The sequence below is a fragment of the Phocoena phocoena genome, chromosome 16 (assembly GCF_963924675.1).
Source record: "Phocoena phocoena chromosome 16, mPhoPho1.1, whole genome shotgun sequence".
Taxonomy (NCBI): Eukaryota; Metazoa; Chordata; class Mammalia; order Artiodactyla; family Phocoenidae; genus Phocoena; species Phocoena phocoena.
The window spans coordinates 38,600,058-38,672,146 of NC_089234.1; the positions used below are offsets into that span (position 1 = coordinate 38,600,058).

Consider the following 72,089-nt stretch of genomic DNA (forward strand, 5'->3'; position numbering starts at 1 on the left):
TTGCGGCGAGTGGGGGCCACTCTTCATCGCAGTGCGCGGGCCTCTCTAGTTGTGGAGCACAGGCTCCAGACGCGCAGGCTCAGTAGCTGTGGCTCACGGGCCCAGTTGCTCCGCAGCATGTGGGATCTTCCCAGACCAGGGCTCGAACCCGTGTCCCCTGCATTGGCAGGCAGATTCTCAACCACTGCGCCACCAGGGAAGCCCTGGTTACTAAATATTTACATTCCTTCAGAGGAGACCCAAACGGAGGCCTGGTGTATAGGAAATGGAACGAGCTAGGCTTGCTGGTGGTAGGACTTTCCAAGAAATAGATGAAACGGTTTTGTATTTCACACTGTCAGAGAACCACTGGAATCATGATTTATAGCATACAGTTGACATGGCTGGTTTCTTGTCATTGTGTTATATATACTACCTTTGTCAGCCAAAAATCATCTTTCCCTCTGGAACACTGAGGGCTACTACATTGGAATGGGTCATTAGGGAGGGAGATACAAAAAGGGAGGCTATCAGTTGGGTTAGTTATAGGGCAACTGCAGAGAAAGAATACACTTCAGATATTGCAGAATCAAAATATTAAACATCATTAAATAAACAAGGCAGAGAGAAGACCCAAAGATGTCCGTATGAGGCTCTTCTAACAGTTTAAGTGGACCATGAGGCAAGTATGTTTACTTCAGCAAGCTCTTCTTTCTGGTATCTCAGCCAAATAGGCCAGCATCTACTTAGTTCAAGGAGCCATTTCAAAAGGGATGGTTTGCTAACCAGGGTTGACTATGGAACTGTGAACATTGCACATAATAGCAATTTAAAATAAATTACGATTTAAAGGTTAAAGCGTCAAAAGTCATCTAAAATCTCCTCAAAAGTAGATTGAAACTGTGTGGTTGTTATTCTAGCCATTTTTTCTTCTTCAGATAAATACAATTTTATGAATTCTGCCTATTTAAATTAATTCTTTACTTGTTAAATAACAACCAAAAAATCTTACAGCTAATTAGATTGGTTTGGAGAAAAGCATTCAGGAGCTATCCAAATTGAGTCAGAGAAGACTTAACACCTACCTCATGAGTATTTCAGTGGGCTGCATAGCCCTAAAAGGTCCATTAGGTTACTGTTGACTTTTATGGAAAGTTCTAGTAGGTGTAAAGACCTTTATGTGGGCTTGAAGCGTTTACAGAAAGGCAGTTCGTCTGTTTCACAATAAAATAGTATGAATTCTTTTTTTTTCCCTATTTCTTTATTTTTGGGGGGGGCTGCGTTGGGTCTTTGTTGCTGCACGCGGGCTTTCTCTAGTTGTGGCGAATGGGGGCTACTCTTCATTATGGTGCGCGGCTTCTCATTGTGGTGGCTTCTCTTGTTGTGGAGCACGGGCTCTAGGCTTGTGGGCTTCAATAGTTGCAGCACGCGGGCTCAGCAGTTGTGGCTTGCGTGCTCTAGGGCACAGGCTCAGTAGTTGTGGCACACAGGCTTAGTTGCTCCGTGGCATGTGGGATCTTCCTGGACCAGGACACAAACCCGTGTCTCCTGCACTGGCAGGCGGATTCTTAACCACTGCGCCACCAGGGAAGCCCCATAATATCAATTCTTGATTTTATTTCTCTTTAACAGAGTACCCACAGGTACTTTCATGTTGTAAAGTCTGAGCTAAATATCACATGCTCACCAAATTTTGATTTTGAATGAAGTTGATTATATAAGCTAGTAGAGTAAAATCATGTGTGTGCCCCACGTTGCTTTTGTTCTTAGAGATTTGATACATGGAGCGTGGAGCGGGAAGTTTACTTTGGCAATTATGCTATGTACTGCTTCCTACGTTCATTTGGCATTATCAGCATTTAGAAACATCTGGAACTTCTCTATAGTTTCTTCACTGTTATGCCAGCTATGTTTGTTCAATCTTGGGTCCATCGTGCCTTAAAAAAATCATGAAAATGCAATTCTTAATTTCATGGCCTTTGTTTTAGAAGTTCATTGAATCTTCAAAGGAGAATAAATTATATTCAGTATAATCATTTCTTACATTTTAGTGTATTGCTTTATGTTATCCAAACCACTGTCAGGTACATGTGAATTCCCTTAATTAATGGAACAAGCAAATGGAATGAACTATTCCACCATAGGAAACTGAGGCCCTGATAGTGGAGTACAAGTTAACGCCAGAATAAGCATTAAAACTCAGATTTCCTGAGCATTTTCTGTGTGGATAGTTGTACTGTGTATTTTGCGGTATTTTAATTTTTGAAAAATTGTGTTCAGTGTGTAATTCATATGGTTGCTTTTTGTTAATGCAACAATGTCTTGTTCCTAGACAACGTCAGATAACAAGATAATATAATAGATTCTTTTTGAATAAGGATAAATATTCATAAATGAGTTATTTAGTGATTTTGCTGCTTAATGTTTTTTTTCAGTACCAGGATAATTGCTTTAACTTATTTTTTCTTTTTTTAGACATCTGGCTTTGATGATTATTTATAGAGGTTATAGTGTGTGGTGGAATATTATCTAATGCCTTTTTTAATATTAAAGCCTAAAATACCCATTTTAAGAATTGGAGCTGAATTGTATTCACAGATTTATTTTTTATTTAGTTAAAACCTTGGTGAGTTTAGAATATATAATGAAGTGTTCTTCCTGCCCTTTATCTTCTAGGACTCCATAAGTTTTAAAAAGACTTTTCAGATTATCTTTCATACATTCTCAAATCTGTGAGACCATTGACTATTTATAGTGGGAAAGCCCTGAAAAGCATCTTGAGTCTCTGCCTCGACCCAGAACTAACTCTTTGCTGTGTATGAGATTTCAGACAAATCACCATCTCCCTGGACTGTAGTTTACTTATGTCCAAAAGTTACAAATGCATGAGAGTTCCAGCACCTCTTCCATCTCTCAAATTCTGTAGAGTTTTGGAATAAAGAGTTGATGTACAGCTTTTTTTCTTCTATTACATCTTCCCAGTTCTGAGAACAAAGTCTAATGATTTGAGCGCTACGTTATTTCTTAACTTTCTCCCAGTAATGGATTCAGGGTGGCTCTTCTGGATGATGGTGGTAATCGTTGTTTTCTGAGTCCAGCCTAACGTACAGTCTTCTGGGTCTAGATATGAAAGCAGTTTGCCTTTCCCTTCTCAGAAACACCACAATATGTTCTAAGTTGAGTGTATGGGTCCAGGGGACAGTCACTGTCTCACCTCTCCTCCTACAACCAGACTCTGGGGTCAGTGAGTAAGTCCTCATGTTTTAGCTGTGGCCTTTGAAGTATTGAGTAGCTGCCCAATAGTTACTTCCACAGAAATGAATATTTTCCCTATCACGTGATTTCAGCATCAGCTGCGGGAAAACTGCGTGTATACCTTCATTTTCAAGCTTCAGATCTTGCTTGAAATATAAATTTTATTTTCTCATGCAATTCGGAAAGACGTGTTTCCTCATGTGTGTCCGAATGATTTGGGCTTTTAAAAATGCCATTTGGAAGTGGCAGCTTCATTAAATAGTTATGAAATGTCACTATGGGCCCTGTTGGGCAAATAGAAAGGAAGCAGGATATTACAAAAAGAGCAAGACGTATTTCTTGGAGTAATTAGTAGCTTTCATTCCTTTTACATGCTCTTCACAGCAGTAGCAGCCCATGTGAAGGTAGGTAAGGTAGTTGTTAATCCCATTTTCCAGAGGAATCTGAGCTTGAAGAGGTTAAAGGATTTTGTCAAGAAGAGACATAGCTGAGTTGGGTCTCAACTGCAGGCTCCCGGCCTAACACAGCCGGTGCTCTTTCTACCACATCGTGCACACAAGACAGCGAATTGATATTTTGTGGCACAGATAACAGTGACGTAGGAATTCAGAGAGGGGGGGAAAGATTGTGAAGGAGTGGCCAGGAAAGGCTTTGCAGAGAAGGACCTTAAAGGCTAAGGGAAGAATCTGGAACTTGTTGAAGAGGATTCGAAGGAGCATTCCAAACTGGGGGGAATCACAGGAACTGTCTTAAGGAGTGAACAGTTTTTTGTCCTAGTCTATTAATGGAAGCTATTGGTTTATCTTGCTGTCTCTTAAGAGTTCTACTGGCTATCTCAGACTGCCTGACGGGCTTGCTTTTGCAAGATCAGTGTTCCTTCATTTGGATAGAAGCTTGCAATGCCAGAGCAAGAGCGAGAGAGAGAGAGACAGAGAGAGAGAGAGAGAGAGAGAGAGAGAGAGTGTGTGTGTGTGTGTGTGTGTGCGTGCATGCACACGTGTGTGTCTCATGGCCCTATATGGTCTCCTACCATCTGATATTTTTCTATTTTGAAGATGATTGTGTCTGAAGAGGAGATTATCTGACTTTCCTCATCAAAGAGAAGTGAAATAGTACCTTGGCCTTGGTCTGTTCTTTGTGGTTCTGAGGGGCTTTCCCCTCCTGGTGGACTTCCTGCATCAGGCAAGGGGAGAAATGAAGAACCTGTATGAAAAGCCCATGTTCATTTCCTTGGGCCTGAACATTCAATCGAGGATTTTTCTTTAGAGTTCTCATAACCACTTCAAGCTGTTGAGCGTTCCCTCGGCTCTTATCCTAATTCTGCTGAGGAATATTTGGAGAGAGGTTTGGGGTCTGATGCCAAGAGATTTCCTTTCGTACAGGACCTTCTGCCAGGACTCCCATTTGGTGAGTTTCTTCTTGTCACTCTAGGTAGTAGTAGTGATGATTGAAGCCCCTCTGTAGTGGTTTTTAAGTGGCCAGAGACTCACTTTGGTTTCATTTTTTTTTCTGGAGGATGCCCATCTTATTCTCCTTGACCATTCAAGTTGTTTGAAAGCAATTTTCAGTATCAGTGGCATTTTCAGTAGTTTTACTTTCCATTAAACCATCTACATGTTGCTAGTTATAAGGGACATTCCCTTAGATATTGAGTAGATATTGATTGAGTACCTTCTGGGCCCTGGGAAGGTAAGATACATGGATGCTTAAAGATTGTAGCCCTTCCATGGTCACTCATAGCCCCCTGGGACAGTCTAGACAGACACTTGACCACAAGGGAATATGTCGGGAAGGTGCACAGCACTGTAGATGCTCAGAAGAGACAATGCCCAGCTGTTTTGCAAGGTCTGGAATAGCTTTTAAGCTTTACTGCCATTTGGTTGATTGTTATTTGGTCTGGGAAGTTGGAAGTTGGACATACTGTCCATTTTCATTCCAGAGTCAGATTTGGGGGTTCAGTAGGGACAAGTTTGGACTTTGAAATCAGAAGACCTGAGTTCAGGTCCTGTTTGTGCCAGTACCTCCCAGTGTGTCCATAGGGAGTTCATAGTTACTAGGGAGGAAAAGGGATGGAGAGCAGGACAGCCTTGATGAAGTCAGTTTAAGAAATCCTGGTAGAGTTTCTTTACTGGAGGATTTCCAGGAACTTCTAACATACTAATGTGTACTGCTGGCCCTAGGAAGGATTATGGTATGCAGTTCCTAGGCTCATTTGATTTTTTTTTTTTTTTAAAGCATGGAGCCCTTTATCAGATTATTATTCCGCAAAGCATACTTAGGAAACACTGTCGTCACTGATTTCTATCTCTTAAACCTACGAACTTGTGCAGGTTTTTTTGCAGTTAGCACAACATTATTTTATTTTATTTTGTTTTTTACTTTTGGGGCACGCCCTGAGGCCTGTGGGATCTTAGTGCCCCGACCAGGGATCAAACCCGCGCCCCCTGCATTAGAAGTGCAGAGTCTTAACCACTAGACTGCCAGGGAAGTCCCAACACAACATTCTTTTGAGATTAAAAAAAAAGTTAGCTCACTATTGGAGAGTGTGTTTTCATCATGAGCTATAGCGGACAGTTAACTATTGGATATGACAGAAAATTTGAGAAAGAAAAAAAGACCCTACCTTTTTTTACTGAGGCGTAATTGACAAATAACCTTAGTTTTATATTCTACAATAATTTGATATGTGTGTACCCTACAAAGTGGTCACCACAATAAGTCTAGTTTCCATCGGGCACCATATAATTGACTCCTCTTTCACCGATTTCACTCACCTCCAACCCTCCTCTCCTCTGGTAACCACCAATGTCTTCTCTGTATCTGTAAGTTTTGTTTTGTTTTGTTTTGTTGTGGTTTTTTTTTGGATTCCACATATAAGTGGTATCATATGACTTATTTCACTTAGCGTAATACCCTCTAGATCCATCCATGTTGTCAAAAATGGCAAGTGTACACTTGGTGGGAATGTAAATTGATGCAGCCACTATGGAAAATAGTATAAGGGTTCTCAAAAAAATTGAAAGAGAACTACCATGTGATCCAGCTATTCCACTTCTGGGTATTTATCTGAAGAACAGGAAAACACTAATTCAAAGAGGATATATACCCCTTTGTTCATTGCAGCGTTATTTACAGTACCCAAGATATGGAAATAACCTGTGTGCATCCATGGATGAATGGCTAAATAAGATGTAGTGTATATATTTACAATGGAATGCTACTCAGCCATAGAAAACAAAAACAGAAACAAAAAAGCAGACCCTTTTTAGTGCTAGGTTGTGTATCATCAACTTTCGCACGTGGTGTTTAAAGTACTGACAACACCCCTGTGAAGGAGATATTTGATTATGTCCATTTTAGAGATTAATAAGCTGAAGTTCAAGTAGTAGGTTATACACGGAGATGCTGAAAGTCAAACTATGGTCTGTCTTTTGCCAAAGGCCATGTTTCATTAACCATGATGCTTTGTTAGAGAGCTAGGTCTTTTCTTTTTTTCTTTTTTTAAAAATTTTAAATGATTATTATAAAATTAATACATGTGGGATGTAGAAAATGTCCCCAGGCCCCTCATCAAGTAGAACTTCAGTCAGTATGTGATATATTTCTTTCCCATTATTTTATGCAATGTTATGTTCATTAACCATAATTGTGGTTAAATGTATGTATATATAATATATACATTTTTATACATATATTTATACATAAATAAATTTATAAAACTTCGAATTCTGCTTTTGACTCTCCCCTCCAGATGTGCATTTTGGTTACTGCCACATCACTGGTTAAGTATTTTAATAAATAAATATAGTAAACCAGGACTTGGAAACTTGTAGCTCTTTTATGCAAGCTGCCACTTGACCACGGGCAGGTTCCTTGACCTTCTGGTACTCAGTTTCCTCGCGCATAAGTGAGGGAGTTGGTTCAGAGCACTGATTTTGAAACTATGGTATCCCACGAAACCTCCTGGAGGCTGGGAGTAAAGATATCATCAGAGCAAGGAGGAGGACCCTGGCCCTTCATTCCATCTGTTTCAACCTAAGCATCTACATTTATAACTCTTTTATAGATTTGGGGTTCAAGCACATTTGGAAAAAGGAACTCATTGATTTTTTATAGAACAGTATAAAATTGTTGGACCAGATGATCCTGAAGCTCAACATTTCTGTGATTCTCTTTTATGATATCTATTAAGTTGTGTGCGTTCTTAATGTTTTAAAACATTTCTTCACCAGATAGAGTGGTAGATTAAGCAGATTTGATACATTCTTTAAGATGATCTCAGGAACCATGTAATAAGCACAAAAAGAATCACTGATCAGGGCTTCCCTGGTGGCGCAGTGGTTGAGAGTCCACCTGCCGATGCAGGAGACACGGGTTCGTGCCCCGGTCTGGGAAGATCCCACATGCCGCGGAGCAGCTGGGCCCGTGAGCCGTGGCGACTGAGCCTGCGTGTCCGGTGCCTGTGCTCCTCAACGGGAGAGGCCACAACAGTGAGAGGCCCGCGTACCACAAAAAAAAAAAAAAAGAATCACTGATCAGTACTGAGCAATGTCTGAAGCACTGTCGAATTATTTCTTAGCAAATCTACCACTGCCTTTGAGTTGATCCATCTCAGGTCCAATTTAATGCTCTTTTAGGGAAGACTAACCAGGGAATCAGTGGTCCCTTAAACGAATACATGTTTGAAAACTATGGACTTTACCAGTACCTGATTTTCCATTTTCCTTATGCATGTTAAGGTTTTGCATTTTGAGGGGATTGATTTTCGAGTCCCAGTGTCTTGACTTTTTCTCTTGCCTCCACAGAAGGAAGAATCTTGTTCAAAAATGAGGTGAATTAATGCTCAAGCACTCAAGAACCCCGGACAGCTACATGAAGTGTTTAAAAACTGCCCTGACCATCTCGCCACACAAGTCTGTCATGAGGCCTGACAGGATGAGTGCACCACGGAGGCACAGTGTCCTGCCCTGCAGGAACGGTGACTGCTGACCTGCCGGGAGCAAGCGGGGGGCCGCGTGTTGTCTGCCAGTACAATGAAGGAAGTGGTTTATTGGTCACCCAAGAAGGTGGCAGACTGGCTGCAGGAGAATGCTATGCCAGAATACTGTGAGCCTCTGGAACATTTTACAGGCCGCGACTTGATCAACCTAACCCAAGAGGATTTCACAAAACCCCCCCTGTGCCGAGTCTCCTCCGACAATGGGCAGCGGCTTTTGCACATGATAGAGACCCTGAAGATGGAGCACCACTTGGAAGCACACAAGAATGGCCACGCCAATGGGCACCTCTGCATTGGCACAGACGTCCTCGCCCCTGATGGCAGCTTCAGCATCAAGGTCAAACCCAAGGGGATGCCAAATGGGTATAGGAAGGAGATGATAAAGATCCCCATGCCAGAGCCAGAGCGCTCCCAGTACCCCATGGAGTGGGGCAAGACTTTCCTGGCCTTTCTTTATGCACTTTCCTGCTTTGTTCTCACCACAGTGATGATCTCGGTCGTCCATGAACGAGTACCTCCTAAGGAGGTGCAGCCTCCACTACCGGACACGTTTTTTGACCATTTTAACCGGGTGCAGTGGGCCTTTTCTATTTGTGAAATTAATGGCATGATCCTTGTAGGACTCTGGTTAATTCAGTGGCTGCTCTTAAAATACAAGTAAGTAAAGCGAAAGTTTGCAGATTCAGTGATTGGGGTTTCTCACTGCAGATGTTTGATATTCATTATTGGGAAATGAAATTTATCAAGCAGTAGGAATCAAAGCACATTTCTCTTTTTTTTGTTTGTTTTTAAACCACATATTCTGTTGAACCAACTAAAGCTCTGGCAACTTTAAGAAAGTTCTGTGCTTGTTGCCTGTTTTGTACAAGATTCATACAGAATGATGAGTAGAATTGTTAGAGGGGAGGTTTTTCTGTTTTCACTTCACAGGAAAGAAAACCCTCAGACATCTTCAGAAAAACTACCCAGTCTTGGTGTTTTTAACCCATCACATCAGTTGTCGACAGTTGGCCTATGGGCCATGAGTGGCTGTGTAGCTCTTCCCACACAGAGTCAGATATCTAGAACTTAGCAATATGTATTTAAAGATGTTTCACACAAAGAATTTAGAACAGCTAGTCTAGAGTAGCTTGGACTCTTGGGAGAATGATACCCACAGGGAATGACTTTAGGTGGGATGTGGATGAACCTACATGGCTTTCCACCTTTTATAGAATGTGTGGCATTTAAAGCAGTATTCCATTCAAATTTCTCAGGGTTTTTATTTTTTTATATATTTTTTTTTTTTGCGGTATGTGGGCCTCTCACTGCTGTGGCCTCTCCTGTTGCAGAGCACAGGCTCCAGACCCGCAGGCTCAGCGGCCATGGCTCACGGGCCCAGCCGCTCCGCGGCATGTGGGATCTTCCCGGACCGGGGCATGAACCCGTGTCCCCTGCATTGGCAGGGGGACTCTCAACCACTGCTCCACCAGGGAAGCCCTCTCAGGGTTTTTAAATAGGTATCTCCTTTCAATTTCAGGTGGATCCAAAGTGGCTTTCATGTCCCAAGTTCTAAACTCAATGCAGACAAGCTGTTTGCTTGGGTTGCCTGTAGCAGACTAAACACCTACATTGTCCTCATCTTTGGTGTCTGATTTTTTCCATTAGCGGAACATCTTTATGGCTTCCCTGCATGGGAGTTGGAAACTGGTTTGCTAAGGATCTGAGTTTCTCTCTGGTGGACTGTGTTTCATGACCCACAGTATGGTTGAATATTAAGGAGATCATCTTAAATCAAGAAAACAAAATGCAGACTGAGAATTTATGTTGAACTTTAACGGAAATGATGAGTTTTTTCCTGGTACGTTTCATAAGGTCTGTGTTTTTTTACCTTATAAATTATGTATCTACAAGTGGAAATAAAAGCAATTCCTGACTCTGTGCCAGGAAAGGGCTATCTTAACCTTGTATAAAGGAAGTAATTTAAGTGGCCAGTTTTTTGGGGGGGCTGGTTTGGCAATCCTGGAGTTTAAGCTAAATTTGAAATAGGAGCAATTGTCTGGGATGCATTTGATTTGGTGGAAGACTGTTTTTGTTTGCTTTAGTTTTAAGAGGCTAAATAGATAAGAATAGGCCTTAGAAATATGAGATGCTCACAATTTATTAATTACATTCTTCCGGCTGTCAAACTTCAGTGCTGCTTTTGACTTTCAAGGTTTTTTCCCTAGAAGCTCGTTAGAAAACAATGCCCGTACGTTTTGCTGCTTCAGAGGCAAGGTCAACTCAAATTAGGTTTCCTGGGGTCTTCCTGATTTTTGTTGTTTTGTTTATATGAGTTTGTTTTCTGGTTTTTATCAAAAATCTTACATGCAAGCTAATAATTTACTGCCCCAGAATATATCATTATGTACTTGTACATAACATGTGCAAGTTTAAACCTTTCACAGAACTGTGACTTTTGAATAATTTTATTCTTGTTCTAAGAAGTGTCCTAACCATAGGGATAATTTCTTTAAAGTATATTACTATTTATATTTCTCTCAGCAGGGACTTTTCCTCAAATCTGTTTCTCTTTAAGCTTTCTAATTTCATGTTTTACCGGTATTTATTGCTAATACTGTAGTCATTTGTATATTTAAATTGTTCTACAGCCATAAATCAGTTGACTCACACCTTGGGCAAAATTAACCCGGGGCTAGGACACAGGCAGCCTGGGCTCCAGCCCCAGCCATGCCCTCACATGGTGGGTGGTGTGGATGAATCTCCAAATCTCAGGAGCCTTGTTTTTCTCACAGATAAATAAAGACCTCTCAGTCTAGATGATTTCTATGTTCTGTACAACTGTGTTTTATTTGATTCTAACATTGTTGAATGGGCCAGTTATGTTTGAGTATTATTAACTGCAGAGCATTTTTCGTCCAGAGTGCATCCAACTAAGGATTCTTTAAGGTCATCTCTCTGGTTTCCACGTCAGCAGGATAACTCAGCTGTTGTCATGATAATCCTAAGCATCCCCACCCTTGTCCTGCTCCTGGGACACATCTGTGGCTTCCCATCTCCGTCCTTGAGACCTGTCTTCAGTGTGTGTGGCACACCAGACATGGAAGAGGTAGGAAGAAAGATAGAGCTTGACACACCAAGCAGTGGGTATTAATGAGCTCCCTTTCCCTGGCCTTCATAAAGAAGATTAAACTGTTTCGTACAGTCAGAGATCCCTTGTTTCTAGTTATTTGGCTATGGCAGTGTAACAGTTTTATTATTAGGTATGTTGGGAAAATGGATCCTTCTGGTTATGGAATATTCTGTTTAAAAGTGATAACCTCTCGTTTTGTGCTTGACTCTTCTGACACTTGACCCCTCTCCCCAACCTCCACCAGGAAGTTTGCTACTTAGGAGTATGTCCAGACCTCCTAGGAATTAAACCTGCCTGATCAGTAATTTCCAAAGGGACATTTTAATTTTACTTTAAGAGTCTTGGAGCCTTAAAAAATCAGCCTATTCCTTCTTGCTTCTTTATCTTCTACTTTTTAGAGAAGAATCAGGGGCTGAAATTGTAGAGGATGACTTATTGAGAAATGATATGCCGGAATTTGAGCAACATCTCCTGACAGCAAACCCTTCAGCCAGATGTTCAAGGTGCTAGAAAACACTGGTGCCCGAATTTATGACATTGTGACATTTGGTTCTATCCTTATGCTGTATACAGTTGTCCTTTACTGTTAAACATAAGTTTTGTTTTTGTACTTAAATTTTTTTTGCCTCCTTTTCATTCTTAACATCTCCCCCTCATGTCTATATGTACATATGCTGATATATACATAGGTCCGCATGGGGCTTCCATAACGTCGTGAAGTTGGAAAGCAACAACAATGCCTGTCCTTGACAACTTTTTGATTTTTAAAATTGTAAATAATGTTGTCTCCCTATTTAGAATTGGACTTTCAAGCCACTGACTAGGAAAAATTCCTGGGAAATCTCTGCATTTGTGTCAGACTTCACTGCAAAACAGGTATCCCTTGTTTTAAGAAAGTGTGATTAAAGAGTATGTTAAAGGGACAGATTTGGTAGGGACTTTCCATGCATGGCTATATCCTAGCTGACACGATGGCACCCAAATGTGATACAGGTGGCTCAGCGCTATTAGGACGTGGTAAACGCCCACCAAGAAGAAGGCCAAGGAGCAGGCTGGCAGAATTTCCAAGCCAAGAATTTTCTAGCCACTTGAGAAGGCATTATGACTTAGTATGGTGGTCATAGGTACCTCAAACTCAATTTTTCTAAAACCAGATTTGTCATTTTTTTCTTTCAACTTCTTCTTCCTCCTATGTGGGCAGTGACATTTCCTAGAAACCTAGAACTTCTCGGTTCCTTTCATATAAATAGTCACTAAGTTCTGTCCATTCTAATTTCAGATTCATTACCTCTTTCCATTCCTACTTAGTGATGAATAGTGGGTGCTCAGATGGAGGCCCAGTTCCTTAGCCTGAAGCCTGGGGTCCTTCATAATCTGACCCCAGGCTGTTCGACCTCATCTCCAGCTACTCTACTCCACGGTTTTCCTTGAACACTTCAAGCTCATATCACAGTCCATTCTATTCATTGTGTGTGTATCTCCTTCATTGCTGGACTTTTAAGTTCCCCAAGGGAAAAGACCAGATCCTTTTTGTCATTCATCTTTATATCCCACTGCCTGATACAGAGCCTGGCACATAGAAAGTGTTCGTTTAAAATTCATTCATTCATTCAACTTGTATTCACTGAGAACCTACTGTGTGCCAGGCACTGTGGTAGACCCTGGGGGTGCTGCAGTGAGCAGAGGCCCCTGATGTTCTCACCTCAGCTTGTATTCTGACCAGGGTGTAACAGTTGTGAACAAATGAATATATCATACCAGGCAGTGATAAGAGAAATGGAGGAAAATAAAGCAGTCTAAAGGGTTAGAAAGTGTTGGGGATAGTGGGGAGGAGGTGGTATTTTAGATTGGGTGATCAGAAAAGTCCTCTAATGAGGTGACAGTTGAGCAGACACCCGAATCAAATGGGGGTGTACCAAGTAGGTGTTTGGGACAGGAGCAGTCAAGACAGGAGGCACAGCAAGTACAGAGTCTCTGAGGTTTACCTGGGGAATAGCCACGGGCCTGTGTGGCCAAGCGAGCTGGGAGGAAGCAGTGACACGGGGTCAGGGAGGTATGGATGGCATCGTGGGCTGTGGAAAAAGAGGCAGGATTTTTGTTCCAAGTGTGATGATGTCATTAGGGGAGAATGATGTCAACAGATTGGTATTTTAAAAGAAGCCCTCTGGCTGCTGTTTAGAGAATAGGGAAGCAAGAGTGGAAGGCGGGGGATGGGTGTTAGGATGCCATTACAAATGGTCCAGTTGGAAGATGACCACGACTTAGACTCACGTTTGGCCAATGAATACATTTTGTGCTGGGCTGTGGGGAAGGGATAAACTTCCTAGAAGCTATGGCTTCTGTTACATTTAGAACTCCTTAATCTTTTATAGCCACAGGGCTGACTTCTGTTACAGTATCTCATACAGGGTTTTGGGGTCTCTCTGTGAATCTCTGAATTTTATTTGAAATTTAATGAGGAATGAACCATAGGTTGAGATAGAATTCACTAATTTGAGAGCTCTCTCAACGTTGCTTGAATATATTTTGCTTCAGAGCAAAGTCAGGTGATGTGTATATTTGTTTTCTGTCATGGCTGCTTTTAGATCAGATATTTGCCTAAAAGGAGTAGCACAAGTCAGGTGGGGAGTGAGGGTAGATAGTAAAACGATGAATTAAATATTGCAGGATATATTGATCCACTGGTGGTGTAAAGATTTGAAGAAAAAAGAAAAGGAGCCATTGGATAGTTGGGATGTGGGGTGGAGTTGAAAGAGCTTTGTGGTTGAGGCATTTTGGGCATGGAGTAGAATATTCTGGCATAAACAGTTATATAGAGTTATGGAGAGAGTGGTAGAATGGTCACCAAGTAGGTTCTTTGAAAACTGATCTCATACCAAAAGGAAAGGAGCTAGAGAAGGAAGTGCTGTTGGCAGATCCTGCTTAAGACTTGACATCTCTATTCGGAACTGTTTCTGGGGGCTTCCTTGATCCCGAAGGAAGGAACAGATACAGTTTTCCAGTGTGGCTTTCCCAGGATTACACTCTGAGAGTACTGCAGTGGATTTTTAGATGTTTGGCAGCAGTATGTTTTTTATGTTGGGAGACCGCTTTGGAAAAGACTTACTTTGTATTTTATCGTTTGGTAAATGCCCTGGGTTTGGAGGCCTTATTTGTTAGGAGGGTGTCTGCCAACATAACAAGGTTTATCTACAGCATTTGCCTCTCTCCTGTGAATGGAATGTAATTTCCAAGGACAGAAGCCTTGTGCTGATTGGCACCTGCTGCTGTCAGGTGCTAATTTGATTTTTTTGTTTGTTTCTTTTGTGTCTTATTCAACAGGCTAGACTCCACTAACATTTATCTTTCATTTTACCCCAGTTTGATTCCATCAGTGTTTCTTTTCACATTAAGTTGATTGGATCAAAGTACTTATCTCTCTCCTCTTCTACTCCCCAAGGTAGTTTATGACCACAGTTACTGTCAACATTTTTTCAGTTGTTTTTAAGTCTCTGATGGTTGTGACTAAGTTACGTTCTTGAAAGCTGTTGATGTAGAGCATTTGAGATGAAGCAGGTCCCTTCAATAGAGTTTATTTTCCAAGTTCCAGAAGAGCCTTTTTTTTAAGGCTGTTTCACTTTATTAGAAATCGATGGTACGTTGTGGACCACTAGGCTAGGCTGGTCTCTAATGGAACTTCAGGGCATATTTACATTTAGTAATTCGTCAAGAGTTATTGAAGACTGGTGCTAGGTATGTAGCAGTGAGCAAAGCAAAGCTACATAGAGGTTATCTCCTGGGGGATTTTTGTTTGTTTTCACAGTAACATCTCAGGTTTTTAAAGTGTGTGTTGTCCAGACTCTATCCTAAAGTATAAAACTCATGAGGACAAAAATTCCCTCATGTTATTGCTTTGGGGGCATCTAGCACATTATTTAATTGGCTGATAGACTGTCATATTCCTCTCCAGCCATAAAGCAAGTTAAGAGCTCATGGATCGTCCCTTCCCTTCCTTTCCTCTCTCTCTTCACATGTACCTGCATCTATTATATACTTACTCAAAGTCTGTTTTCTTCTGTTCCTTTTCATCCATGTTGTCAAAAATCATTATCGCCCTGTTCAAACGGCAGATTCCAAACATTTGAGTAACGAGAATTTTTTTTTTTTACAGGCACTGTCATTTCATCCAATCAACTCTTTAAGCAGTGTGTTCTCTTGTCTCAGTGAAGATACCTGAGACACAGAAAAGCTGTTGACTTGCCCAAGATCCCACACAGAATATTTTGAGGATTGAAGGCTTTTCAGTATAAATCCAGTCTCATAGTGTCCTGGTATAATAGGCATCTGTCCTCTGGAAATGTGTTTTCTTAGCAGATATAGTAGCATAGATTCAACATGCAGAGGACAGATAGAATGAAAACAGATCAGTCCTGTGTTGGATAATAAGGTTTATGTGTCATATACCATCCAGGAGACATTCATACTTGCCCCAGGGTGGACCTGCCAAACCTGAAAGCTCTCCCAACTTGGCTGTTCCACAGTAGTTTGTAGAAAGCGTACTGAGTCCTGTCCTACTTGACTGCTGTCCTGTGACCTCCTAGGTATGGTGTGGCATGGGCCCTACTCACCATGGGTCTGGGAAATGCCCTCTGCCTCCATGCAGTCACGCTTTTCCACTGAAGACTGCTGACCAGGCGCGCCCAACCTTAGACTTTTTCTTGCTGTTTCTAGCAAGTTTTCTCCCCTTGATTCTGACCCTGGGCGGCAGAGCCCGGGGTTAAGATCCTGTTTTCCTTCCTGGGGACCCTCCCTGTCCCATTATCTTCCCGTGTAATCTGGGCGTCCTAGGCTTTTGCAGGCCTCTGCTCGCCCTCCTTGGAGTGGGGAAGGACAGTCACTCTAGGCACTAGATTCAGTTCCAGGCTCTACCTCACTTCTCATTCTCACTTTGTTAGCTCACAGATGGTCTTACCCACTTTCACCTCTTCTAATTTTTACCAGTTTAGGTCGCAAGACCTAAATACTAGCCTAAACCCTAGGAATTGTAGGGAAGCTAAATTCAGTAATTCCAGCAATTTAGGTTTTAAGTTAACATAAATATTATAAGAGGCTTTTTAAACTGAGACTTAGGATAAAAGGGAGAGAAAGCAAAAAAAAAAAAAAAATTGGTGCAATAAATTAGTTTTCATGAGTTAATTTTTATTTATGACACAAAAGGAAAAACTAAGTAGTGTATCTTGCCTGTAGGCCAATTAGAAGATAAACAAAAAAAATTTACTTATGTTGCCTGAGATAAATAATGCTAACATCTGGTTTCATATTCCTTTTCATATTTTTCTGTATGCTCATATAGATGTAATCTACATGTGTGTGTATTTTTAAGTAGTATCACATTTGCCTTGTATTTTACAGTGTGCCCAGGGATCATCTCTTTCCCTCTTCTCTTAAAAAACCACCAGGGATGTCTGTCTAAGTATTCATGCTCTTATTTAGAAGTCACCACATATGTCCCCCCTCAACCTGTTTGTATCATGGTAATGGTAGTTAAGCATTCCGTTATACTGTAAATCTTACTGGTTTGAGATCACCTTATCCCTACAGCCATCTACTAACTGAGGTGAATATGGTCAAATTACTTAAATACTTAGAGTAGCATTGTTTCCTCACTACAAAATGGAGACAATAAAATAGTGTCTTATCTCAACGTTGTTGTGTGGATGGAGTGAGATAATGTGTATAAAGCACTTAGCTGAGTCCTTGGCGTCCTCCTGGTTCCCAAGCCTGCCCCGCCCCCATCCTCATCTTAGTAAATGGCATCTCTGTCCTGCCCCATTCTCAGGCCAAACGCCTCGGTTTTGTTGTTGGTATTTGCTTCCACCCCACATCTGGTCTGTTAGTCCCACCACTTCTCGCCACCTCTGTTGTTGCCCTGGGTCTAAACAACGTCGTCTCTTACGTGGGTTGTTGCAGGAGCTTCCTACTGGTCTCTCTGTTTCCATTCTTGTTTCCCTTAAGTCACTTGTCAACTTGGCAGAGAGATTGTGTCACTGTACAGTAAGCTGGTGTATGTCACTCTTCTCCCACCTCATACAGTTTTGTTTTTTTTTTAATAATTAGTTTCAGTTTTACTTTTTAAAAAATTTATTTATTTAGTTTTGGCTGCGTTGGGTCTTTGTTGCTGTGCACAGGCTTTCTCTAGTTGTGGCGAGCGGGGGCTACTCTTCGTTGTGATGCACGGGCTTCTCGTTGCCGTGGCTTCTCGTTGCAGAGCACGGGCTCTAGGCGCGTGGGCTTCAGTAGTTGTGGCACGTGGGCTCAGTAGTTGTGGCTCGCGGGCTCTAGAGTCTAGGCTCAGTAGTTGTGGCTCACAGGCTTAGTTGCTCCATGGCATGTGGGATCTTCCCCGATCAGGGCTGGAACCTGTTTCACCTGCATTGGTAGGTGGATTCTTAACCACTGTGCCACCAGGGAAGTCCCCTCATACAGCTTGTAGGTCAGAGGTCCTTATGGTGACCAAGGAGGTCCCTCCAGACCTCATGTCCTCATGCACTCTGCTCCCTGACCCCTCTGCCAACACCCACACATACTAACCTTTGTTTGGAATCTTCTTCCCCAGATGTCCTCATGGTTAACCCCCTCATATACAGGGACACCTTCCTTGATCAACTTAGCCCCAAATTGTAACCTCCCATCCTCCAATGACACTCTTGCTTCATTTTACCCTTTAGCACTTACCTAACATGCTGTATATCATCTATCTTGTTTATTGCCTGCCTCCCCCCCTAGAATATAAGTACCACAGGGCAGGCTTTTTGTCCATTCTGTTCACTGCTGTATTTCCAGTGCCCAGAATAATGCCTAGCATATATATATATTTTTTTATGAGAATAAATAAATAATAATAGCAGCAGCTAACATTAATTGAGTATTGCACTATGATGATTACTGTGCCTAGAATTCAGTAAATGTTAGCCATTGCTGGTGAAGTATGTGCTTATTATGTTTTTAGAATCCAACCCCCTGTTAAAAAGAAAATGTTACTTTTAAGGGTAATCCTTTAGCTTAAGAGCAAACATTCATTGTTGAGTTCTGCCCGCTGTGACTGAACAAGCCTTAAGAATGTGATTCAAGGTGAGTTTTGGTGAAGGGAAGGAATGAAGAAAGATCTGTATACATATACGTATTTGTATTATGTATACACACATATGTATATATGCGCACATACTATTTTTGTTAATAGCCTAAAATACTAACAAGAAATGTAACTTCTTTTGTTTGGTACTTATATATGCAGCAGTTTCTGGAGGATACTTGATTTTAACTCTTCATAACTCAAGTAGATCATATGTTGTCTTTCATATCTTACAGCGTAACATTTTTTCTTTATGTTACAATCTATATTTAACTCAGGAAATAATATTTTTTTAAAAAGATGGCTTAAGTGGGGACAATTTTATAATATGATCTGTTCTTTGCAAGTTCCCTAAACTAGTATGGATCATTTCCTGAACTTAATTCTTGCATTATATTGCAGACCTTTTACATGGGACTTAGAAAAAAATATAAGCCACTAAGCCACTACCTTTTTTTTTTTTTCCTTTTAACTTGACAATTTCATTAGTGAAAAGAGGAACTAATTGAAAATCTGGAGACCTGGGTTTTGTTGTGGCTGTCTCATTGACTGACGCTCTGGCCCCAGGCTAGTACTTAAACTCTTTACATCTTACTTTTTCCTTCTGTAAAATAGTATATGCTAAACAGCAATGTGGTTAACATAGTTAATACCAAAGATGCAAAAATCTCTTTGAGTTGGATTTTTTTAAGGCAAAGAGGCACCGTGCGTGTACAGACACATTTCTGGACCGGGTACATGGGTCCCTCTCATTCTCCTGATTCATGAACTGCCATCCTCCTGTGTGCACACCCAGGAAGTATTAGGCGAGTCTGGATCTCCCGGGAGAGCATATGTTTTTACTTTTCTGTTTACTCTACAGCATTTATTCCTTCCTTTTTGTTTTACAACCCTTTCCTTGGGATTTTCCTTCTTAAAGTACCGAATTAAGCCCTGGGTTTTCATAATTCACCATCTGGAGCAGTTGAGACTCCTGTGATGGGTAGAAAGCCCAGACAGGGCAATGAGGAGACGGGGGAGGCAAGGGAGGAAGATGGTAGGACTCACAGTCCTTACTTGGATGAATGCCGCCATCTTGGCAGGTGTCATCACTTAAAATATAAGTGCAGAAACGATGCAAAGTGAAGGATTGGTGAGCATCAGCAGAGGTTCATTCTGGCAGATAAATTAAAGAGTTTAAAGGACAAACATTTATGGGAAGAAGCAGGAAAGCACTGTCAGAGGGAGTAAAAAGTGAAGCTGTTAAGCACAGAACCGCAGGTGTTGCCCATATTACCGGTACCGTCATGAGTCTCACTGGGACTAAAACATAAGTAAAGAGCAGCTTTCTTTAAGAGCTTTTCCTCTAACAGAAGGAATGAGGGCCTCTGTTGGTAATGGTGATGCCAATCTTACTATTAAAAATACCGTAAAATACAAAACAAGTTCTGAAGTGATTTGGAGGATGAAGTAGCTCTGCCCAGTTGGGAACATGTAGGAGGCTTCATGCTGAGGTGGTATTTGAGGTAGGTGGATAGAGTAACAGGAGAGGCCAGGGAAAGAGATTTGCTGGCAAAAGCAAGAAACTAGGGTTTTAGGGAACAGATGAGTGGGGCTCGTTTTGCCCAGGGCAGTGGAATTCAGGTCTGCAAGATAAAACAGTTAAGGTAGCTTGGGGTCATGTTGAGCAGTTGTCGTAATCCAGGGAATCCACGGACTAATAGCAAGGAACTAAAGGGAGGAAAACAGATTTAAGAAACTCTTTGGAGTTAGCTTCAATAGAATGTGGGAATGGGAGTGGGAGGCTATGAAGAAAGTAAAATGGAAGATGGCACCAGGCACCTTCTTTAGAGTAGGTGGTCTCTCAGAGACCTGAGTGACAGGCAGTGTTCCAGGAGTCCAGGCAGAGGGAATGGCTGGCACAGAGATCCTACCTAAGGCAGGAGGGACTTGGGGTGATGTGTTCAGTTGCACCAAGGGCATCGGACTGGAGTTGAGGAATGGCGGGGAGAGCAGTGGGAGGTGAGCTTAAGAGAGAGGCAGGCCAGATCATCTAGGGCCTCATGGGCTTGGCAAAGGATTTGGATTTTTTTTTTTTTTTTTTTTTTTTTGCGGTACGCGGGCCTCTCACTGTTGTGGCCTCTCCCGTTGCGGAGCACAGGCTCCGGACGCGCAGGCCCAATGGCCATGGCTCAGGGGCCCAGCCACTCCACGGCATGTGGGATCCTCCCGGACCGGGGCACGAACCCGTGTCCCCTGCATCGGCAGGCAGACTCTCAACCACTGCGCCACCAGGGAAGCCCAGGATTTGGATTTTATTCAAAATATATCTGGCAACTATTGGAGGGTTTTAAAGGACATACTCTGTTTAACTGTTTCAAACAAAAGATGATTCTGGCTGCTCTTTGTAGAAAGGATTTTAGGGAGGCACAAGTGGAATTAGTGACACTAGGTCAAAGGTCATAGTGGAAGTTCGGGCGAGATAGAATGTTGAGAAATGGATGACATTTCAGAATGACTGACCAAACACTGGGGGGAACGTAAAGCATATCTAACTGGGCACGGACTGTGCAAACGATAATGAAGAATGGACAGTTTCCTTCTGGATACCTAGAAGGATTTTTTTCAGTACTTTAATAACTAACGTGGTTATCATTAAATAACTATCAGAAGTGCTTATTTTGTAGAGGTCTGGGTCAATACAAAATATGACATAAAACACTAAGTGAAAAATCTGAGTTAAGTGGATTTTGATATGTAGTTTAAATGTGATCGGATGTTGGCTCATCGATTGGTACACAACAGTGTAGTCTCAAAATGAAATTGGGATTTCTTACACAATTTGAAGCCATTTCCTGAATCTTTTTGTCTTGTGTAATGTATTTATATTTCACCTTAGACTCTCTGAAACTGCATTTTCCCCATCTGTAAAATAAGGATCATAGCCTTGCATTGCAGGTTATTTTAAGAATTAAATGACACAGAGCTTGGCGTAGAGGAGGAATTTGGCAAAACCCTAGTTACTGTTAATAACAGTCTGGGGAAATTCCTCAGTAGCATTTCTCTGAATCATTAAGAAAGATACCGTTTTGCTGGCGAGGAAGCCAATTTCCAAAGAAGTTAATTGAGATGATTCAAATCATCACGCGAGCCTTTGCTAAAGGTAGAGCCAGCATCTGTGTGAAGATAAGCTGGAGACGCCTTGTCCCTGTGGCATATACTGGAGGGACCTGAACTGCGTACCGGCCTCCATGATTGCTCCAGAGATGTGGGCCTCCCTGATCCTGGTCCAGATACATGTGCTGTCCCCCGTGTTTATCGCCTCCTACTTTGGGATTGTTGCTTAGTTCCACTGCTGTGTCTCAGGACCTGTTTGTTTCAAGAGCTGGCAGAGCAGGTCTGAGCACTGAAAGAATTGTGTGTCTTCTGGCTATAGCTCAGAAAGAGACAACTTGCGGGAAACAAAAGAACTTGCCAGTATTTTAATTTTACTTTCCAGTATATTCATTTCTTTCATCGTTTTTTCTTTAGAATTTTAGACCATTGTATCAAATGCCAGAAACAAAGCAGTACTGCTATTTTAAGCCTGTATTTGGTAGTAATTAATCAGGTTCTGTGTACTTTTTCCTCCTTAAGTAGGGATAGTAAAAGGTTTAATAAAGTTATCCTGGACCTAACATAACATACCATTCTAACAAGTCTTAATGATTATCTATAAAATATTAACACTTTTATTCATATTTCCTTATCGAATTTAACAATAATGAAGAATGGACAGTTTCCTTCCTCTTGCATTATATTGCAGACCTTTTACATGGGACTTAGAAAAAAATATAAGCCACTAAGCCACTACCTTTTTTTTTTTTAATTTAACAATGTTTTTCTTTTCTGTCAGAGCAAGTAGTAATGAGCCTATTACTCAAATACTTGAGAGAAGAATAATCGTGACCAAGTACAAGCGTCTGTGACGTGATAGTCATTGCAGAGTGCAAGCAGATAGGAAACAGGCTTCTTTCCAACGTGAAAGGAGAGATATGTCCCATGTGAGAAGAACAGCATTGTGGTTTTGAGAATTATAATGTGCATATTGTCCTTGGCATTTGCTTAATCTCTGGAAATACCTCATTAATGTTTTCCTCTGTGGCTTTTTTGTTGTCTTGTTACATTTTTAACTACTTTAAACCTTTTTTCTTTAAAGCACATCTTGAACTTTTAAACTTAAGTAAGAAAGAATTCTAATGTGTGAAATTGTTTGATTAAGGAAAAATACCTTAACAGGATACAAGTTTTTGAAACACTTTTATATACTGCTTTTTAAAGTTTATGGTAGGAGATTCTTGTTTAAAATTATACATTGAAGATATTCTAAGCTTACTTTCAAAAAGATTAATACCAAAGATCAGAAGATTCTTATTAATAGTCACTTCCAACTTGTCACCATGTGAATATTGATGGAGTCACATTGATAAAATCATTTGACTTTTTCACTTCAAGTCAAAGAGTAAATGTGACTGAATCTTTAATGTTTGATACTTTTAAAGTATTTTTTGGTAAAGAATTTGTCGTTTCTCATCCATCATCATTTTTTCATATACCTCATTCTCAGAAAATCCTAAGTCTTTTCACTGCTCCTCAAATGTGACTCAAGTTTGAGGTATGGAAATAGTTACTGGTGTTTGTGTGTGCGTGTGTGTATCTTATGTGCACCATGAAACCACCAGGCAAAGGGATTTAAGATAGTAATCTTTCCCAAAATGGAGTGATAGGAGTCATTTTATTTGCTTCTCTTCATCTAAAGAGATTAACATATCTAAATAGACTTAACAGTTTTCTGTTGTAGATGCTTTTCGTATAGTTCAAGTAAAATGGCAAGTAATTTCTGTTTGTTTGAACAGGATGGTGAGAGAGGGCATTTTCTTTTTGAGAAAAATGATCATCGTGTCTTACAATGTAAAATTCACGCGGGTATTTCAAGTTATTTTGGTAAGACATTTATAGTCTAGTAATATTCTCTAGTATTGTCCCTCTTTATATTGTTTAATTATACTGTGCTTTTCATCAAGTGAAATTAGAGGCACATACCTTTATAAAAGACAGCTTTATGCTGAATAAATTCTTGCCCTTGGAGGTGGCAAGCACAGCTTTAATAAGAGAAAATGAGACATTCTCTGTGGTAAGCAGTTTTGACCCAGTTTCTAAAATCTGGGTAAAGAGGCACAACACCCAGGCTCTACCCGTACAACCTAAGGACCTTACATGAACTGTGTAGTTATGAATGAAATACTAATACAGTTATGTGGGTTATTTTTAAATTAATTTCTAATCACACAGGCGACATATCACTTCATTCCTCTTGTTAAAAAATACAAACGATACAGATTCTCCTCCAGTAGGAATGTCCATCCTGCATAAAAATAGAGGCACATTGTACAATTATAGAGTGAATGTTCAGTATCCTCAGAGGAAAGCCTGTTCACTGTTTCTAAAAAATGTGTGTTTATTTATGTCAGGTTGCCCTGGGCCAAGGAAAAATTTGAACCCCTCAAGGTTGAAGAGGAGGAGACCCACAGGACTGTGATTCTGGCCTGTGGTAGAACAAGATAGAACAGGTAGAATTAGAAGGGAAGGGACATTCTTGTTCAAGGATACACTTAAGTTTGTACAACTTAATCTAGTTAAAGCCAAACCTATGTGGAAATTGCTATTAGGAGAAGTTATCAAACTCAATATACATGTTCACATATACATATCAAATAATTTCATTAGAACCACCAATAAACTTGAAATGGAAAAGATGTGTGATTCTAATTCTTGCTTATTTTGTGATTCATCCACAAAATGTATACATTTGTTGACTGCCCCTGTGCATGGATGGCAGGGATTTTCCGTACATCATTTCTAATGTTCTTATTTCTGGTTTACAGATTAGGAAACTGAGACTCAGAGATGTCAATAGTCTGTCCCAAGGCCACATAGTTAGCAGAGAGAGGTTGGATGCTATCACTGAGACAGGCTCTTTTCTTGGCATCATGCTACCTTGGAGATCTGCTAAGATAATCAGTTTCTGGGATGTACAAGTACAGTGGTTTAATGTCTTTGGCTCATTACATGTCAGAAAAGTTTTGAATTCTCATTTTAATGTCATTGTAATTTTCTGAACATCTTTTTTATGACAGAAAAGACACTCTCTAAATGTTTAACCACAGGTACTGAGTCAGCTCTGACCCATCAGAATAGGCCCTACTTGTACATCAGTTGAATGTCAACTCATGTTTAAGGCCTCAGGAAGCCCAATTAATAGCAATATAGTGTTTTAAACTCCACTGGCATTAAAGTTAATATTTAAAAAGAAAAAACAGAATCATTCTCAAAATCCTCACCTTAATCTGCTCTTAGCTATAGTTATAAAATTCTGATTTCAATCTCTCAAGTAGTTTTGGGGTTTGTGTGTATTGTTGGGTCATTGAAAACTTGAAGTAAATGAACCTGCGAAATTTCATGACTGAGTGTCTGCCCTGTTTTTCCCTTTTTCCAGGTCTATTATTAGCAGAAGATTTTTCTGCATAGTTGGCACGCTGTACCTGTATCGGTGTATTACAATGTATGTAACTACACTCCCAGTACCCGGTATGCATTTCAACTGCTCTCCGAAGGTAAACCATTCCTTGCTGTAATTTCCCTTTTTGTTTGTTTCTCATCTTGCCCAGGGGTCCTTTGATGTAGGCCAAAGGTAAAAATTTCTTTAGAATAGGATCAAGTCCCTTTGCCTTCATCTGGGAACGTCACTGAGCAATACAGCTAGGTGGCCCCACCCTTCTTAAAATTCCCAAACCCCAGTGCTTCGCAGCTGGGGAAATACGTGGTCTAGTTAGTGTGATGGAAGCAGTTCAGCTTTGTGTGTGGGCATAGCTCTTTGGTTTCCTGCCATACTTTTAAAATATCATTCGCTCCCTTGATACAGATCCAGAAGCTTTTATATGCGTTTTCCCTCTCTTAGATGGAAGGTTCTGTTTCAAATGATATTTTTTCCTTCTTTCTATTAATCCCTACGGTGGGAATCCGGAAGAGCAGAGCTAGAGACACTATTCCTGTCCCTTTGCACCCTCCACCCACCCAAACAAGATCTCTCCTCCCTGGCGGGACATTTTGCTGTATTGATCTTCTCTAGTAGCATAGAAGCTTTTCTTTAAAATAAACTTTATTCCTCTTCTATTGTCTCTACCTTTCCATCAGATTCACGTAATACTCCTTACCCCAACTTTTGCCTTGGAATAATTTCAACTGGGGAGATCATCGGAATTTTATGAAATAATTAACAGGAGATTTAGTTTTAAAAATGTCTAACTACATTAAAGCTTTTTAATGTAATAAGGAGTAGAAGAAGCTCATTTCCTCGATTTGGGTGGGAGAAAAAATGGAATGCTGTGTGTTTGGAATCATTTCTTCACATCACATTTGTGCTAGTGAAACATCCTTTCAATTTCATCCATTTGTACTTTTGTTACTTCCAGAAGAGACATTCTCTCTGATAGAACCTTGGAAGAGGGCTGAAGAATCCAGTCCCTTGGAAGAGGGATTTTTTTTTTTTTTTCAGTACGCGGGCCTCTCACTGTTGTGGCCTCTCCCATTGCAGAGCACAGGCTCCAGACGCACAGGCTCAGCGGCCATGGCTCACGGGCCCAGCCGCTCTGCGGCATGTGGGATCCTCCCGGACCAGGGCACGAACCCGTGTCCCCTGCATCGGCAGGTGAACTCCCAACCACTGCGCCATCAGGGAAGCCCTGGAAGAGGGATTTTTAAAGTGGTGTCTTTATCTTTTGAAATTCTGGATCTCTTTAGGTTGCTTGCTTACTGTGGTCCCCTTCCTTCCTAGACTTACATACGTGCTCAGAGAGGTAGCTAGTTTGTTACTGCCCTCTTTCCGTTTTTGCTACAGTCTGTTTCCGTAACTGGAGAAGCCGTCATAAGGCATGAATGATCCCAAGGTTCTACTCGTCTCCATCAGCAATCCTGCCTCTCTGCATCTCCTTGCTCTTTCTTCAGCCCTTCCAAAGAAAGCCAGCCTCACATCTTCTTTATCCTCTATGAAAGCTCTCAGGCACTTGCCTACAGCTCCTGACTTAGACGAAATACCTTGTCACTGAGGACGCAGTGATGTAGACTCCTGCTGGGAGGCTGGCTTGATAAGCAAGTGTGTTCTCAGTAGTAGTTCAGTTCTTAAAAAAGTTTGTGCCTGGGAAGTTTCTCCACCAAGGAACATGTCATACCAGTTTAGGTAGATGTGGGATCTGGTCCAGCCCATGTTGAAGATGGACCCAGCATCAAGGGGTCGTGCTGTGTGTGTGGCCTTTCTCCCTGATCTGGTTCCAGCCTTGTTTCTTCTTAGGACCTCTGCAGCTCCACCCAGTTGCTGGCAACCCCACACTTGGTTAGTATTGGCACTTACAGAGTCAGCTTGAGTCATCAGCACATCCAATCAAGATCCCATAGCTAAATATAGCTTGTGGGTTTTCTTGGTAAAGACAGAGGTAATGGCAGGGACAGTATGCAAAACCAGACCCAAGTGTGTCACTCATTTATCATGCTGCCAGAAACCCCGACTAAGGGCCATCTTTCTGTGACAGTCTTCTGGAAATTAGAATCTTTAAAGTAAAGTATACAGGAGGGGGTAAGATGTTAGCAAAAATTATTAGTAAAAACTCACTAAATCTAATTCTTTTGTAGAACAGAGTTCTTGGAAGAATGGGTTCAAAAAAACAGTTTTTTGTTCTGAAATTTTTCAACTGTATCCCAGAGAGAAACGAGTATAAGGAGCCACCGTGTGCCAGCACCCAGATTCAGTAGTTACCAAGATTTACTACATTGGCTTCATCTTATCTTCTGTCTTTCTTTTGAAGTATTTTAAAGCAAACCCCAGACAATGTTATTTCATTGCTACATACTTAATATGCATCTAAAAATTTTGGACATTTTATCTCATAACTTTAACGCTGTTGGTACATTCGGCACAATTAACAGTAATTCTTTGGTATTGGCAATTACCAACTCGTGGAATATCTTGATTGTCTTAAAAAATGCCTTTTTTAAAAAAACAGTTGGTTTGTATAAATTAGGATCCACAGTCTTTATATGACATTTAGTTGTTCTGTCTGTTAAGTCTCTACATTCTAGAGCAGTTCCTTCTCTCCTCCCCACCCCCCGTTTATTTTTTTTGGCACGCGGGATCGAACCTGTGCCCCCTGCAGTGGGAGCTCGAAGTCTGAACCGTTGGACTGCCAGGGAAGTCCCCCCACCCCCTTTTTGTAAACCCCATCAGTAACTTACAGAGATCAGAGCAGTTGTCCTGTAGAATATCCCACATTCTGGACTTATCTGTTTGCTTCTTTCTAGTGTCAATTAACTTCTTCCTCTCTCCTCCATATTTCCTCTAAATAGAAAGTTGGCTCTGGAGACTTGATTCAGTTGTTCTAATTTCTTTGGCAAGAACACTTCACAAGTAAAACAGAATGATTTCTGAAGCTAGACAGAAGACTTGGAAAAGGTCTTGAAGGCGCAGTGCTGCCTCTTGGAGATCAAGCTTAAGAAACTGAGAGGTCAGACAAGGGTCAGAACACTGCACTGGGGAACAGTGTCAGAAGGGAGCGAGAGATAGTGCTCGAGAGAGATCCCAGAGACCACCTCTGCCTACCTTAGAGCCCTACCCAGGGCTTGGTTAGTCAAAACGGAAAGGAACCTTACTGAAAGTCATCCAGTCCAGTGTCTCAATATCCTTGCCACCAAATCTTGATCAAACTCTCTCTGAACCATTGCGCAGAGAGGGGACTTATTACCCCGTAAAAATACAAACCTACCCAGTAGTAGAAAGAACACTGAGGTCAGAGTGAGGGTGATGTCATCCAGCACTTGCTAGCTGTGCAGCAGTTGCATTTAACTTCTCAGAGCCTCAGTCCCTTTGTTGGCAAGACAGGGCTTATGGCACTTTTCATACCATCTTAAGGAGTTGCGAGAGTGAAAGAAGGCAGTAAATACACAGGGCTCTGTAGATGTAAGATGCTGTACAGAAATAAGAAAGCTTGGTGTGGCCATCACGCCTTAACGCCTAGACTCTTATTCATCCAGAGGAAATGTATTTAACGTGCATTAAGCACCTGCTGTGTCTGAGGTACTGGAGTGCAAGGGGGTGAGCAAAGTAGACAGAAGTCCCTGCCTTTGTGGAAAGTGCTTTAAGACCACCTCATCCAAACTTTCATCTTATATAATGTGGAAAATGCTGTGATATAAGGACCTTAAGCTAAGCTGCTGGCCGTAGGGATAAGAGAAGTGGAGACAGATTTGAGCAATATTTAAGTGGCTGAATCAGTACAGCTTAGCAATACATTTGATATAGGGAATGAGGAGAGAAAGGAAGGATTTCAAAGGCAACTGGCTTTTACCACTGGCATGATTATAAGGTAAGGAGGAAAACGGAGTTAATGACTTCAGATTAAACAAATAGAGTCTGAGGTACTTGTGAGATATCTAAGTGGTGGTGTCCAGGCCAACTAGCAGTCTACATCTGAAATTGAGGGAAAAATCAGCGCTAGAAATTAAATATTTGTGATTCATCATATTCTCGGTGGTGTTAAAGCTGTTGGTGTGGATGAAAAGTCCAGAGACAGGACATTAACATCCGATGCTTCCAGAATTGGTTACCCCCTGACTTGAGACACCATCTAAGGCCTGTTGGTTGGTGGATATTCTTACGGTTATCAGTCATCATTAAACTCCAAGGGAAAAGAGTTGAGCTTTAGAATACGACTTTGTTTAACATGGGCACGTGAACTTGCTAGCTGTGCAGCAGTTGCATTTAACTTCTCAGAGCCTCAGTCCCTTTGTTGGCAAGACAGGGCTTATGGCACTTGGTTCTGCTAACACGCAAAGCCCCATAATTAGTATACTTAATTCTTCCCTTAACACCAGTATTCAAAATGCATGGCTTCTAAGAAAAATGTTCCAACAGGTATGCAGTAGTAATTAAGAAAATTGTTCCTAGTGTTCATTCACTTGATGGCAGTGTACTCTTTACTTCACAAAATGTCATGGCTTAGAGAAGTAATCGTCATGTGAAATGATGAGGTGAGAAGAGAAGGGGGCCTGTCATCAGATGCTCCTGCAACAGAGATGAGCTGCTGGGGCGTGAGAAGGGAAGGAAGCATTCAGTTCCTGGAACAGGAGCTTCTGGGAAGCACTAGTCCTGTATCCCAGTGGGTGTGTGTGGTGGGCTTACGAGGCTGTCAAGTTAGTGCAACCTTGATTACCCCTTGTTAATCTCAACACAGCTTTTCTCCAAGGAGCATGTGTCCCAACCAGAAAACACCTTCTTGTCATCTTGTTCTAACTTTTCAGGATTCCGTTTTTAAAAATAAAAAAGGCAGAAACATTTGAGAATTCTTCTGTGTCCTAAGCTTTATGTAAGAAATTTTTGTTGTTGTTGTTGTAGCAAACTCCACAAGAAAAAAAAGAAAGAAAAAAACCTGCCCCAGATAACACAGATACACTAATGTTATTGGAAGAGAAGGAATAACTTATGCTGTTTTCAACTCTCATTTTAATCATCACTTGAGTTAATCTAATGCCTAAGCATTAAAGTGAGATTCATGTTGGTTCTGGTTTTTGGTCTCCATGGTGACCTTAGATTTGAAAACTTTCAAAACGAGAGAGTTACGTTACATCCTGGGTACTTAGCTGGCTAACGCATTAATCTGACATGGTGTTTTCAGTGGAATGATTCTCTTGAACTTCAAAAACGTGTCTTTTTTTTTTCCATCCAGCATACTTGAACATAGCCCACTGTCAGACAAGGCTGAGATTAATTGGACATCTGAGATTAATTGTTCAGTGGAACAATAAAATACAAATATAATAACAGAAAGACTTCCGTGTTCTTTCCTGCCACTGTCAGTTTTTTTTTGCATTGCACGCATTAGAAAGATCAAAGCACCTCCTTCAGTTCGATGCTAAGCTGTGATGTAGTAATCCTCAGTCTCAAGGGTCTCTTTACTGGCATGTGTTCAGTCTTACAAGGCACAAGACTCACTGCTTTTTAGGATTTTATAACCTTTTTAAGTTCTTTCCTACTTTCTTAGGTAACAGCTTGAGTGTTCAAAAGCTGCCCTCCTCGCTGACAAATGTTGATGTTCTGATTAGCTCCTGCTAACCTTATCAGCATTTCAGAATATGGCTTGTGTTCTGTTACCAAAATAGCTTTATGTCATCCTGTTGAATCGTGTGGAATTTAAATTGTCAGTGCTTGATTTTACCTAATTTTCTGCTTGCCTCCCAGTTTCTTATCATTTTGTTCATTCTCATTTTTTAAAAAATTTCCTGCTGTATAATTTCCGGTAACCTTCCCCATCCCAAGTCTCTTCTTCACTTTCCCATTTTTCTCTCCACTGTTCTCTTCCCTTTTCAGGAATGAGAAAAACAGAAAAAGAAAAATGTACTAAGTCACTTCTTTATGTCTTAAAAAAAGGTTATTTTTTGTCCATCTTAAAGAAACTCTACATTCATTATAGATACATTGCAAAAATGTAAAAAGGAAAATTTTTACACTCATGGTTCTATCTACTGTTCATGTTTCAGTATATTTATTAGTTCTTTATGTGTATTTTTCTTACATAGTTCTGACCATGCTTTTTGTGCAGTTGTTCCTGTGTCTTTATAGTTAACATTTGTTATATGCATTTTTACATGATTTTATAAACTTTCTAAATGGTTTTCTTATTTATGGGAAGTCTCCAGGGAGACAGGGATTGTGAGGCAGGGAGATTATAGATGTGACTTCTTTTCACAAACAAGCGGATCGCTTACTTCTGAACAAACATTTCTAGAGGACCTGTCTTGCGTGGGGTAAATTTTGAGGATACACAAATACGTAAGACAAATGGGCATCCAGAAGCTGTGACAGACATGTAACACATAAGATTATTCTCTGACTACAGCCCTCACTGTAATAGGCGTGAGGTGCTCAGTTGCCATGGAAGCGGAGAAGAAGGTGGCAAACTTTGCTGGGAGTGTTGGCTGCACTGAGGAGGTGCCGTCCGAGCCAAGTCTGAAAAGGATGAGTAGGTGTTTGCCAAGTGGAGTTAAAGGGAGAGAACAGAAAGGGTGTGAAAGGAAGTCTGAGGGCGCAGGTAAAGTTAGATACGCCTGGTCATGTGATCCTGTGGGCTGAGTGGCAGAGAGAAAGCCAGAGAGGCACGCTGTGGGCAGATTTTAAGGAATCTGGTCACCCTTCTAAGGAGTTTGGCCACAGGAAGCCAGGAAAGGTTGAAGCAGTGAATAGGATATGATCACATCTGTCTCTTAGAAAGCCATCTCTCCAGTGATACAGAAAGTAAACTGTTTGGGAGAGAGGAGGGGAGGTAGACTTCGAGCGGTGCTAAATTACGTCTACCTGTTTCGTGCCAGGTATGATTCTCAATGTTTTTTCATTGAAGTCTCACAGTCATGAGTGGGAGGAAGTTGCAGTTGGTCCAGAGATGCTTGACTTGCCTGTTGTCTTGAAGGTACTAAGTGGCAGAGGCAAGAAGTTCGGCCGCATCTCTGTTCTTGGTACTTCACACGAGGGAGGCAGATGAGGCTGCTTTTGTGTGGTGTTTCGAATTTAGAGATGAGGAATGCCTAGACCAGGGCAAACATTGGGAAGGTGACAGAGGTTTCCTACATGGCAGCAGCCATCTAGTGTGAAGAGGTCACCAGGGTGAAAAAGCATTCACTGAAGAAATCCAGAGAGCCTCGGAGGTGACGCTATATGACTCTACACAAAGCGTGATCCACTGTGTCAGAGTACAGGCAGATGGACAGCAGGACTTTTGTCCTGAGGAAGGTTCCAGAGCTTCCCAGACACTTCAGGCCGGTGGGTTCCATTCAGAAGCCATACTGTCCTGCTTGAGAGGCTCCCACTGGCCACATGTGAGACAATTGGAGCATCACAATGAACTATGACAGTAATTAATTATAATACATTAATAAGAAACATTTTAAAAATTAGCGCAGGTGGAGAAAAAATTAACTGCTAGATATAAAAGAAATATTAGAAATAGAAAATCACCACTTTGCAACCACTGTAGTAATAATTCGAGCAAGAATCATCAACAGATGCTAAAGCCACTGGGTGAAAGGTGGGGCACCATAATATTTATATAGTTTCAAAAAGTCACAAACTGCTTGTTAATAATAAAGGGGCAAAGGTGTGTATTTGGAGGAGAAATCTGGCAGACACTCTGGTAGCCAAGTGATCAAACCAGCAGCAGGACAAATGATATCGGATGCTTTTTGATCTGATGCACTGGGTAGGACACATCATTTCTGTATATTCCTGCCAATAACATTTAACCTGAGTTTAAACATAAGGAAACAATCAGATAAAGCCAAGTGGAGGGACATACTCTTGATATAAAAAAAACTGGACTCTTTAAAATAAAATGTCAGTGTCATTAAAAAAAAAAAAAAGGACTGAGAAACTAGTAGACTAAGAAAAATTAAGAGTATGGCAAGTACCCTCAATATGTCTCCTCTGATTGAATCCTAGATTCGGGGGGAAAGCTATACAGGACATTGTTGAGACTATGGGGGAGTCTGAATAAGGATGTCTGTTAACCATGATAGTATTCTATCATTGTTAAATTTCGTGAGTGTGATTACAGAAGAGAATGTCCTTGTTTGTACACTTAAGGGTAAAGTGTCATAATGTATTCAACTTAATTCTCAAATGGCCCAGGAAAAAAAAGTGGGAGAAGAAGGAGAAGCAAATGTGGCAAAATATTGATAATTGATGAGTCTAAGGACGTTCATTATTCTCTTCTTTAGATTTACACATTTTCAAAGCAAAAATTTGAGGGACTTTTTTTTTCAATTTTCACTTCATGACCAGGTAGGCCACAGAATCTCTCAGATATAATTTTTGTTAAAGGGAAATCTTGCCTGACTGAAATACTGGATTTCTTTAATGTGACAAATAAGTATCTGAGTAAATGGAAATCCATAGCTGACCTTTATTTAAGATTTTATGAAGCCTTTGATAAGTCTCCTTACTAAAGGCCATGAAAACATTTTTACGTTTTTACTGGGGGAAAGGGAGGCTGGTAGGGGATGAGTGCTTTATTACTAATGATGATTTAGAGACCCCTCCCCATGAAAAAAAAAAAAGCCTGCCTGGTATAGGAACTCTTGGATACATTGGATAATGGAGCAGTGTGGAGAGCCAAATCCCTCAGAGCTCAGTGGAGGTGAAAAATGTTTTTAAGGTTGTATATCTGAGTTCTAAGAGGATGTGTATAGGGAAATCTCCCTACTTCGGATCATTTGAGATGGATATAATATTTGCGGATGAAACTAAATCTTCCCAGGAATGAAATGATAACCATCTGAGGAAGAATTCATAAAAGTGATCACAGATGAACATCCATGAGGGCTGTGTATTTAAGGAGAATTTCACTTCTTGACTGCTAAGCGTTGAGTTCTCACTTAAGGCACTCCTTACCCAAAACATGGGCCTAACTTGATCATTGTAACGTGGTCTGATATTTGTATAGCACTTTATAGTTTTTGAGCAATCACTTTTATAAACATTACCTCCCTTTGGCAGTGAGGGTTGAGGATGAGGTGGTGGTGTTCTCGCCATTTTACAGATGAGAGAACTGAAGCTAGAATGGGTAAAATGGTTTGTCCAGAGCCACCTGGATGGTTAACCCAAAACGGGGGCTTGCGGCTGGATTTATCCTCATTGTTGTTCTTATGACATAAGCTTAGAGGTCTTTGGAGCATCCCTCCTACGCAGCACAACATAAAGCAAGGAAAGTTAAGATCGAACTAAAAACACCTTGCTCAAGAAGGTGGAAAATGTGTAATTTGTTTGTGAAAGATTCCCATGGAAATAACTTTTTTAGAGATGGGGAAATTTGATTTAATGGAAAAAACACTTACGAAAAATAGATCTTTAGTGAATAATGAATAAAATTTTTAAACCGTTCAACTATATTTAAATGATTTATGTAAACTGGATTCAATTTCATTAGCATGACAAAAACAACAAAAAAAGTGAACCTGGAGACATGGTCCAGCCTTTGTTATTTGGAGAAGTGTTTGCACCAATAGCTACTCTTTCCAGGGACCCAAAAGGCAAAATCCTTTAGTGAGAGGTAAGACATTTGGATCTGATCCCAACTGAGTCACTGTGAAATAGAAAAATAGCACCTCTATTTGCTTATCTGTAAAATGGATATAATTACATAGACACTAACCACCTGATAGGCTTGTGAGGCTACAATGAGATAATTGATAGGAAAACTCTGTTAAAAAGTTGGAAACTCTGTACAAACAAAATGTAATGTTTTATTATGTAGAAACGACCCTACATTCCTTTTTGTTGTTTTTTTTACTCCTCAATCGACAGTAATAAAAAGGTATGAGAAATTATAAGGGACAGTTTTTTTTTTTTTAATTGGCGTATAATTGCTTTACAGTGTTGTGTTAGTTTCTGCTGTACAACGAAGTGAATCAGCTATATGTATACATGTGTCCCCTCCCTCTTGGACCTCCCTCCCCACCTCCAATCCCACCCATCTAGGTCATCACAGAGCACTGAACTGAGCTCCCAGTGCTATACAGCAGGTTCCCACTAGCTAGCTATTTTACACATGGTAGTGTATTTATGTCAAACCTGATCTCCCAATTCCTCCCACCCTCCCCTTGCCCCACTGTGTCCACACGTCCATCCTCTACATCTGAGTCTCTATTCCTTCCCTGGAAATAGGTTCATCTGTACTATTTTTCTAGATTCCACACGTATGCATTAATATACGATATTTGTTTTTCTCTTTCTGACTTACTTAGTATGACAGACTCTGGGTCCATCCATATCTCTACAAATGACCCAATTTCGTTCCTTTTTATGGCTGAGTAATATTCCATTGTAGATATGTACCACATCTTCATGGTATATATGTATCACAGAAGGTCGGAGAAATTATAAGGGGCAGTTTTGAACCTCTCACTGCTGCTGTGAAATCTAAAACATTCATCAAACTTAGCAACACACCATCTTCCCCTCAGTCTTCAAGGTCATGCTCAAGGACATTTCATGGCTCAGATTAGTTCTTAAGTGTCCATCACTGGTTAGGAGGGCCGTGTGCCTGTTGAAATTCAGGAAGTGGCATAGTTTTGCTGCTTTTGTTTGGGAGTTGAAGTTGAGGCGGGGACTGCAGCACGTCGCGTGTGTTTCCCAGTTGCAGGCTGCGCAGGACATGGATTGATGGGGATTCCACTGATCCTGCTGTTCCCTGATGCTTGATTCCCTTAGCGGATCTGACCTGTGGTCTGGGTGTTGAAGAGCAGCTTTCTTTACATGCCGTGGATGGTAGTGAATTTTCTGTTTTGGAGGAAGACTTTTCTTCTGGAACAAGACAAGAAGTTATTTGCCCTGGTGGTAGTAGCTAGATTCATTGAATGCATGAATGAGGACAGGTCCACTGAGAGACACCTGACTGTTCCTGGTGGTTGGTATGGGGCATGATGGCATGACATTACCTTTGTAAGGAACCTAGGCTGCTCAGAGCAAGGTTGCTTCATGTGTATCCGGTTCTTGGTTTATGCAGGCTTGGGGAGGCGCTGGCAGTGTACAGGTAGCTTGCAGTTTGCAGATAATAACATACGCGGAGTCAGAGGACTTGGGACCCATTCCAGCTCCCAAACTGAACAGCCGGGGGACCCAGGACAGAGTTAAGACCTACCTCGCTGATTTTTCAGGGCTGCTGTAAGATGAAGCATTGGTAAGACTCAAGGATTATATTAAATAGCATTTCTGCTCTTTAGCACTCACTTTCAGCCCTTCCTCCAAGTTATACCAAAGCCATTGACTCGTGCAGCATTATTTGATGAGTTTGGGTTCTAGGTTCTCCCTCTCCTGCCAGAAGGGGATGAAGCACAGTGAATGTCCCCACTTTTCAGATGCACTTAAGAGAAAAGGCAAGTGCATGAGGCCATCTGCAAACTGAATGGTGGTGAACAGCCTATCATCAGAGCACTGTGTATTCAGCATTGAAAACATGCTGTGGGGGGGGGCTTCCCTGGTGGCACAGTGGTTGAGAGTCCGCCTGCCGTTGCAGGGGACACGGGTTCGTGCCCCGGTCTGGGAAGATCCCACATGCCGCGGAGCGGCTGGGCCCGTGAGCCATGGCCGCTGAGCCTGCACGTCCGGAGCCTGTGCTCCGCAACAGGAGAGGCCACAACAGTGAGAGGCTCGTGTACCGCAAAAAAAAAAAACATACTGGGGGAACCTGTTTTTTAGTAACCAAAGGCTCACTGGTTTGAACCCTTCTGGAGTGGTCTGTCTCTTTCAGAAGCCTCTCCGTCTGCCTTCTGCTCTCCGTTTCTTTCTATGTCTCATATTGCTTAAGTGATTTGGCCAGTTAATTTCTTGGCCGTTCATTAGAACTTGAAGAAAATTGCTCTGTTTTTACTGAAAAGTGATTTTTCTCTGACCCTAGGAGATCGTAATTCACAGCACGATGCAGATGCAAGACCTTGTCACAGCTTTATAGTGCCCACTGAGAAAGTGTTTGTGTGAACGTCCCCCAAATACCTCTGCTTTCAAAGATGAGCACTCAGAAGTCTACTGATGGGGAGGTTAGAGCTCCAGGTACACACTCCATCCTCCTTCCCACTGAATGCAACCCAACACACAGGCCACAGTGTCTGGAGCAGCCCTTTGAGGACTCTGGAAAATGGTAGCAGGCAGAGTGCAGAAGGAAACTAAAATGAGAAAGAAGGAAGATGGAGCTGGGAGCTTCCTGTTTCTGCTTCTTCCTCTTCCTCCCTCCCCCTCCCCCTCCTCCCTTTTCCTCCTTTTCCTCTTCTTCTTCTGTTTTCTTCCCGTGTCTCCTGCCTGTACTCAGAGGTAACCTAAATCTCAGAACTGCAGAACTCCACAGGAATCCCCTCCTTTCTAGCCCAACAAGCAGGGAACTCCTACCGGTTTCCATGCAAACCACGCTAACATGCAGTGTGTACATCCTAGATTTTTCCTGTGCATGTTTTTTTAAACGGTTATAATTATACCAAACATTTTGTTTCATTTTTTTCCTCTTGGTAGAAGAAAATATTTATGATATAACTTAGTACAAAGTCATTGTATGCTTATTTTTAAATAATGTATTAAACAATTATGGCCTAGTTCAGTGCATTTGAATCACCTCAGATTCTGGCTCAGTAGGTCCTGAGGGGGTACAGGCACACCTTATTCTATTGAGCATTGCTTTATTACACTTTATAGTTATCGCAATTTTTAGAAACTGAAAGTTTGTGGCGATTCTGGGTGGAACAAGTCTGTCACCGCCATTTTTCCAGCATCATTTACTCGCTTCATGTGTGCGTCACATTTTGGTAATTCTTGCAGTTTTTCAAACTTTGTATTTGTTATGTGATCTGTGACCAGTGATCTTTGATGTTACTACTGCCACTTGCTGAAGGCTCAGATGATGGTTAGCATTTTTAGCAATAAATATTTTTTTAATTAAGGCACGTACATTGGTTTTTTAGACATAATGCTATTGTATGCTTAATAGACTACAATATCCATAACTTTTTATGCACTGGGAAACCAGAAAATTCGTGAAACTCGCTTAATTGGAATATTCGCTTTTTTGCTGTGGTCTGGAACCGAACCTGAAATATCTCCGAGGTATGCCTGTAATGACAGGCAACCCCTGGTGTTGCCATTGCTCCCCTGGCCCAGGTTCTGAATGGCAAGGGAACAGTTATTTAACAATTCCCATTTGGGTTGTTTCTAGTTTGTTGCTTTTATAAATAATATTGTGCGTAAAGGTTTTCTTCATGTGTGGGATCACTTCTTGGAGGTGGGCACCTAGAAACAACTAAGCACTGAGTCACACACAGGTCATGGCTGTTTGGATTGGTGGTCAATATTGATGATTATTTTTGCAGAGGATTTTGCCAGTTGTAATAAATATATTACTCCCCAGGTTGGTGATGAGGAAATTGAGGCTTAGGGTGGTTCTGCTGCCCAGGGTCACACAGCTAATTGGTGGGAGAGCCGTGCTTTTAACCCAGCCTGTCTGTTTCAGAGGCCACTGCCTCTTCCGCCCTGCACTGCTGGCTGCTGCACTTACCACGTTCCTTCCCTCCTCTTTAAGGAGCCTGTTTGAGAAGATCAGTGACGTTGTCCCTGCCCCACCATTGGCTATCTTTTTTTAGCTTTGCTAATTTGATATGGGAAAGAATGAGCTCCTGTTAATGTTCCTTTTTATTTCTATTTGCTTGACAGAGCCAGTGCCTCCAGCTGGTCACATCCTTTGTCCTTTGATAAATTTTGTTTCCTAAATGGTCTTATTTACTTGATTTATATGTACTGTGTACACGGTAAAGACGTTAAGTTGTTTCTGCTCCAATTGTGTTGTCATTTGCCTTAGAGTTTGTTTACTTTCTTAGAGTGTAATTTAAAAATTTTATGTAGCTGTAACCATCCATCTTCTTTTCCTGTTCCCCACTGAGCTTTTAAAGAGCCTTTCCCCTTGCAGAGGTTTGACAATCATGGAAAGATATTTTTAAAAGAAAGCATAGATGTGTTAAGGGCACTTGTAAGAAACGGAGCATTAATTTTGGGCTGTTTTTCCTCAATGCCATGTTTACCTCATAATCTCTCCCTCTTTCCCTACCCCTACAGTTTCTCCACAAATATTTTCCTACCAGAATGAGAGGGCAAATTGAGGGGGAATGGTGCTCAAGAATAAGATTTATAGTTTTCAAAACACAGAGGGAGTTTCGAAAGGACAATTTGAAATAATGTAAACTGAAGAACTACCTAAGCTTTTTTGCCATAATTTTCTTCCATTTATTATCCGTTGTTATGACAGAACCAGACCAAACTTTCAATTTAAAACTTTCAAAAAATTTTTATCATGTTTATACATGCGTGCAATTTAAGAAACAAAATGATCCTACAGGACTTATTATGAAAAACCATGGTACGTAACCCTTACCCTAATCGCACTCAGCCTGCTTTCCTACTCTCTTTAGCTCTTTCAACTGAGTCTCGTGGTGTTTACCTTCATTTCTTTTAACTCTTTTTACAGAATTTTTGTGTGTGTATGTGTTTATCCTCAGGTCTCTAAGTGCCATGGCAATATTGTTTCTTTATAATTTCTAATACAGGCTGTTGCTGACTTCCTGCTGGGGAAGGCCAGGATTTAGAGCCCTTGTATTCCCCACACAATCCTTCCCCACAGCTTGTATGTGTTCTGTGCCTTTTCCTTCCCTTCTTCCCCTCCCCCACCATCCCAGTACAGTAGTTTAGGCTTCTTATCCCATCTTCCCAGTGTCATTTTCTGTCCTTGATTTAACTCAGTATTCAGAGCTTACATTCTTACAGTTTTGTAGATGCTATTCATAGCCAAGTCATATAGTTTCCTATAATTACTTTTCAACACAATATTTCATTTCCTGTAGAGTCCGTAATTGCCTTGCTTTTTGCTCTGTTAGTTTTCTGTGTACTTACTCGTTCCCATGTTGTGACTCAGTGCAGCCACGGAATTAGGTGTTCTGTTAGCCTCATCTCCAGAGCTCTGACTCACCCATGTAGGGGGCTCCCTCTCTTAGGCCTACAGCACAGCTCTCAGTATTCCCTTTGCTGGCATCCTAGCAAATCCGGTTTCTTCTTTTTTCTGTTCTCTCCTTTGCCTTGTAGAGTACATCTTCTGTAATTTCCCGCAAAAAAGAATACTACATAGGTGGTAAATATTGTGAAATCTTGTATATATGAAATGACTTTAGTTTATCCTTGGTCTATTTTTTAAGATTAGGCTTAGTTAATAATATGGCTGCATATAGAATTCTAAATTGGAAATCATTTTCCCTCAGAATTTGGAGGCATTTTTCTGAAGCCTTTTCTTTTCCAGTATTGCTTTTGAAGAAGCCTGATTCTTGATCTTTTGTGTGAAGCTTGTTTTTGATCTCTGGATGCTTGAAGGTCCCTTGTTAGCCCCAAGTTTCCGAAGTTCCATAATTCTGAATCTTGCTATGTAGATCTGTTTGCTTCCGTTGAGCTGGGCTTTCAGTGATCCCTTTCAATTTGGAAATCCGTATCCGCTATGTGGTATGTTCAACCTGACGTCCTTAACTAGAAATCTTGATCAGTTTTTTTAAAGGGAAATTATAATGAAACATGTTTCCCAGAGCCCAGAATATTATCAGTTAAATGTTGAAAAGGGGTCATGGTGATTAAATTGGCTAACCAAAATTTAAAAGAATGCTGACAAACATAAAATATAGACAGTCACACATTTTATTTGCCAGAGCAAACAAAAGTTTCGGTGAATGACTTGTTCATGCCATTTACCACTCTAGTATCCAGCCCAGACTTGTATCAGAGACAGGTAGATTTATTTATAAACTTCTGCACTCTTATTAAAAGGAAAAACATGCAGTTCTACCCACATAATTTCAGAAGATTGAAGGTACATCCTACTCAGTCCCTTGCTTCAATTTGGTCCCCCAAAATCACATACCAAAAAAAAATTCATATATTTGACTTTCTAACCTCCAGCTGCTTTAGCTAATAAGTTAGTAGAACATTTGTCCTCTAGGCCAAGCGTGTGAAATAGATCTTTAAATTTTTCCCAGAGATTTTCCCCCAGATGGCAGTTATGGTAGTAAATCAATCAGTCAGTCTTTAACAGTGTAGTGAAAAAAAAATTTAGTAACTAAATATCTGCTGACATGTGCTCTAAAAAATGCCACCATCTAAGGGAAGCTCTGAAGCTGCATGCTTCATCTCTAGGACCACACTCTTCCAAGGGCTGTCTGAACAGCAGTGAATGTTGAGTGGGCACACTTCATGGCGGGGGGGGGGGTGATTTTACATGTCTTAATATAAACTCATAAAGGAAAAACACTCCTGTGCATCTCCTGTACTCTGAAAACCCCACTGAATACTTCTGTGACTAGATATATGGGTTTCCCCCCCCCCATACACACACAAGCAAATCTCTAACCCTCTTTAACTCCATTCTGGCACTGTCTACCTGGAAATAGCATCGGATCCCACAGGGTAAGGGCTCAGTCTCACACTGACTGTCAGCCCCCAACCACTTCAGACTCTGATCACAGGTTCAGATTGTCACCTATACTACTTACCGACCAGCTTTAAATTGGAAGTTCCTATGACCCCCCTCCTTGGGTTCAGTTAATTTGCTAGAGCTCACAGAACTCAGGAAAACATTTTACTTACTAGATTAGCAGTTTATTATAAAAGGATATAACGTAGGACCAGCCACATGGAAGAGATGTGTAGGGCAAGGTATGTGGGAAGAGGTGTGCATCACTCTCCCCACATCTCCTCACGTTCACCAGCCTGGAAGTTCTCCAAACCCCTGTCCTTTTGGATTTCTGTGGAGGCTTCATTATAGAGGCATGATTGATTAAATCATTGGCCATTGGTAATTCACTCAACCCCCAGCCCTTCTCCCCTCCTTGGAAGTGGCGGGAAGTGAGAAAGAGGCTCCAACCCTCTAGTCGCCTGGTTGGATCTCCTGGCAACCACCCTCATCCTTAGGGGCTTTCCAGAAGTCACCTTGAACTCATGAACATGAACCTAGGTGTGGTTGAAAGGGGCTTTTATGACTAACCCAAGACACCTCTCTCTCTTCTCGGGAAATTCCAAAGGTTGTAGAAGCTCTGTGCCAGGAACAGGGATGAAGGCCAAATATATATTTCTCATTATAAATCACAATATTACAAAGCTTAATTCTGAATATAAATTATAATCGTAGCAGACTTTTATGTGGGCTAATAGTCTGCTTTTTTCTTTTCCCACCAGCTCTTCGGAGACTGGGAAGCCCAACTGAGGAGAATAATGAAGCTTATTGCTGGCGGCGGCCTGTCCATCACGGGCTCCCACAACATGTGTGGGGACTACCTGTACAGCGGCCACACGGTCATGCTCACACTCACCTACCTATTTATCAAAGAGTGTAAGTCGAAAGCAGCCTTCCGTGAGAAATGTAACTGGGCATGGAAAATGGGAACAGAACAGGCCTGATGTCAGCGGCCCTGGGGGGCGGGATTCCTAACCGCCTGTTGGTTGGTACCTGTAGTACTTTAATGGGGTTAAAGCCTTATCCTTGGAGATGCCATATTGGAAGACTTGGGTCACAAACTGATTTTGAATCCTGGTGCTATCACTTACGAGCTCTGTGGCCTTGGGGAAAACCTCTAACCTCTGTAAGTCATAGTTTCCTCATCTTCAGAATGAGATACTGATAGCTCCTTCATGAATGAGGGAGAGGTTGTGAAAATTAAAATAGATGGCATATAGGGACACTAGTAGAGGTGCAGGGAGAATGAATGGTAGCTGGTCTTTGTTGTTGTATTGTTAGAGTACCAAGTACAGATTTTCCTGGAAATGGAGCCCTGTACATACTCTTAAGACCCTGCCCCCAACCGTGGCCACTCCATTTAAACTCACAAACCTCCCTTCACCCTCTCTACTGCTGATCCCACTTATTTGGTTCAATTTTTTACTTTTCCATAGGCTTTAACACCTTCTAACATAATGTATAATTTACTTTATTATAATTATTTTTTATTGTTTCTCTTCGGTACTAGGAAGGGATCTCCCCACAAAGGCAGGCTCTTTGCCTATTTTGTTCATTGATTCCAGTGACTAGAGCAGTTCCTGTCCTGGGCACATCGTAGATGCTCAGTAAATAGTGGTTGAATGAATGATGGATACTTGGACCCCTTGAAAATTCTGTAAAAGCCTAAACTGTCTTCCCCAGGGTGGGAAGGGTAGATCACACTCAGACAACATTGCTGCCTAAAATTTCAGACCCTCTGAAGCCCACTCAGTGAGAATACAAGGTAGGAAGGCCTGCACGAGTAGAGATTTTGAATCTCCCGTCAGGTGACTTCCCAGACACTGCCCTGCCCTTGGGAACGTACTTGGGCTTGAATTCCCAGGCATTTGGATTCTCTCTTATTTGTATTTGAGAAATGGACATCTCAAAGACTTTCAAATTAGTGTATGGTTGCAGAGCTTGGAAAGCAAATAGGGCAGTTGTATCAATTATAATTGCCTAGTCTGTGTATAAGGATCAAAAGGTACTGATTTTTGTATAGAGCATTAATCCCAAATTATTTCCTGGTAAATTTAATTGTCAGTGGGCGGTGTTGTTTTGTATTTTAATGGTGCGTGATGCATTAACCTGTCCTTATTTGTCCTTTTAAGCTACACTTATGATTACACGGATCAGGTAATAACCAAATATAAATTACTATGGCTAAGAAAGTCACTTTATGAAATAAGCTGCTTCCCTTCTAACCTCCGTTACAGAGAAACGGAAGCCCTTAGATTTGCTACCCCAAAAGATCTGTTTTCAGAAGGAAAGATCCAAGGTAATTGGATTCAGAAGTAGTAGTTGAGGCATGGTCGGGTGCCCTTAGTGGCACTTGAATAATGGGACGATTGCAAATTTCTCCTTTTCAGATTCCCCTCGACGACTGTGGTGGTACCACTGGATCTGCTGGCTTCTCAGCGTGGTTGGAATCTTCTGTATTCTCTTGGCGCATGACCACTACACTGTGGATGTGGTGGTGGCATATTACATCACCACAAGACTCTTCTGGTGGTACCACACTATGGCCAATCAGCAAGTGAGTTTCTCTCCCCATTTGATTTTAACCCCTGTTGCTCTTGGCCTGCCGTCGCTGGCGTGGCAGGGGGAAAAGCACAAAGAACCCACAGATGTCTTCGGTTTCTCTTGTCTTAAGAGGTAGTCAGCTAAGGTTGTGTTGTCTCTTGTGATGCTGATCCACTTCTGGATCAAAGATGAGCCAGAAATGTGTTAATATAATGACATAGGAGACGGCATCCTTCTAGAACAAGAGTCACGCTCTCATTGTCCCTGGAAAATATTTTTTTTTTTTTTTTTTTTTTTTTATGCGTTACGCGGGCCTCTCACTGCTGTGGCCTCTCCCGCCGCGGAGGACAGGCTCCGGACGCGCAGGCCCAGCGGCCATGGCCCACGGGCCCAGCCGCTCCGCGGCACGTGGGATCCTCCCAGACCGGGGCACGAACCCGTGTCCCCTGCATCGGCAGGCGGACTCTCAACCACTGCGCCACCAGGGAAGCCCTGGAAAATATTTTTTAAGCTGTGCCCACCTCCTGCTTGATTTGCAGTCCTACCTTCTTTTCTATCTTTGGCCCCTCACCAGCTTAATACTTAACATTTAATTAACTCTCTCTGTTTTCATCGTAGAAGAGTAGCTAAAACACTAATTGAGGTATTTCTTTATGGACAAGAGAGTGAGTAAGCCGCATGTTCCCCGTGTACTCCCGGAATTGGAGTTACTTGTTTTTCTGCTAGGGTGTGGCCCGGTTTACAGCTGAATGCAGAGTGTAGAACGGTGGTGGGAGTGTGAAACTGTGGCTATGTAGGTGGTCATGGGGCAGGTCTGGGGGCCTTTGGGAATTTTAATATGGAAACTATTTGAACCTAAAGTGAAATGTTATGAGAAACATGTGTATGTTCCTTTTGGGGCTGGAACCATCAGTTCTTCCTGACTTGGTTTTCTCTTTCTGTGTTCTCTTAGGTGCTAAAAGAAGCTTCCCAGATGAACCTCCTGGCCAGAGTGTGGTGGTACAGGCCATTTCAGTACTTTGAAAGGAATGTCCAAGGAATTGTACCTCGATCTTACCACTGGCCCTTCCCCTGGCCAGTAATCCACCTCGGTAGGCAAGTTAAATACAGCCGGTTGGTGAGTGACACATAACAGCTGTACACGGTGGGGAACGAGGAGCTGTCCGAAGTGCTAAGAACTCCATGAGAAAAGATGCCATAAAATGAACACCTCCCTTATCCTGTTATCTCTCAACAGTTACCGTGACTTAACCGATTGAGTTACCTGGTCAGCACTGTGATCTTTTTTTCTCTCCAAAGGACCCGCGTTGGACAACAATAAAGAAAATCTAACCTGTCGTGCACTGTACACATTTCCTGTTCATAGGCTTGGGATTTACATAACCTTGCAACCACCGTGTTCCTTTGTGTATGATGCAACAGCGTAAATGTAAGCTTTTATATCATAAGTTCTGGTCTTTCCAGTCACACCTGGAAATAAAGCGTATTATTTTCTTGGGAAAACATACTTTTCATATCTCTTGCCCCAAAGATTGGGCTGTAAGCCATTTTCTAGCAAATGTCTCTATGAAGGTTTCTAAGTACCTGAATGGGGTTTGATTCTGAAATCTTTCTACCTGTTGCACCGATATTCAAATAAAAATGACAGACACAGAAAGGTTTGGTAACTATGGATTTTGTAAAAATCAGCAGAGACAGTGTGTCAAAAAGTACAAAAAAAAAAAAAAGATTCTGTTATAAAGTGATTTTCTAAGTATTTCCTAACTTTATTTTTCAAAATGATGTTATGAAAACCAAATTTAAAGATTTTTACATGTCAGAGAAAAGAGAGTTAAAATTTAAAAATGTTTCTTGGGAGAGAAATTTGTCTATGTTTCTAGTGCCTTTCTTGTCTTGATTGTATGGTCAGTAGGCAATCTTCAATGTTTTTATTTAAAATAAAGTATTCCATGAAAATATAAATGTATGTATTACTACTAAATTTTGCATTATAGCTAAATTAAATCAGAAGACTGCTTATGGTTTTTAAATTGCTATGAATTAAAGAATGGGAGAGTTAATTAGAAAGTCAGAGCCTGTTCCCATATTGTGAGCAGGTGGCAATGACAGGTACCACTTCAATTACTTTATCATCTATTTGGTAGTTTGATTTTAACTATACAATGAAAACAGCCATGAATACTTTGTTTTTAAAAAGAGAGTTTTGAAAACGATCACTTAACTAAAAATTGAAAGCTATAAATTAGTTATCCATACTCTCATGGCAGTTTTGTTGGTAAACAACAAAGAAGAGATCTATTTCTTTAAAATATATTTGTGCAGGAACTGCATGTAACTCTGAAGTTTTACTCCTAACATGAGTATGTTTGGGGAAGTATTCTATTCTATACTTGCCAATGTGGAGAACAAAATAGTTTTTTAAGAATGAAGAAGTATATATATCCATTCTGTATTTTACGTAGCAGAACTATCTTCCGTAGGGTTTTTTTTGTGTATTCACAAGGTAATATTTGTATTGTAAAACAATAATGGTGAAGGAAATAAAAAGGCTTTTAAAATTTTGTTTGTTTTAAATCTTTGTAAAGTTATTATTCCAGAGAATATACTGATACCTTATTAACAGCTTACCTAGATCATAAAATAATCAAAATGCACTTTTTAATAAAAACTGAAACTTAAAATAAATGGCTACTATTTCTAATGTGTTCACATTCTTCACAAAAGTCGTAAATGAAGTCATTAAAGCAAGATGAAAAACTGAGTTTTGAAATTTCCTTGCTGAGTTTCTTTGAGAGAGGGCCTTTATAATCATGTTTCTTTTCCCTTGAGATTCCTTAAAATGTACTGTAAAGTTCGGTAACCTCTACAGATTGAGTGTATTTTTAAAAACATATAAAAAGAATTACAGATGAGTTTAAGTCAAACTGCAGACCACTGTTTACCAGTAATTTTGAATTCTCTAATTCTCAATCAAGTCACTTAACTTTTTCCCCCTATAACTGGAAGTAATACGACTTTTTCAGTTTAGTTGGAAAGGAAAAGTAAATTCTGAAATGAGAAATACAGTAATACTACTTTGCTAATCGATGGTAATGCAAAAATTTTTTAAAAAGAAAAAAAATATTGTTCCTGATGTGGGAAAGAAAGGAGGATGTTAACAGTCGAAGCCTGTCTTTATTAAGGGAGGCTGTTATGTAACCAGGGAGGCTAGAACTGTAAAACTAGGAAGATTTCCTGCATGGGACCAGATGCCACAAATTGAAAGGGAAAGTATCTTGAGTAATGAAAATGAATTCTTGGCATATGCTAAAAATAGGATCTTTTTTTCCTAGGTCAAAATCGTTATATAAAAATATTCATTATGTTAAGTTTACATACTACATATGTACCAAGAAATTCACTTGGTGGTTGTTCTTCATGCCTTACTGTACAGAATCATGAATTGACATGTCTTGTGGCTCTCAAGTCTGCAACTTCCAGGAAGGACAAGAGAAATCTCATGTTCTGGAGAATTGTAGTACAGTTGATAATGCCTGCCTGAACAAGGACGTGTGCTTTTTTGTGCTTCGCTTTATTTAAGCCAGAGCCCTAGACAATAGCTTCTTTATTTTACTCTCTTTAAGAGTTGGGCAATTCACATGCATTATCTTGTTAACCCTCACATCACCACAAGGTTTGTTATTATCCCCATATTATGGGATTTGACTCAGGTAAGTTAAATAACTTTCCCAAGGGCATGCAGCTGGTTAAGTGGTAAAAATCTGATTGGAGTCCAAGTTTTCACCCACACCTCAACAACCTCTCCACCCAAATACTGTGAGCTTTCGTAAATTCTTCAGTAAGAGTCCACAGTGAGAGAAATCTGCCTACGGTGGTCAAGCTAAGGAGGGTGACTTACTGTGAACTGAGTAGTAGGAAATTCACACCATGAGGTGGAGAGACTAATTTTGCCAGTTTCCTAATTGCTGTATGTTTTGTTTGTATCCCAAGCAAATACCTAAATGGATAAATTTGATAAATATAAAATTTATAAATATCACATAAAATGAGAGTGCCTGCTAGCTTTTTAAAAATTCTTATTGATGAGTATAGTTTTTATTTTTTAACACCTTTATTGGAGTATAATTGCTTTACAATGGTGTGTTAGTTTCTGCTTTACAACAAAATGAATCATATATATATATATATATATATATATATATATATATATGTTCCCATATCTCTTTCCTCTTGCGTCTCCCTCCCTCCCACCCTCCCTATCCCACCCCTCCAGGCGGTCACAAAGCACCGAGCTGATCTCCCTGTGCTATGTGGCTGCTTCCCACTAGCTATCTACTTTACGTTTGGTAGTGTATATATGTCCATGCCTCTCTCTTGCTTTGTCACAGCTTACCCTTCCCCCTCCCCATGTCCTCAAGTCCATTCTCTAGTAGGTCTGTGTCTTTATTCCTGTCTTACCCCTAGGTTCTTCATGACAGTTTTTTTTTTTCTTAAATTCCATATATATGTGTTAGCATACGGTATTTGTCTCTCTCTTTCTGACTTACTTCACTCTGTATGACAGACTCTGGGTCTATCCACCTCATTACAAATAGCTCAATTTTGTTTCTTTTTATGACTAATACTCCATTGTATACATGTGCCACATCTTCTTTTTCCATTCATCCGATGATGGACCCTTAGGTTGTTTCCATCTCCGGGCTATTGTAAATAGAGCTGCAATGAACATTTTGGTACATGACTCTTTTTGAATTATGGTTTTCTCAGGGTATATGCCCAGTAGTGGGATTGCTGGGTCATATGGTAGTTCTATTTGTAGTTTTTAAATGAACCTCCATACTGTTCTCCACAGTGGCTGTATCAATTTACATTCCCACCAACAGTGCAAGAGGGCTCCCTTTTCTCCACACCCTCTCCAGCATTTATTGTTTCTAGATTTTTTGATGATGGCCATTCTGACTGGTGTGAGATGATATCTCATTGTAGTTTTGATTTGCATTTCTCTAATGATTAGTGATGTTGAGCATTCTTTCATGTGTTTGTTGGCATTCTGTATATCTTCTTTGGAGAAATGTCTATTTAGGTCTTCTGCCTATTTTTGGATTGGGTTGTTTGTTTTTTTGATATTGAGCTGCATGAGCTGCTTGTAAATTTTGGAGATTAATCCTTTGTCAGTTGCTTCATTTGCAAATATTTTCTCCCATTCTGAGGGTTGTCTTTTGGTCTTGTTTATGGTTTCCTTTGCTGTGGAAAAGCTTTTAAGTTTCATTAGGTCCCATTTGTTTATTTTTGTTTTTATTCCCATTTCTCTAGGAGGTGGGTCAAAAAGGACCTTGCTGTGATTTATCTCATAGAGTGTCCTGCCTATGTTTTCCTCTAAGAGTTTGATAGTTTCTGGCCTTACATTTAGGTCTTTAATCCATTTTGAGCTTATTTTTGTGTATGGTGTTAGGGAGTGATCTAATCTCATACTTTTACATGTACCTGTCCAGTTTTCCCAACACCACTTATTGAAGAGGCTGTCCTTTCTCCACTGTACATTCCTGCCTCCTTTATCAAAGATAAGGTGACCATATGTGCGTGGGTTTATCTCTGGGATTTCTATCCTGTTCCATTGATCTATCTTTCTGTTTTGTGCCAGTACCATACTGTCTTAATTACTGTAGCTGTGTAGTATAGTCTGAAGTCAGGGAGCCTGATTCCTCCAGCTCTGTTTTTCGTTCTCAAGATTGCTTTGGCTATTCAGGGTCTTTTGTGTTTCCATACAAATTGTGAAATTTTTTGTTCTAGTTCTGTGGAAAATGCCAGTGGTAGTTTGATAGGGATTGCATTGAATCTGTAGATTGCTTTGGGTAGTAGAGTCATTTTCACAATGTTGATTCTTCCCATCCAAGAACATGGTATATCTCTCCATCTATTTGTATCATCTTTAATTTCTTTCATCAGTGTCTTATAATTTTCTGCATACAGGTCTTTCGTATCCTTAGGTAGGTTTATTCCTAGATATTTTATTCTTTTTGTTGCAATGGTAAATGGGAGTGTTTTCTTGATTTCACTTTCAGATTTTTCATCATTAGTATATAGGAATGCTAGAGATTTCTGTGCATTAATTTTGTATCCTGCTACTTTACCAAATTCATTGATTAGCTCTAGAAGTTTTCTGGTAGCATCTTTCGGATTCTCTATGTATATTATCATGTCATCTGCAAACAGTGACAGCTTTACTTCTTCTTTTCCGATTTGGATTCCTTTTATTTCCTTTTCTTCTCTAATTGCTGTGGCTAAAACTTCCAAAACTTTGTTGAATATGAGTGGTGAGAGTGGGCAACCTTGTCTTGTTCCTGATCTTAGTGGAAATGCTTTCAGTTTTGCACCATTTGCACCAGGATGATGTTGGCTGTGGGTTTGTCATACTGGCCTTTATAACGTTGAGAAAAGTTCCCTCTATGCCTACTTTCTGCAGGGTTTTTTATCGTAAATGGGTGTTGAATTTTGTCAAAAGCTTTCTCTGCATCTATTGAGATGATCGTATGGTTTTTCTCCTTCAATTTGTTAATATGGTGTATCACGTTGATTGATTTGCGTATATTGAAGAATCCTTGCATTCCTGGAATAAAACCCATTTGATCATGGTGTATGATCCGTTTAATGTGCTGTTGGATTCTGTTTGCTAGTATTTTGTTGAGGATTTTTGCATGTTTATCAGTGATATTGGCCTGTAGTTTTCTTTCTTTGTGACATCCTTGTCTGGTTTTGGTATCAGGGTGATGGTGGCCTCGTAGAATGAGTTTGGGAGTGTTCCTCCCTCTGCTATATTTTGGAAGAGTTTGAGAAGGATAGGTATTAGCTCTTCTCTAAATGTTTGATAGAATTCGCCTGTGAAGCCATCTGGTCCTGGGCTTTTGTTTGTTGGATGATTTTTAATCACCGTTTCAATTTCAGTGCTTGTGATTGTTCTGTTCATATTTTCTATTTCTTCCTGATTCAGTCTTGTCCGGTTGTGCATTTCTAAGAATTTGTCCATTTCTTCCAGGTTGTCCATTTTATTGGCATAGAGTTGCTTGTAGTAATCTCTCACGATCTTTTGTATTTCTGCAGTGTCAGTTGTTACTTCTCCTTTTTCATTTCTAATTCTATTGATTTGAGTCTTCTCCCTTTTTTTCTTGATGAGTCTGGCTAATGGTTTATCAATTTTGTTTATCTTCTGAAAGAACCGGCTTTTAGTTTTACTGATCTTTGCTATTGTTTCCTTCATTTCTTTTTCATCTATTTCTGATCTGATTTTTATGATTTCTTTCCTTCTGCTAACTTTGGGGTTCTTTTTGTTCTTCTTTCTTTAGGTTTAAGGTTAGGTTGTTTATTCGAGATGTTTCCTGTTTCTTAAGGTAGGATTGTATTGCTATAAACTTCCCTCTTAGAACTGCTTTTGCTGCATCCTATAGATTTGGGGTCATCCTGTCTCCATTGTCATTTGTTTCTAGGTATTTTTTTATTTCCTCTTTGATTTCTTCAGTGATCACTTCGTTATTAAGTAGTGTATTGTTTAGCCTCCATGTGTTTGTATTTTTTACCGATCTTTTCCTGTAATTGGTATCTAGTCTCATAGCGTTGTGGTCGGAAAAGGTACTTGATATGATTTCAATTTTCTTAAATTTACCAAGGCTTGACTTGTGACCCAAGATATGATCTATCTTGGAGAATGTTCCATGAGCACTAGAGAAAAATGTGTATTCTGTTGTTTTTGGATGGAATGTCCTATAAATATCAATTAAGTCCATGTTGTTTAATGTATCATTCAAAGCTTGTGTTTCCTTATTTATTTCCATTTTGGATGATCTGTCCATTGGTGAAAGCGGGGTGTTAAAGTCCCCTACTATGAATGTGTTACTGTCGATTTCCGCTTTTATGGCTGTTAGTATTTGCCTTATGTATTGAGGTGCTCCTATGTTGGGTGCATAAATATTTACAATTGTTATATCTTCTTCTTGGATCGCTCCCTTGATCATTATTTCGTGTCCTTCTTTGTCTCTTCTAATAGTCTTTATTTTAAAGTCTATTTTGTCTGTTATGAGACTTGCTACTCCAGCTTTCTTTTGGTTTCCATTCCCATGAAGTATCTTTTTCCATCCCCTTACTTTCAGTCTGTATGTGTCTCTAGGTCTGAAGTGGGTCTCTTGTAGACAGCAAATATATGGGTCTTGTTTTTGTATCTATTCAGCCAATCTGTGTCTTTTGGTGGGAGCATTTAGTCCATTTACATTTAAGGTAATTATCGATATGTATGTTCCTATTCCCATTTTCTTAATTGTTTTGGGTTCGTTATTGTAGGTCTTTTCCTTCTCTTGTGTTTCTTGCCCAGAGAAGTTCCTTTAGCCGTTTTTGTAGAGCTGGTTTGGTGGTGCCGAACTCTCTCAGCTTTTGCTTGTCTGTAAAGATTTTAATTTCTCCATCAAATCTAAATGAGATCCTTGCTGGGTAGAGTAATCTTGGTTGCAGGGTTTTCTCCTTCATCACTTTAAATATGTCCTGCCAGTCCCTTCTGGCTTGTAGGGTTTCTGCTGAAAGATCAGCTGTTAACCTTATGGGGATTCCCTTGTGTGTTATTTGTTGTTTTTCCCTTGCTGCTTTTAATATGTTTTCTTTGTATTTCATTTTTGACAGTTTGATTAATATGTGTCTTGGCATATTTCTCCTTGGATTTATCCTGTATGGGGCTCTCTGTGCTTCCTGGACTTGATTAACTATTTCCTTTCCCATATTAGGGAAGTTTTGAACTATAATCTCTTCAAATATTTTCTCAGTCCCTTTCTTTTTCTCTTCTTCTTCTGGAACCCCTATAATTTGAATGTTGGTGTGCTTAATGTTGTCCCAGAGGTCTCTGAGACTGTCCTCAGTTCTTTTCATTCTTTTTTCTTTATTCTGCTTTGCAGTAGTTATTTCCACTATTTTATCTTCCAGGTCACTTATCCGTTCTTCTGCCTCAGTTATTCTGCTATTGATCCCTTCTAGAGTATTTTTCATTTCATTTATTGTGTTGTTCATCGTTGTTTGTTTCATCTTTAGTTCTTCTAGGTCCTTGTTAAATGTTTCTTGCATTTTGTCTATTCTATTTCCAAGATTTTGGATCATCTTTACTATCATTATTCTGAATTCTTTTTCAGGTAGACTGCCTATTTCCTCTTCATTTGTTAGGTCTGGTGGGTTTTTATCTTGCTCCTTCATCTGCTGTGTGTTTTTCTGTCTTCTCCTTTTGCTTATCTTACTGTGTTTGGGGTCTCCTTTTTGCAGGCTGCAGGTTCGTAGTTCCTGTTGTTTTTGGTGTCTGTCCCCAGTGGCTAAGGTTGTTTCAGTGGGTTGTGTAGGCTTCCTGGTGGAGGGGACTAGTGCCTGTGTTCTGGTGGATGAGGCTGGATCTTGTCTTTCTAGTGGGCAGGTCCACGTCTGGTGGTGTGTTTTGGGGTGTCTGTGGACTCATTATTATTTGAGGCAGCCTCTGTGCTAATGGGTGGGGTTGTGTTCCTGTCTTGCTAGTTGTTTGGCATAGAATGTCCAGCACTGTAGCTTGGTAGTCGTTGAGTGAAGCTGGGTGCTGGTGTTCAGATGGAGATCTGTGGGAGATTTTTGCCATTTGATATTATGTAGCGCTGAGAGGTGTCTTGTGGACCAGTGTCCTGAAGTTGGCTCTCCCACCTCAGAGGCACAGCACTGACTCCTGGCTGCAGCACCAGCAGCATCAAGAGCCTTTCATCCACACGGCTCAGAATAAAAGGGAGAAAAAGTAGAAAGAAAGAATTAGTAGAAGTAGAAAGGAGGGAGGGAGGAAGGAAGGAAGGAAGGAAAAAAGAAGATAAAGTAAAATAAAGTAAGATAAAATATAATAAAGTTATTAGAATAAATAATTAAGAGAAAAAAAAAACCAGACGGATAGACCCTAGGACAAATGGTGGAAGCAAAGCTATACAGACAAAATCTCACACAGAAGCATACACATACCCACTCACAAAAAGAGGAAAAGGGGAAAAAATCATAAATCTTTTTCTCAAAGTCCAGCTCCTTAATTTGGGATGATTCGTTGTCTATTCACATATTCCAGAGATGCAGGGTACATCAAATTGATTGTGGAGCTTTAATCCGCTGCTTCTGAGGCTGCTGGGAGGGATTTCCCTTTCTCTTCTTTGTTCTCACAGCTCCCAGGAGCTCAGCTTTGGATTTGGCCCCGCCTCTGCGTGTGGGTCGCTGGAGGGCGTCTGTTTTTTGCTCAGACAGGACGGGGTTAAAGGAGCCGCTGATTCGGGGGCTCTGGCTCACTCAGGCGGGGGGGGGGGGGGGGGGGGGGGGGGGGGGGGGAGGGAGGGGCACGGAGTGCGGGGCGAGCCTGCAGCGGCAGAGGCCAGCGTGACGTTGCACAAGCCTGAGGTTTGCTGTGTGTTCTGGGAAGTTGTCCCTGGATCCTGGGACCCTTTGTGGTGGGGGGCTGTACAGGCTCCCCGGAAGGGCGGTGTGGATAGTGACCTGTGCTCGCACACAGGCTTCTTGGTGGCGGCAGCAGCTGCCTTAGCGTTTCATGCCTATCTCTGCGGTCCGCTCTTTTAGCCGCGGCTCGCGCCTGTCTCTGGAGCTCCTTTAAGCAGCGTTTGTAATCCCCTCTCCTCTCGCACCAGGAAACAAAGAGGCAAGAAAAAGTCTCTTGCCTCTTCGGCAGGTCCAGACTTTTCGCCGACTCCCTCCCGGCCAGCCATGGCGCACTAACCCCCTGCAGGCTGTGTTCACACCGCCAACCCCAGCCCTCTCCCGGCACTCCACCGAAGCCCGAGCCTCAACTCCCAGCCCCGCCCACCCCGGCACGGGAGCCGATAAGCCTCTCGGCCTGGTGAGTGCTGGTCGGCCCCGATCCTCTGTGCGGGAATCTCTCCGCTTTGCCGTCCGTACCTTGTTGCTGCGCTCTCCTCTGCGGCTCCGACGCTTTGCCCCTCCGCCACCCGCAGTCTCCGCCCGCGAAGGGGCTTCTAGTGTGTGGGAACCTTTCCTCCTTCACAGCTCCCTCCTTCTGGTGCAGGTCCCGTCCCTATCCTTTTGTCTCTACATTCTTTTTTCTTTTTCCGTACCCAGGTACGTGGGGGGTTTCTTGCCTTTTGGGAGGTCTGAGGTTTTCTGCCAGCGTTCAGTAGGTGTTCTGTAGGAGTTGTTCCACGTGTAGGTGTATTTCTGGTGTATCTGTGGGGAGGAAGGTGATCTCTGCGTCTTACTCTTCCGCCATCTTCCCGGAAGCCATTAAGGGTCTTTTTTCTGCATAGTTGATGTATATTGTTGTGTTCGTTTCAGGCGTACCATAAAATAAATCAGTTATACATATATATATATCGACTCTTTTTTAGATTCTTTTCCCAAATAGGTCATTACAGAGTATTGAGTAGAGTTCCCTGTGGAATACAGTAGGGATAAGTTATTATCTATTTTATATATAGTAGTGTGTATATGTCAATCCCAATCTCCCAATTTATCCCTCTCCCCTCCCTTCCCCCCGGTAACCGTAAGTTTGTTTTTGACATCTGTGACTCTATTTCTGTTTTGTAAATAAGTTCCTTTGTGCCTTTTTGTTTTTTTAGATTACACACGTATGCGATATCATATATTTGTGTTTCTCTGCCTTACTTCACTCAGTATGACAATCTCTAGGTCCATCCATGTTGCTGCAGGTGGCATTATTTTTTTCTATTTTATGGCTGAGTAATATTCCATTGTATTGATATATCTGTACCACATCTTCTTTATCCACTCCTCTGTAAATGGACATTTAGATTGCTTCCATGTCTTGGCTATTGTAAATAGTGCTGCTATGAACATTGGGGTCCATGTATCTTTTCAAATTATGGTTTTCTCTGGATATATGCCCAGGAGTAGGATTGCTGGATCATATGGTAGTTCTATATTTAGTTTTTTAAGGAACTTCCATACTGGTTGTACCAATTTACATTCCCACCAGCAGTGTAAGAGGATTCCCTTTTCTCCACACCCTCTCCAGCATTTATTGTTTGTAGATTTTTTGATGGCCATTCTGACCTATGTGAGGTGATACCTCATTGTAGTTTTGATTTGCGTTTCTCTAATAATTAGTGATGTCGAGTATTTTTTCATGTGCTTTTTGGACATCTGTATGTCTTCTTTGGAGAAATGTCTATTTAGATCTTCCATCCATTTTTGGATTGGGTTGGTGATTCTTTTGATATTGAGCTGCATGAGCTGTTTGTATATTTTAGAGATTAATCCCTTATCAGTTCCTTCATTTGCAAATATTTTCTCCCATTTTGTTTTGTTTATGGTTTCCTTTGCTGTGCAGAAGGTTTTGAGTTTAATTAGGTCCCATTTGTTTATTTTGGTTTTTATTTTCATTATTCTAGGAGGTGGATCCAAAAAGATATTGCTGCGATTTATGTCAAAGAGTATTCTGCCTATGTTTTCCTCTAAGAGTTTTATAGCATCCAGGCTCACATTTAGGTCTTTAATCCCTTTTGAGTTTATTTCTGTGTATGGTATTAGAGAATGTTCTAATTTCATTCTTTTACAAGTAGCTGTTCAGTTTTCCCAGCACCACCTATTGAAGAGACTGTCTTTTCTCCATTGTATATTCTTGACTTCTTTGTCAGTCTGCTAGCTTTAACTTGACCATCACTCTACAAAAAGTCAGGTTTTGAATTAACTAGGATATGGGATATGCTACTTGGATCCCTTCATACTGACATACTTTATCTTTTTTTCCCTTTGGTGGGAAAACTCACTTTGAACAAATCAAAACTGCTGTCTTGAAGTTCCGCTTATCATCACCTTGAAAATTCTTACCTGTCTGCTGGCTTAGAGTACAAATAAGAAAATTAAGTGGTGCCTGCCTTGAGGGCCCAGACCCCAGCTCCCACAGGAGGGCAGAGATGGGCATGACCATCATGATGAGAGAGAGACTGAGAGTGAGGGGAAGTGGCAAGAAGAAAGGGGGACTTCCCTGGTGGCACAGTGGTTAAGAATGTGCCTGCCAATGCAGGGGACACAGGATCGATCCCTGGTCCGGGAAGATCCTGCATGCTGCGGAGCCACTAAGCCCGTGCACCACAACTACTGAGCCCATGTGCCACAGCTACTGAGCCCGCATGTCTAGAGCCTATGTTCCCCAACAAGAGAAGCCACTGCATGAGAAGCACGTGCACTGCAACGAAGAGTAGCCCCCGCTCACCACAACTAGAGAAAGCCCACACGCAGCAACGAAGACCCAACGCAGCCAAGAAAAAATAAATTTATTTTAAAAAAAAAGAAGAAGAAGAAGAAGAAAGGGGGGCTGGAGCTGGGCCTCAGGATGTAGAGGGTTTGGAGAGTAGATGAGGCAGCAGCATTCCAGGGGAAGGGCAGAAGGACAGCACAAATGGCTCTGGTTTGCTCTTGGTGAAGAGAACGTGAAGTGAGGATTTATCATACGAGTTTATTGTACGTTTGAGAAATCCTTTGAATTCTTGGGCCCTGATGTGACACAGTGGTATAGTTTAGCGTCAAATGACTGAGAAAATACATGCAATGAATTAGAAATGTCCTCAAGAAAAGTTGTGGTTTATTAATCACAATAGCATATGTGTAACTTTTGGTCCATGGGAGTAGTACTTCCTTATAAGAGCCATTTTTCCATTATCATACCATGGTTGGTGAGTGTAAAGATTTGAGGGTCTCTTGAGAATTCTCAGGGAAAGTTTACTGGAGATTATAAGGCAGAGATTGGTGAAATAGAGTCCATTTTTTCAAAGTTTAGCAAAAAAAAAAAAAGGTAGGGAGTCCAGATCCAGAGGCCTATGCAACGTCAAGCGTCGCGGTTTCTGTGTCAGAGGATGTGTAGGGCGTGACCACAGGGAGCAGTAGTGGCATTTCAGGTGAGGAGAAGGAAAGACTGACGCCCAAGAGGGGGCCAGTCCAGAGTCCCCTCCCAGCCCCGCTGTGGCCCAGAACCACGTGTACTTTGCTGTTCTCTTGTTAGGTGCATACATATTAGGATTGTTTTGTTTTCTTAGAGAACTGACCCCTTTGTTATGTCTCTGTCGTCTCTCTCTTTATTCCTGATAATCTTCCTTGTCGTGAAGTCTGCTTTGTCTGAAATTAACCTAACTACTCGAACTTTCTTTTTTTTTTTTTTTTTTGGCGGTACGCGGGCCTCTCACCATTGTGGCCTCTCCCGTTGCGGAGCACAGGCTCTGGACGCGCAGGTTCAGCGGCCATGGCTCACGGGCCCAGCCGCTCCGCGGCATGTGGGATCTTCCCGGACCAGGGCACGAACCCGTGTCCCCTGCATCGGCAGGCTTTCTCTCAACCACTGCGCCACCAGGGAAGCCTTCGAGCTTTCTTTTGATTAGTGTTCGCATCTTGTTTTTAATCTATTTTGAAAATCTCTATCTCGTAATGGGTATATTTAGACCTTAGACATTGAAACTATAATAGATATATACTCGAATTTATACCTACCACATTTGTAACTCTATTTGTTACATTTGTACAGTATTTTCTGTTTGTTTAGTCAATTGCTTAGTTCTTTTGATGAGTACTGTTTTTAGCTTCGGCTAAAATAAGTTCTAAATATTTTAACTTGGTGACCCAAAGCATTCTTCCAGTGTGAGTAGGAAATAGCAAGCGTTATTGTTCTTTTATTCTTTTAGATATTCCAGTCCACATTATTTGTAGCAAGAACTTCAACCAGGATATTACACTTACCTTTATTTCCCAACTAGAGTTTTGTCCAACCCCTCTCTCATGAATTTTGTCTAGGATGCACTAGTGCTTGGAGAGACTTAGTAAGGCACATTCAAATACAAACCCAGGGTAGTTCCTGAAAGGATAGGAATCACTTAGGTCATCGTCAGAGTAATCTAACCTAGAGACATCCTGATCCTAACAAGCTGCTCTAGTTCATACTTTCTCAACTAGAAACCTTTAACAATGTGACCATCTACCTTTCTGCCGTTTTGGAATGAAAACTGTGCAACTGTGAAAAGTATGGACTCTGAAGACCATAGTGGATTGTGTAGGTACATGCTTGTGGGAACCAGAAAGCTTTGGGGAGTAGATGTAAATAACAGGTTCAAAGGAAGTGCCTTCTCTTTAGGAAGTAAACTAAGCACTCCTTTCTGTTTATCTTTTTTTTTTTTTTTTTTTTTTTTTTTTATGCGTTACGCGGGCCTCTCACTGTTGTGGCCTCTCCCGTTGCGGAGGACAGGCTCCGGACGCGCAGGCTCAGCGGCCATGGCTCACGGGCCCAGCCGCTCCGCGGCATGTGGGATCTTCCCAGACCGGGGCACGAACCCGTGTCCCCTGCATCGGCAGGCGGCCTCTCAACCACTGCGCCACCAGGGAAGCCCTGTTTATCTTTTGTACTAGGTACTCCATCAACGCTTGATAGTTGAAAGGGTCAGTGAATGAATGGCTCCACTGTTTTATGAAGAGTGAGAATAGTTGTTGAGGGGGAAAAGAGAAACTCCAGGAGAAGATACGGTGTATCAATAGGGGCATGGATTGGGGACTCAGATGTGTTCAAATCCCAACTCTGCTGCTTATTGGCAATGTGTGCCTTGGCCAGTTTTCTCTGAGCCTCGGTTTCCTCACTTGTAAAATAGGGATGATTTTACTTATGTTCTGGTGTAATGTGGGGCAGTGATGAGGCATGCATACAAGTTAAGTGCTCAGTAAACAACCACTGTCATTCTAGAGAGGAAAGTGAGAGAGATGAAAAGACGACCCCTGCGGAGGCAAGAAGGAAGTCCCAGTCAATGAAAAGACCGGCCCCACCAGAGAAAACTGGAGAAAAGCCAAGCACAGACCCAGCCTTTATTTGAACTTCTGAGTGAGTATACTTAGCAGTAGTCTGAACCTACTTACACCTTATTACCTTTGGTAAGATACTTGGTCTAGCGTTCTGAACATCGGATGTGCATGCACAATGGTTGCTAGAGAACTGGTCGGCTCATGAAATAGCATGACACAGTCTTCTTCGGTGATGGGCCAGGGCAGCAGAGACGTGCATGGCTACCCTGATCTGTTGACACCTGGTGTCTGCTCACCAAGCCAGCTCTGTGTTGTCATGTGGAGGAACCGGTATTGTTTGAATTGCTTTCTGCTAATAGTGTTTATCAGCATGAGAGGCGAGGGGAAAAGGAGGTTTTGGTCAAAGCTGTCTGTCTTTTATGCATTCTTTTTTTAATGAAGAGCCTGTGACCATGGAAAGGCACGTATCAGGTTTCCCATTGGGATGTGTAGCAGTACTTCCTGATATTTTAGGATGGTTCAGGAAAAAAAAAAAATCATTTTGGAAAAAGCGTGATCTGACTTCAAATGAATGTTTGTTTTGACGTCATCTCTGAAATCGTTGGCTTTGAGGGGTTTGGTTTGTTTGTTTTGTTGGGTTTTTTCTCTTTTTTACTTTTCTTTTTTGGCTCTGAATTTTAAGAGGCCACAGGCTTATGGGAAGTGTGTTCGTTACAAGCCTTATTGGCCAAGGGAGACTTCTGACCTCTGGCTGGTTTTAGGCTCCGACCGGGACCCCTGGCAGGGGTATGAAGTGAGGATACAGAGTGTTTGCAGCACAGACTTCCTTTTTGCAGCAGGCAACATTACAACTGCTTCAATGCGCCTTGCAGGCTCCCTACCAGAGGCGGGCAGATGAAGCTGCAGGCGTTTGCTAGCTCCATTTCTCCACAGGCTCCAGGGATGAACTTGTAAACGTAAACGGCTTGAGAGGAATCGTGTCCAATTAGTGCTGCTGGCGCATGTGTGCTCTGGAAGCATCGCTGGCCCGATTCTGGAGCGCGTTCCTGAGCTCGTGAGCTGGCACCAGATGACTCCACGGAGCTTGTCTCCCTGCCCGCTCAGCTTGCAGCGGACATTTAGAGCCCTCAGGGCCAAGCGGCTGCCTGATGAGCTCTCCCCTGGGGCTCCTGGAACAGGAACTGAACCCGGGAACAGAGCCAGAAGGTCTTGTTTCCTCTTCTTCCACAATCCTTTGCACCAATGACACACAACACACAGCAAAAGCTATATGTTTCTTCCTTCAGGAGAGAAAATGTCAGTGCGTTCAGCACATGCAACCCTCCCGTGCTATTAACATTCACACAAGTGTGAATTCAAACAAAAAGTCACCAAAATTAGACTGGAGGGGAGCAGAAATGTCACTTTAACACATGGTGAGTATGGAGAGCTGTGACAATTTGGCTTCCTCTAGATCTGGGCTAACGAAACAGGCTTAATTTCTCAAGATGTTCAGGGCTTAATCACCAATTAAAATCAGTAACAACAGTGCATTTGTTCAGGCCCTAGGAGATCCATTTTCTTATTGAGAATGAAGGGGGCCCAAATCCAGGTCTTCTCATTTGACAAAAATGATGAGGAATGGATGGCAATCTTCCTGCTGCTAAAAGGAGGTCAGAGCAGGAAAGGCAGCCAAGGTCGCCAGAAAGAGCTGCTGGCTTCTGTTCTGATTTAGAGCAGCTTGTCTTATATGCCCAGGACTGAAGGGAAATGAGCTAGTGAAATCCAGGCTGAAGCCCAGGGGACGAGAGTCACTTGGTGGTGGTCCCTGGAAGGCAGGGGAATGTTGGGGACTGGAGAGCACAGTGCTCTCTGTTTCACAGTTCTCTCTTCCCTTTCAGTTTGTTTGGTTTTTTTTTTTTGCGGTACTTAGGCCTCTCACTGTTGTGGCCTCTCCCGTTGCAGAGCACAGGCTCTGGACGCACAGTCTCAGTGGCCACGGCTCATGGGCCCAGCCCATGTGGGATCTTCCCGGACCGGGGCACGAACCCGTGTCCCCTGCATCGGCAGGTGGACTCTCAACCACTGCGCCACCAGGGAAGCCCTCAGTTTGGGTTTTATGTGGGGGGAATCTAAGTTAGGGAATACACACACACACACACACACACACACACAAACACACGTGCGCACGTGTGCGTGTGTATATAAATCCAGCATTCATATCAGTATATTTAAGGCTCTAATAAATCTTCCCCTTAAAGAAACCTACTTAAATTTCATTAAACTAATATTTTCCAAATTTATTTGGCCTTGAGACCCTTTTTATGCAAACCCTTTTCCTGCTAATGTTCTATCATGAAAAGGGTTGTGTACACTAAATTGCGAATTGCACGTTGAGAACCTCTAGAGGCGCCACCCAGTTATACTGTAATGTTTTTCACTTGCCATTTCACATATCAACCCATTTGTCTATATTTTTATCTATCAATTACTCTTATTTTTAAAAATTCATTTCAAAGTAAATTGCAAATATCAGTTCACTTCTACCTAAATACTTTGGCATTCATATCATTAACTAAAATTCAAATTTTATTCAGTTTTTTTTCGAGGTAAAATTTATAGATGACGAAATACACAAATCTTAAGTGAATATTCACTGATTTGACAAATGCGTGGACCTATGTAACCTATTGTGACCTAGAACATTACTATCTTCCCAGAAAGTTCCTTTATGTCCCTTCTCAGTCAATCCTGGCCAGCCTTTCACCCTACCACTCCCAGAGGCAAACTCCTCTATGTACCCTTTTTCCACCATTGATTTTTTTTTCCCCACCACGTACTATGTATGCATTCTTTGTGTATGGCTTATTTCACTTTGCGTAACGTTTTTAGATTCATTCATGTTGTCATGTGTATTGGTAATTTATTCCTTTTTATTAGTGTGTAGTATTCCATTGAATAAATGTACCACAGTTTGTTTATCCACTCTTCTGTAGGTTGATATCTAGACTGTTTCCAAATTTTGGATATTAGGAGTCAAGGCAGGTAAGAACATTCTTGTATGTGTTTTCTGTGTGTGTGCATGTGCGTGTACACATGTGCCTGTATATACAGGCATGCCTCATTTTATTGTACTCACTTTATTGTGCTTCACAGATACTGCTTTTCTACAAATTGAAGGTCTGTGGCAACACTGCACTGAGCAAGCATTGGTGCCATTTTTCCAACAGCTTTTGCTCACTTCGTGCCTCTCTGTCACATTTTGGTAATTCTTTAAATATTTCAGACCCTCCACCAGCAAAAAGATTAGAGACTCGCTGAAGGTTCAGATGATGGTTAGCATTTTATAGCAATAAAGTATTTTTAAATCATGGTGTATACGTTTTTTAGAAATAATACTATTATTGCACACTTAATAGACTACAGTATAGTGTAAACATAACTTTTATAAGCACTGGGAAATTCATGTGACTTGCTTTAATGGTCTGGAATTAAACCTCCAGTGTCCCCGAGGTATGCCTGTATGTATATATGTTTCCATTTCTCATGGGTAAATAGCCAGGTGTAGGATTGCTGGGTCAGGGTAGATGTGTGTTTGATTTTATAAGAAATTACCAGACCTACTTTTGGGAAATTTTTCTTGCTCTTAAAAAGGGATCCAAGGATGAAAATACTCCCTTCCTCTTGGCAAGGTTGTATCTACGTATAATGCCCAGAACTTTTGCAGCTCTGAGGACAAAACTGACGTAATGTCATTGAGGAACGGGGTCCTTAACGATATTACTGGACGCTGAAGTAACCAGTTCTGGGGCTGCCCTCCTTGGAGATTTCATGTGAGTTAATAATGTCCTTATTATTTAAGTCAGTTTGAATCCGAGATACTTTAAAAAAAATTGAAAGAGGGAAACTATTTTTAGAAAATTTACCAAAGTATTACATACATACAGAAAAATATACACAGATTAATTTTCACAAACTGAATGTACCTAAGTAGCTGGCCTCCAGGTGGAGAAGCAGCCTTACCAGTATCAGGGGCCTTGAAGAGATAGGGCTATATCACACACTATTAAAATTAGATGTGAAAAAAAACAAAATTGGAGGCCCAGTGGAGTTCACTGGTGAATTCTACCAAACATTTCCGGAAGAAATTATACCAATGTTCCACAAAGACAAAATAGATACCTCCATTAGAAACCCCTCACTCGATTGGGATTGACATGTATACACTAATATGTATAAAATAGGTAACTAATAAGAACCTACTGTATAAAAAATAAATAAAATTTAAAAATTAAAAAGAAAAAAAAAGAAACCCCTCACTCCTCCTCAAGTTCTCTCCCCTGGCTTCTCTCTTTCCCCCAAACCTCCTCTTGCAACCATTGGCACAGGTTTCTCTTCTGTATTCTCTCTCCAAATTCCTCTCAGTTTGCACACTTCATTCAGCAAGGCAAAAGCCTTATCGTTAGCTAAAATAGTAATCACTGAATCTCCCCCAAGTTGTCCTGGGTGTGGGGTGAGGGAAGTTGGAGAGGAGGTGAAATTATGATGAAGTGACCCAGCAAAGTGCTTGTTGTCTCCAATGAACAGTGAAAAACTAGGGGTCAGAAAATGAGTTGTGTCACTCACCAGCCACATGACTTTGGATGTGCTGCTACTTGAGCCTTGGGTGTTACTTGTGAATAGGGTAGATTAATGGTAGCTACTTCACGGGGCGGTTTTGAGGACTGAATGTAAAGGGCTTACATGTATTCAGGGGGTGCAGTAGCAAGGGTCATATTCTGGGGTTCATGGGATGACTTCTTTCCAGTTTCTACCCTAAGCAGGAAGGGATTCTTCCCAGGAAACACTGTGAGCTGCAGCACTGAAGATCACTGGTGTTGCAGAAGCCGCCTGCAGACTCAGGTGGGCCCACTTGCTAGGGTTTGAGGGCAAGGGGTTAAGGTAGGACTTATGAAGGAGAGCATATTCTTTTCCAGAAATCAATCAAACTACAAGAACAGCAATTAGAGTAAACTTTGAGTAATTATATGATCACTGAATGAGAATAATCTACAAATGCTATTTTTGGCCTTTGATATAGAACACACCACCCCTGAACTAATCTCACATGAAAAAAAAAAAAAAATGTGGTGGTGGAATCACAGAAGACAAGTAAGCCAACTGTAAATGAATAACAATTTGGATGGATCAGAAAAGACTCAATGGTTAAGGCTTCTCTTCTCAGAGACTGACCTTTTAAGATACTTAAATTAATTGGATATGACATTATACACCAGTATTTCCCAAAGTTCATCCATTATTTGATAGCTGACATGATTTTTCCCTGTAACTATTTATCACTTGTACTATTATTTAATTAACATTTTTCTTGCAATAAATTCCTTAAAAATTGCTTTTGCCTGACTCTAATTCATGGCAAAACCAACTCATAACTATCAAAAGTGCCCACTTTGTACCACTTGAAAACCTATCACCCTCTGGGATAGACTTTTGTCTATCATTATCTTTGCAGCTATTAGATCACTTCCGACCAATCTCCGCAAGTCATTTTCATAAGGTCTTGAGCTAAAGAATCCCTCCAGAATTATTTTGCAGAGATACCCAATGCTTGATTCTCTTTAACCAAACCTACTTCTCTCACACTCTTCCCCATCTCAGCAGAGGTCAACTCCACTCTACCAGTTCTAGAAAACTTTGGAATCATTCTTGACTCCTATTTTCTCTCTTATCCATCTAACCCCACCAGGAGATCCTGCTGGCTCTGCCTTCAAAACACATCCATGTTATGACCACTTCACATCATCTTCACGTCTAGCTTTCTAGTCTAAGCCTCCAAATCAGTGTGCTTCTAAAACTTGTGCTTTGTGTGTGCTTTCGCATAGCATCCAGGTGATAGATACTAGTGTAAGCTTTCTAAAGCCCAGGTCATGCCATTGCTCTGCTCAAAAATCTCTAATGACTTTCTAATTCAGAGCAAAACCTCAAGTCCTTACCTTGATCCCCAAGGCCCTTCCTGACCTCCACACCCCACATCTTGACCGTATTTCCAACTGCTCCCTCTCCTGCTCTCTCTGCTCAAGTCACCCTAGCCATCTTTTCTTCCTTCATCTCGTCAAGCACACGCTTGTCTGGGGACCTTTATGTTTGCTGCTTCCTTTTTCCTAGCATACTTCTCCCCCAGGCGTAAGTAAGCATGACTTCTACTTTCTTCCCATTTCCTTCAGGTGTCTATTGAAATATCACCTTATCAGAGAGGACCCTTCGGTTTATACTATATAAAACAACCTTCTCTCACCTCTTAATGTGCTTTATTCTTATTAGCACTTATAACCTAATCAATTTTATTTAATGCTATTTTTTGTTTGGCCGTCTCCATTGAGAATGGAAACATCAGGACTAGAAGGACTTTGCTGTGTTTACTACTCTATCATCAGGGTCTAAAAGATTGCCTGGTAAGTAGTAGGCACTTAATAAATATATGAATAAATGCTGGGTTGGATAAATACTAGCTGACCATTACAGTCAAGAATCTGATGCCAAGAAAGAACAAAACCGGGTAGGGAACACCCCCTCCTCCAGCCTGTGCCCCTCCACCTTACAGTTACAGATATGATTCATGTTACACAGGTACTGTTCTTATTAATTAATAAATCCATTCATTATTACATAAGGTGCTCCAAAGAGATAGAGTGGAGCAGACAACTCAGAACTTTAAGTGGCTAGAATGGTCAGAGAAAGCTTCTTGAAAAATATGGAGCCTGTCTTGCGCCCTGAAGGAGGGCATTCCAGTTATGTTTGCTACATAACAAATAATTCCAAACATAGTCATTTAAAATGACAACTGTTTTATTATGGCTGATGGTTCTGTGGGCCAGGAACTTGGGGAGAGCGTGGCTGGGTGATACTTCTGTTCCATGTGGCATTGATGGGGTTCACTCCACAGTATTCAGCTGGTGGATAGACTAGTTTGGAGTCTAAGACTGATTCACTTGCATATCTGGTACCTTCGTGGGGATGGCTGGAAGGAGTTCAGTTGAAACTGTGACTGAAGCATCTACCCAGGGTCTCCCCAGTTTCAGGATTTCCAGACCTCTTACATGGTGAATCAGAGTTCCGTCAAAAGCCAGACAACAGGCCCAAAATGGAGTCACTTATGCTAAACCCCTTGTCACCGAACCGAGTTAACTTACAGTTTTGGCTTTCCCAGAAATGGAATCTTAAAGCAGCTAGTCAGAAATCACCTGATCATCACTAGTTAGGTACTCTGCCTGATAGATGCCTACAGTCCTTTAAAGGAGAGTAACCTGGCAATAACCAACCTGCTTGTTGGCCTCTTATAATTTCCTGTTCCTGCTCCCTTCTGCCTACAAGTCTTTCACTTTGTACAGCTCCTTGGAGCTCCTTTCTATCTGCTAGATGGAATGCTGCCTGATTCATGAACCGTTGGAGGAAGCCAGTAGGATCTTTACAATGTACTCAGTTGAATTTTGTTTTTTTAACAGTTCCGAGAGTGAGTGTTCTAGGAAACATGGATGCTGCACGACACAGAAGTCACATGGCTTCACTTCTTCAGTCTCTACTGTCAGACACAAGCAGTGACTAGCCCGCCCAGATTCAAGGGGAGATGACATAGATCCCCACGTTTCCACGGATGACTTGTCAAAGGACTCGCAGCCACGTTTTCACACTGCCTCAGCGAAGTGTGACTCAGTTAGGTGGGAAAGTGTCCTGAGTGAGGGGAAAAGTTTGAGTAGGGGTGAGATAGGACAGGTACATTTAGGAACCATAAAGAGACCCATGTGCCCAGAGTGGGAGACAGACCAGGAGAAACGTCAAAGACAAAGATAAAGGAAAGGGTGTGGGCCGAGGTGAGTTTGAATACCTGGTTAAGGAGTCTAGTCTTTTCTCTGTAGACAAGTGGTCTTTATTTTTTTAATTTTTTCTAAATTTATTTATTTATCTATTTTTGTCTGCATTGGGTCTTCGCTGCTGCGCACGGGCTCTCTCTAGTTGTGTCGATGGGCTTCTCATCGCAGTGGCCTCTCCTGCTGCGGAGCACGGGCTCCAGGCGCACAGGCTTCAGCAGTTGTGGCGTGTGGACTCAGCAGCTGTGGCTCGCGGGCTCCAGAGCGCAGGCTCAGCAGCTATTGTGCAAGGGCCCAGCTGCTCCGCGACATGTGAGATCCTCCCGGACCAGGGCTGGAACCCGTGTCCCCTGCATTGGCAGGTGGACTCTTAACCACTGCACCACCAGGGAAGCCTGACAAGTGGTCTTTAAACTGTTTTGCTTACATATCTCTAAAAGAATTTTGAAAAACACACTTTTAAGGTTTGTCCTCCAGTTCTTTTCCTCATAATTTAAAAGTACAGGCATACCTCAGAGATATTGTGGGTTCAGTTCTAGACCACTGTAATAAAGCAAATACCGAAATAAAGCAAGCCACATGAAATTTCTGGTTTGCTGGTGCATATAAAATTTATGTTTACACCATACTGTAGTCTGTTAAAGTGTGCAACAGCATTATGTCTCAAGAACAATGTGTATTCCTTAATTAAAAAATATTTTATGGGGGCTTCCCTGGTGGCGCAGTGATTGGGAGTCCACCTAACAATGCAGGGGACACGGGTTCATGCCCCGGTCTGGGAAGATTCCACATGCCGCGGAGCGGCTGGGCCCGTGAGCCATGGCCACTGAGCCTGCGCGTCCGGAGCCTGTGCTCCGCAGCGGGAGAGGCCACAACAGTGAGAGGCCCGGGTACCACAAAAAAAAAAAAAAACAAAAAACATACTTTATGGCTAGAAAATGCTAACCATCATCTGAGCCTTTAGCGAGTTGTGATCTCTTTGCAACAGTAACATCAAAGATCACTGATCACAGATCACCATAACAAATATGGTCATAATGAAAAAGTCTGAAATATTGCGAGAATTACCAAAATGTGACACAGAGACAGAAAGTGAACAAATTCTGTTGGAAAAATGGCGCCAGAGTCTTGCTCCTTGCACGGTCCACACAAAGCTTCAATTTGTAAAAAACGCAACATCTGCAAAGCACAATGAGGTGAAGCACAGTAAAATGAGGTATGTCTGCTCTTACAAAAGTCAGCAGCTCTCTCTAGGTGGTCATTCAGGCTGATGGAGGCTTTTCAATTCCTTCGTCCCATAACCTCCAAGGTCACTGTGGATATCTCCCTCCAAATCTGTGCCTGGAAGATCACACATGGGGAAGGTTTTATAGGCTCACTTCTGCCCACTTTCCATTGGCCAGACTTTGGTTCCATGGCTATTCCTGACTGCAGGGGAGGTGAGGAAGAAGAGAGGAATACAGATTTTGTGCAAGAACTAGCGGTTCTTGCTACAGAGCATATGTAAAGCATTTGGCTCATTTGCTGGCAGACAGTAAGTATTCAACATAGTAGCTGCTGCTGTTGTTACAATATCACCATTATTATTATTACACATTCAGTTTACAGGCTGTGTTCTGAGCACAGATGGATTTGCACTGCCTTTGCTGGAGCTTACAGGCCCATAGGGTAGAGGCAACTTCAGGCAAAGGAGGCCCCAGCGCCTTGGAGCCCAGTTTGTAGCTAATAAACCCAAGCTGGCAACTCTGCAGCTGCAGTCAGTGGGGAGAAGAGGGAACTCTTGCAGTAAATCCCTAACGCCAGATTCCCACACAGCTGCGCGTCTATTTCCTGCCTGCCTGCCATAATTCATTTCTGACCAAACGCCCCTCCCTGTACCACGTTCTGTACTCCTCCTCCGTGCCTTGCACCTGCCTTGTACTTCCGTGTGAATCCTGGGGTGGACTCAGCTAGAGCCTGAAGGAAACCAAGGACTTGACCTTAGGCTGGGGAGCAAGTTTTTGCCCCATAGCTGCTAGTTCAAGGGACCTACCGATAACTAGAAAGAGGCACTGGTTTCCTTTAGAAATTCGAAGTTCCTGTGCTTCCTGCATGTGACGTGGGTGCAATGACATGGACTTCAAAGATCTGATCAAACATCAGAAATCTTTGATTTATTTTCCCTGCCTTTGATACCTGCTAATCTGGGCCCCAAAGGGTTAGAAGAGTGAACAACATTTTCTCTAAGGATCCTAGTAACCATGTGATGAAAACTGAGGCACTATTGCAGGAAACTCATGTTTGGTTTAGCCTGGGAAGGACACCAGGGAAAATGTAAACACTGTCCTAGTAAATGCTTCCACAAACTACCAAGGTGACTACGTGTAATCAATTTTCTCCGTCCGGTTACAACCTTCCTAGGAAAGAGGGGGCATCCCCTTGCCCAAGCTGAACTCATTTATCCAACAAGGTCCTAACTTACATCTCTGTGCTGATTTGTCCTGCAAAGCCTCCTCTGAGTGGTGTGTAGTTGATGTGGTCGAGGAAAAATTTCATATTTTCCAAATCAAATGGGAGAAGCAGGTCAGTGTGAGGTAATGAATGATCCTTCCTGGGCTGCGGGTGCCAGGTACAAAATGGCGAGATGAGCTCCAGGTGTGACCTTCCAAGGATGGTGCAGGGCTTCAGCCCATAAGCAGGCTCAGCTGGGGTGCGTCCTGCCCCGTGCGTGAATCAGCACGTAAGCAGTTAAGTTGGCGAGCCTTGGCTTCATCGGTAAGAGCATTCAGCCTCGAAGCGTTAACCTGCAGCCGTGCTCAGAAGAACAGTGGCGGAGGATTCAGAAGCGTCCTGGCACGCGGGCTTGAAGGAGCAGTGACGTGTGGCTTTGAACAAGCAGCTGCCGCAGCAGATCTGGGTACGTAGCTCTGCTTTGATTGATAGTGTTCTGTTTTCTCCCGAGAGAACAAAGTGATGGTTGTTCATGTTTGCAAACAAGATCCCTTGGACACTGAAAAGGAACAGATGTTTATTAGCTGCTATTTATTATAAAAAAATGTAATAGGGATGGAGGGGGCCAGGGGAGCAGATTCTTCCTACTCATTTACGTTTCTGATCGCAGTGGCCGAGTTTCTTTAATTTTATCTGAATCCCGATGCTGTGTGGTCCGGTCATTTGAATGTCATGGCTACAGTAGAATTCAAAGGGTATCTTTTGGCTGGTCTTTCTGTAAATCGTCATATCTACATTCAGAGATACGGATTGAGTTTGCAGAATTATTTGTCAAATTGATGAAGCCAAGTGGCAGAAATCCATTTTCCTACCTTATTTTGGAAAGCAAGATTCATATTCTTAGGCTTAAAGAACAAACTTCTCCAAATTTACCATATGCCTGAGTGAGAGCAGTAGCATTTGAATATGGTCTTTTTCTTTCCTACAGCTTGACTTTCACCTCAGGTGTGTGCAGCGTGACCTGAAATAAACTTTAGAATCTCAATTCTCTTTTTAATGAGTCTTATCTGGATCACCTGGGCCTTTCCATCACTTTCGGTGACTTTTTCTATTCTTTTGATTTTAGAATAGCTGAGATTTGGAGTAGCTTAGAATTACTCCAAAAGCTTGGATTTGATTGAATTTCCAAGGATATAGGAACTTAAGTTTGGCCGGGTCTCATCGCATCCCCATTCTGGCACTGCAGCAACATCTACCAAGTGACCCCGATGACCTTTTCCCCAGCTAGCACCTCCTGCAGGTTTAAAATAGGGGGGTGCTGCTTCTCAGGCTTAGACCCTACTTAACAAGTTACTGCTTCCCAGCACAGTGTTCAAAAATGTTCTTTAATCATCTTGGAATTATCTAGAATATTTCCTCCCCAGTGCCCATAGCTTCTCCTATATCCACCTGGATTTCCAACCCATGGGAGGCTCCTTTTGGTAAACAAGTTTTTCTTTGAAAAAATGCAAACACTACCTTAGAATTTGGGTAGGTTATCAGTCACTAATACCTTCATACAAGTCAGTTTAGTGCCTCTTTAAAATCACTCTCCCTGAAGTAAAGGTGTTTTTCCAGACTGAAGGAAAGGTGGTAAGAATCAGGGATTTGAAGCTTGGATTCTGAAGGCGGAGAGAGAGGAAGATCTGGATGGGCGCTGCAGTAGCGCCCAAGGAGGCCAGTTTGAGAATCCTGAGTCACGAGAAAAGGGCGGGACCCAGAAGGCATTGCTCACAGTGGTGCAGGTGAAGGTGCTGGAAGCTGTCAGGGTCACCTGGGCATAGTTAGAATCTAAGGAATTAACTTCCAGGTGCTCAACTCCCATTTGAACCGCTTTCCAAAACATTTTCTGCTGGAGGATCCA

General features: G+C 41.6%; 1 protein-coding gene across 1 annotated transcript; it reads left to right on the forward strand.

Annotated features, from left to right (window-relative positions):
• The first annotated feature begins 8,039 nt into the window (after positions 1-8,039).
• Positions 8,040-45,840, forward strand: SGMS1 (sphingomyelin synthase 1). The gene is made up of 5 exons (XM_065894191.1): positions 8,040-8,890; positions 24,971-25,088; positions 42,308-42,461; positions 43,976-44,142; positions 45,082-45,840. Exons 1-5 carry the CDS (start codon positions 8,268-8,270, stop codon positions 45,259-45,261), a joined length of 1,242 nt encoding a protein of 413 aa, XP_065750263.1. The 5' UTR covers positions 8,040-8,267; the 3' UTR covers positions 45,262-45,840.
• Positions 45,841-72,089: the final 26,249 nt, after the last annotated feature.

Excerpts from the sequence above, each read along its gene's own strand:
- SGMS1 (XM_065894191.1), top strand. The coding sequence starts at position 8,268 with ATGAAGGAAGTGGTTTATTGGTCACCCAAGAAGGTGGCAGACTGGCTG. Across the intron at positions 8,891-24,970 it reads TGGCTGCTCTTAAAATACAA|GTCTATTATTAGCAGAAGAT; the intron begins GTAAGTAAAGCG and ends CCCTTTTTCCAG. Across the intron at positions 42,462-43,975 it reads CTACCTATTTATCAAAGAGT|ATTCCCCTCGACGACTGTGG; the intron begins GTAAGTCGAAAG and ends TCTCCTTTTCAG.